This window comes from Miscanthus floridulus, chromosome 6 (assembly GCF_019320115.1).
Source record: "Miscanthus floridulus cultivar M001 chromosome 6, ASM1932011v1, whole genome shotgun sequence".
Taxonomy (NCBI): domain Eukaryota; kingdom Viridiplantae; phylum Streptophyta; class Magnoliopsida; order Poales; family Poaceae; genus Miscanthus; species Miscanthus floridulus.
In genome coordinates this window covers 97,625,187-97,697,275 of record NC_089585.1, presented here as the reverse complement: position 1 = coordinate 97,697,275, position 72,089 = coordinate 97,625,187, and the positions used below count along the sequence as shown (strand labels likewise).

At 43.7% G+C, this 72,089-nt stretch overlaps 2 protein-coding genes across 2 annotated transcripts; one reads left to right on the top strand and one right to left on the bottom strand.

Moving 5' to 3' along the window:
* Nucleotides 1–25,054: 25,054 nt before the first annotated feature.
* LOC136456390 (katanin p60 ATPase-containing subunit A1-like) lies at nt 25,055–32,023 on the bottom strand. Its single transcript, XM_066456239.1, has 7 exons — nt 31,737–32,023; nt 30,488–30,953; nt 29,174–29,371; nt 28,456–28,700; nt 28,135–28,293; nt 26,078–26,165; nt 25,055–25,673 (listed from the first exon to the last, which is right to left on the bottom strand). Exons 1-7 carry the CDS (start codon nt 31,853–31,855, stop codon nt 25,392–25,394), a joined length of 1,557 nt encoding a protein of 518 aa, XP_066312336.1. The 5' UTR covers nt 31,856–32,023; the 3' UTR covers nt 25,055–25,391.
* Nucleotides 32,024–48,182: 16,159 nt separating this feature from the next.
* Nucleotides 48,183–51,750, top strand: LOC136458733 (serine/threonine protein phosphatase 2A 57 kDa regulatory subunit B' kappa isoform-like). The gene is made up of 2 exons (XM_066458661.1): nt 48,183–49,911; nt 51,149–51,750. The coding sequence occupies exons 1-2, from the start codon at nt 48,745–48,747 to the stop codon at nt 51,482–51,484; spliced, it is 1,503 nt and encodes a 500-aa protein (XP_066314758.1). The 5' UTR covers nt 48,183–48,744; the 3' UTR covers nt 51,485–51,750.
* The last annotated feature ends 20,339 nt before the right edge of the window (nt 51,751–72,089 follow it).

The window sequence follows — 72,089 nt, the reverse complement described above, 5'->3', positions numbered from 1 at the left end:
TCGAGCTAGAGGTCATCCAACGTAGATGAGACGGTGTTGGCCGCCTTTGCTGAGAAGGGGCCGCTGTCGACATGGAATTTTTGTCCTGTGCCAAGGACACACGCAGCAAGCCAGAAGGGTCTGCTCGATGGAGCTGTAGATCTGCCTAGCTTCAGCGCAGGGATGATCGATCCTGTGCAATCCTCCCGAGATGTGTCAGTCAATTTTACCCTATAATTGACAAGGAGAGAAAGTTTATTAGTAATTAAGGGCAGAACGTGCCGGTGTTGCCAGACAGTCCTGAATATGCGGCTCTGAGAGCCGATATGAAAGAAGATCAACTAAACAGTCGATTCCAGCATATTCGTGAGAATAAATCGGTTAAAGCTCATTGGGTTGTATAAGAAGAATCAGTTATCATTCATGATAAATGTCATTATTTGAACAAATATTAATCAATAGCAATAAGATGTTAACAATGATCGGTTTATGCTGAGCCAATGATTATAAGTAACTGAACCCCTTTTATATAAAGAAACAATTCAACACCATTTAACCGTTTAATAAGGATAAATCTAATGAACATGTTAGATCTCATCTATTGATATAACCAGTGGGGTATAAGGCAGAATCATGCAGGCCATAGAAATAACAATAGACTCGATGACCCTAACTTATTACTAATATCAGTGGGGCATGAGGCAGAATCATGTAGGCCGTAATACAATAATAAGATCATGGGGCTAACACATCTTTCAACCTATCTTTACTTCAACAATCTCGTGATGCGAACTGTTCATGAAAGCACTCGATATTGGCTAAAAACAGCCGATTCAGGCATAGCGCACAGTTAAAGTCATGCCTTATCGGAAATAGATCTACCAAATAACGATCCCCACTCCACGGTGCTAATAGTGGGGTGTGGGGTAGAATCACATAAGCCATGATAACGGGCCATGGAATGGTTTTCGCTAGCCAATAAATCTACTCAAGACGCAACACGCCTTAACCGCATGCTATGCACGATCAGGATTGACATAAAACAGCTGATAAAACATAACTCATCGTTTAAAGTATAGATTAGATCAATTTAGATTAGCAAACGATGGGCTAAACAAGATATAAGGCCGATCTAGATCAATCCCAATAGGGCAGAGTGATATTGTTGTAATTAGATAAATAATGAAAGCAATAAGCAATATCGGTAACTTAATGAATCTACCAAAGACTATCATCCTAAGGTAGAGCCGATAACTTGACCTTGATCTAGTTCATGCAGTGGGGGTCGACCGGATTGATGTAGCCATACTTGAACTAGGCAAGAATCGATAACTAACTTATACCAGAGTTATAGTGGAGGTCGACTGGATTGATGCAGTCGTACGAACAGAGGTATAAGCCATGACGGTACTTACAACAAGAAGTGGAGGTCGACCGGATCGATGCAGCCATACTTGCTAAAGGACTCGCCGAGATCTACTCTACTCTTACTCCTAAGGGTGGCCGGAGCCGAAGAGTAAATGACTTGTATATTGGATTGATTGTTGTCCTTTTACAATAGTCAGGGCTTGATATTTATACCCATGACCTGTGCATAACTCCTGTCTAAGCACGACTCATCACAATTCTTGTCCCTAAAGAAATCATTCCTAATTTAAGATAACTTGGACTCTAATCTTTCCCTTTTTGTAGAGTCCAACATGTTTCGTCCTGGCGCCAAACATAGCCTTTGTCGTTATCCGCTAGCGCTATCATAAGAAAGCCGATTCTAGTTTTTGTATCCGAATCAGCTGGTTCCGATCTGCACGCAATTGATTCCTTGATGACATGATCTTAGGAGCTTTCGAGTCCTTGTGACTCTTCTTCCAAATTTTGGTGTAAATAGCCGCTTCTACTGAAGGAGGAGGCGCAATGGAGGGTGCTGAGCGTCGTCGGCTTTGTCGTCGTCCGTGAGGCCTTCATCAGAATGGAGCCATACGGGGACTTCTTTCGGTGAATCTTCTTTGGACGAGCCTTGTTGGTGCTGAAGCCACCTAGGACTACATCGATAGGGGGTTGTGCTTTTGCAGCTGCTCAGATCAGCTAGTTCATGAAGCTTGATGAGATGTCAGAGACATCCATTAGCCATGGCGGCCTTTCTTCAGCGGGGAGCGCCTCCTATCTAGGTGCCATTGTCAAGGTTGCGGCTGATCACGATGGCGTAGTCCCTAGACACCCCAGCAAAGGAGCCATGGTCACTGACCTAGTGCTCGACGTTGCAGACAATGGCACCCTCAGGGATCCTATGGAGCGGTAGGACGTTGTCGATGGAGAGCGTGGTGCGTCGACCATAGTAGTACTTAGAGTAGATCTAGTCAGAAAGTATAATCGTTTAAGTTGTGGGGGGAGCCCCCATGAGAATAGTCTTTTGTACTCATGAATACATTAGTCCCTTTTTACGATGAAATGACTTTGTAAGCGATGAATTTGTGCAAAAAATGAACAAGTTTTTAAATTTTGTTACGGCAAACAGCTTTTTAGCTCTTCTCCCTCTTTTTTAAAAGAGCTTTAGTGCCTTCCGACCCTTCCCATAGTTAAGGTCGCAAAAAACTCAGAGTGCGAGTGAGCCAATTCTGATCAAGCTGGTGAGCAAGGAGGCCATAGCCACTGGGGCGTGGGTTTCCTACAATCCTACCAGTTATACATAGATTTTGTTCCCAAAATCCTAGCCTTTACAACTTACCATGAGAAAAGAGGGAAAACACAGAGAATGTTTGCAAGATAACACAGAGAGTGTTTGCAAGATAAATGTACTTATATCAGCCCTAGAGTGAGATCCGACCCCTCGCACTTTGCAGGGGTCGAATGTCATGAAAGATCAGGGATTTTTTATGACAAAAACTAATAAGAGAAGGTATGCGTTTATTTAAGGGTAAAAACGACGTAGCTGCTCAATGTTTCAGGCATTGGTGAAGACCTCACCGTCGATGGCTTTTAACTTGTAGGAACCTGGTTGGAGTACTTCCGCGATGATGTACAGCCCCTCCTAGGGCAGGGAGAGCTTGTGATGGTCCTTATTGCTCTACAAGAGGTAGAGCACTAGGTCCCCGACGTTGAAGGCTCGGTCCCGCACTCATCGGCTGTGGTACTGATGCAGCACCTGCTGGTATTTGGCTGAGCGGAGGAGGGCAACGTCGCAAGCTTCATCTAGCTGGTCCATGGGGTCTTCATGGGATGCCTTAGCTCCCTGTTCGTCGTATGCTCTGATCATTAGCGCTCATAGTCAAGGTCGGTTGGGAGGACTGCCTTTGAACCATAGACCATGAAGAAAGGTGTGTAGCCGGTGTCTCGACTGGGGGTTGTTCTTAGGCTCTAGAGCACCACAGGGAGCTCAGTAACCCAGCGTGCACCAAACTTGTTCAACCAGTTGAAGATCCTAGGCTTAAGGCCCTATAGGAGCATGCCATTTGCGTGCTCGACCTACCCATTCATTCAGAGGTGTGCAACGATGGACCAATCAACTCGGATGTGTTGTTCATCGTAGAATCGAAGGAATTTCTTGCTGGTGAACTATGTGCCATTGTTCATGATGATGGAGTTTGGTACTCCAAAGCGATGGATGAACAGCACAGCTTGCTAGGACTTGATCACGGGGATCGGCCGAGCTTCGATCCATTTTGTGAACTTGTCTTTGGTGACAAGTAAGTGGGTGTAGCCCCTGAGCGCCTTCTTGAGAGGCCTAACCAGATCAAGCCCCCAGACTGTGAAGGGCCATGTGATGGGGATCATCTGGAGTGCCTAGGCTAGGAGGTGAGTTTGCCGAGCATAATACTGGCACCCTTCGCTGGTGCATATGATGTGCTCAGCGTCGGCTACTGCAGTGGGCCAGTAGAAGCCCTATCAAAACGCATTCCCATCCAAGGTTCTAGGCGTGGTGTGGTGACCGCATATCCCACCGTAGATATCGCTTGGCAAAAGCTTCCCCTGTTCGATGGGGATGCAGAGCTGTAGGATCCCAGTATGGCTTCATTTGTAGAGTTCGCCTTCTATAAGAACGAAGGATTTAGCATGATCTGTGAGCCATCAAGCTTCTATCTTGTTCGTTGGTAGCATGTCATGGAGGAGATAGTCGAGGTAGAGCATTCTCCAGTCAATCAAAGGGTTGGCTCTATCGCTAGATCCTCTTCAAGCTCCATGACCTCAGGACCGGACGGAGCCGTCGGTTGGTTAGCCCCCGAGGTTGGATTAGATGAGCCATCGTTGCCCCATTCCTACCCTTCATAGCATAGCAAGGGTTTGTGTTGGTCGCTGGCAAAGACACCCATTGGCACTAGCTCTCAACCAGACACCGCTTTTGCCAGCACGTCAGACGCCTCGTTGAGGCGTCTTGGGATGTGATTGAGTTTGAGGCCATTGAATTTGTCCTCTAGCCGTCAAACTTCTTGGCAGTATGCAGCCATCTTAGCATCATGACAGCTTGACTCCTTCATGACTTGGTTGATGACTAGCTAGGAGTCACCCCAGAGATGCCAACTCGATGGCGATGCGTAGGCTATTGATGAGTGCTTCATACTCAGCCACATTATTGGATGAGGGGAAATAGAGATGAACCATGTACCTCATGCGAACCCCGAGGGGTGATACGAAGACTAGCCCCACGTCGACGCCCTTCTTCATCAGTGACCATGGAAGTACATCGTCCAGTACTCTTGATCGATGATCGCCGGTGGTGTTTGGACCTCGGTCCATTCCGCGATGAAGTCAGCCAACACCTAGGACTTGATCACCGTTTAGGAGGCATACGTGATGCCTTGATCCATCAACTCGAGTGCCCACTTTGTGGTTCTTCCCGTGGCAACCTGGCTCTAGACGACCTCACCGAGGGGGAATGACATCACGACCGTCATGGGGTGTGATTCGAAGTAGTGGCATAGCTTCCTCTTGGTGATGAGGATGGTGTATAGGAGCTTCTAGATTTGGGAGTAGTGGGTCTTAGAGTCGGATAGTACCTCGTTGATGAAGTACATAGGGCATTGCACCTTGAGGGTGTGCCCCTCTTCCTCTCGCTCTACTACTAGGGCGATGCTAAAAACTTGTGTGGTGGCTGCTATGTATAGCAGGAGGTATTCTCTGTTGGTTGGAGGAACTAGGATCAAGGCTCTTGTCAGAAATAGTTTGACCATGTCAAGTGCCTCCTGGGCCTTGAATGTCCACTCAAAGTGGTCAGCTTTCTTCAAGAGTCGATAAAGGGGGAGATCTCGTTCGCCAAGGCATGAGATGAATTAGCTGAGTGCAGCGAGACACCCTATGATTTGCTAAACCCCTTTTATGTTCTAAATTGGGCCCATCCTTGTGATGGATGAGATTTTCTCTAGGTTGGCTTCGATGCCATGCTCGGAGATGATGAAGCCAAGCAGCATGCCCCTCGGGACCCTGAAAACACACTTCTTAGGTTTGAGTTTGATGCTATTCGCTCAGAGTTTTACAAAGGTCTACTTAAGATTGGCAATGAGGTGGTCAGCCCATTTGGACTTAACTATGATGTCATGGATGTAGGCCTCAACGGTCCACCCAATGAGGTCCCCAAAGCATTTGAGCATACAGCGCTGGTACGTAGCCCCAGCGTTCTTCAGTCCGAACGACATTGAAACATAGCAGAACGATCCAAAGGGGGTGATGAAAGACGTCATGAGTTGGTCGAACTCTTTCATTATGATTTGATGGTAGTCGGAGTATGCATCAAGGAAGCAGAGGGTTTCGCACCTCGAGGTAGAGTTGACTATTTGGTCTATGCGTGGCAAAGGAAACGGATCCTTTAGGCATGCCTTATTGAGACCCATATAGTCAACACACATCCTCCATTTCCCACTCTTCTTTTGCATAAGAATGGGATTAGCTAACCACTCTAGGCGGTACACTTCCTTGATGAATCCGGCCACCGAAAGTTTGGCTATCTCCTCATCGATGGCCCTGTGTTTCTCCTCATCGAAGTGACGCAAGCATTACTTCATCGGCCTGGAGCCCGGGTGGATCTTCAAGGTATGCTCGACGACTTCCCTTGGAATGCCTGGCATATCCGAGGGTTTCCACACAAAGATGTCTTTGTTGTCACGGAGGAAGTCGACGAGCGTGCTTTCCTATTCGGAGGAAAGCGTGGTACCAATGTGTACCATTTTGCCCTGGGAGTTGTTGGGGTCTATGAGGACTTTCTTAGAGCCCTCTGTCGATTTGAACGACCTGGTTGACTTCTTGGCATCAGGCGTTTCTTTGGTGACCTCCTTTATGAGGGCGACGAGTTCCCTGGAGGTGGAGATCACCGCGGCGTGGCCACAGCACTCGACCTCACACTCATAGGTCCGCTAGAAGGAGATGTCAACGGTGATGACTCCATGGGGGCCTGCATCTTCAGCTTGAGATATGTATAGTTGGGGATAGCCGTGAACTTCGCATAGCATGGACGTCCCAAGATGGCGTGGAAAGTTTTGGGGAACCCAACCACCTCGAAGGTGAGGGTCTCAGTCCTGTAATTGAACTGATCCCCAAAGGTGATGGGCAGATCGATCTGCCCGAGTGGCAAGGCCTGTTTTCCGGGCATGATGCTGTGGAAAGGCACTTAGGTTGGGTGGAGGTGTGTTCGGTCGACGCCCATCTCGTTGAGCATCTTTGCGTACATGATGTTGAGGCCGCTGCCCCCATCCATCATTACTTTGGTGAGTCACTTTGGGCCAACGATTGGGTCAACCATGAGTGGATATCTCCTTGGGTGTAGGACGCTATCCGGATGGATGGCCCGATCAAAGGTTATGGCAGACTCTGACCACCGGAGGAAGGTAGGCATGGCCGGTTCGGTCGTATAGACCTCACGGCGTGCGACCTTCTGGCGGTGTTTGGAGTCGTTGGTCGTTAATCCTCCGAAGATCATAAGGCAGCCTGTAAGGAAAATGGACCCTTGGCCCATTTACTTTAGATTTTAGTGTTTGATGACCAACATAACCAAATTGGACTAATCAATTTGTAAGTCATTGTTTTGTAGTTCAATAGGATGCAAGACGTAACTTGGACAAAGGCGACGTGATGATCCGATGATCAACACCTCAAGCAAGACCTTAGAAGCACAAGAGAAGACCTAAGATATCAAGCAAAGTCCAAGCATGAAGATAGGAACCAAGCCATACGCAAGATCGCGAAAAAACGAGCTCACAGAGGTGACTGGACACTGGACTAGACGTTGAAGGAAAGTGATCAGATGCTCAGATCAAGAGGCTCGGCAATAGGCGTGACCGGATGCTAGACCAGACGCTAGCGGTAGATTGACCAAACATAGGACAGTAGAGTCCGATCGAGTATAGAGAGGTTCTAGAACAGTGAAAATGCGACCAGACGTGCCCGGTGGCATGTGACCGGACGCTGGCAGCGTCCGATCAGTGGATCGTGGCTCCAACGGTTGGGACGACTGGACGCGTCTAGTCAGGACGTGATCAACATCCGGTCACTAGCAGAAAAACGGGATTTTGTCCCCAACGGCTACTTTCTCAGTGGGGCTTATAAATACACCCCCAACCGGCCAAATGAGTAGAGTGGAGCTAAGAAACATACCAAGGGTGTTGATGCACTATTTTAGTGATCTCCACTTGCATAGTGCTTAGTGTTTTATTAGGTGATTAGCGTAGGTGCTTTGCGAAGTGCTTAGGTTGATTAGACCACTACTTATGCGCTTGCTCTAGGTTTAGGCCTAGTGTTTAGTGAGGTTTGTACACCTCTTACCACTCGGTGCTTGCGCGCACCATTGTTGTATATTGAAGGGGCTTGTAGTCTTACGAGATCACACCAACTGAGTTTGTGGTGTGCCCACCACCATGTACCGGAGTGAACAAGGCCCGTGGCGTTTTGGCCAGAAGCTTGATAGTGAAGACGGCGGGGAGCATTCGGGAGAGGCTTGCCAAAAGGCACATCGGAGACCCACTTGCACGTGGGGAAGGCTCGAGGCTATCTACGGAGTTATCCGACCAGGAGCTTAGCCCTTGCGAGGGATTCTTTGCGAGGGGCTCCAACGAGGACTAGGGGGAAGCTTACGCGCTTCTTGATACCTCGGTAAAAATACCAGAGTCGTCGACAGGAGTTTGCATATCTCTACCTTGCTCTTTAGCTTCCGCATTTACATTGATTGTATTATTCCTTTTGCGGTAGAAATAGCAACATATTAGCAAAACCATAGTTGCATATTTAGATAGTTTATCTTTTGCATAGGTTTTGCTAGGGTTAGAAAAAGATGCCATAGTTTACGGAGTTAGATTTTTAAGTTGCCTAATTCACCCCCCCCCCCCTCTTAGGCGTCATGGTCCCTTCAATTGATATCAGAGCTGGTTGGCTCAATTTGGACCTTTGGCTTAACCGCCGTTGAGCCGACACTATTTAGAGTGGTTGTGATGGATACCTCTAGGCCTTTGCACTTTGATGGCACACTTCCCATACTATAGAGCTAGAATGGTTTGCTACCTTGAGGCGGTTGATTTGGAAGTTTGGAGAGTCACTTCTGACGGGATGAAACCCATTAAGAATCCCGATAAACCCACGAAGAGTGATAAAAAGGAAATTTATTTCAATGCTAGAGCAAAGAATTGCTTGTTTGAATCATTTAGCGTGGATGTGTTTAACCAAGTATTCACTTTAAATACGACACATAAAATTTGGTTAAAACTTCAAGAGCTCCATGACGGCACAAGTACTGTCTGTGAGCAAAAACATTGTCTAGCTAAACAAAATTATGATTCCTTCGAAATGAATGATGATGAGCTTGTTTGTGATATGTATTCTCGTTTGAATCTAATTATCAATGAGCTTTATTCTATAGGATTAACAAAGCTAGATGATGCGGACATCATGAGGAAGATCATCTTCGTGCTACCACAAAAGAAATATACAAGCATCATCACCATCCTTCACAATATGGAGGACTTGAGCACCATGACCCCGGCCATAGTCATTGGCAAGGTAGTGGCATTTGAAATGTCATGCAAGATGGGTCAAGAAGAAGCCTCTTCATCAAGCAAAGACAAAGCTCTTGCATGTGACAAGAAAAAGAAGATGAAGGATAAGCAAGTTGAGACAAGCTCAAGCTCAAGCTCCTCAAGTGAAGAAGAAAAATGATGATGAAGATTCAAGTGATGATGATCAATCTTCCTCCACCTCCACCTTGATGAAGAATCAATCAAACTTATCAACAAGGTGGAGAAGATGATCCAAAGGCTCAATGTCAAGGGTGTGCCCATCCAAATTTAAGATATCATTTTCACCAATCAAAGAAATGAGCAAAGAAAAAGAGGATGCTATAGATGCGGCGAGTTGGGGCACTTTGTGGAAGTTTGTCCAAACAAGCCCCCACCCAAGACAAAGAAGAAGATGTGCAAGAACCAAACCCTCACATCAATAAGGTCATGGGATGATTCTTCAAGTGAAGAAGAACACCATCACAAGAGGCGAGGGCGCAAGCACTCATCATCAAGCTCTTCATGTGTGTGCCTTATGGCACGAGGTAACAAAAGCTCATCCTATAGTGAGAGTGATAGTGATGATGAAATGCCTTCTTATGAAGAAATTATGCAAGAAAATCTTAATTATGCAAAAGTTTACACTAGTCAACAAAAGAAGCTCGGAAAATAAAAGAAAAGCTAGATAGTTCACAAGAAGCATATAAAATTTTGCTTGAATAATATAAGAACTTTGCTAATCTCAATGTTGAACTATCTACTAAAATTGAGAAACTTGAGGCTAGTGCAACAACAAATGCATGCATAATCAATGATGAGCAACTTGTAAAGAAAAATGAAAAATTAAAAGAAAAGTTAGCTAGCTCACAAGATGCTTATAAAAGTTTGCTTGCTAAAATGGAAACCATGTGCAAACACTGTGATGAGCTAACTAATAAAGTTGCTAATCTTAAAGCCGTTAGTACAACCCCCACTAAGGCATCTAAAAAGAAAAGTTCTAACATGTCTAAAAAGGATGCATCTACTTCTTGTAATGATTTATGTTTAGACTTATCTTTGTGCAACCAAGTTTGTGTTGAGAAAGTTGTTGTAGATACATGCACACAAGTGATTGCAAAGGAGAATGAGCATCTCAAGCAAGAAGTAGCTCGCATCACCAAGGACTGGACTCAAGTGAAAGGCCAGGCGAAGCAAGCCCGACTTCATCAAGATAACAGTGTCAAGGGAGTGAAGAAGCTTGATGAAGGACAAACCATGGTTTGCTATGTGTGCCACAAGGAAGGTCACAAGTCCTATGAGTGCAAGGTAAAGAATGGGGGAGGAACAAAGAAAAAAGAGAAAAAGCAAACAAGCAAGCTCTCCAACACCTACACCAACAAGGTGGACAAAAAGGCCTCCACACCTTATCTCTTGAAGAAGAAGAAGAAAAATGACAATGTGGTGGCCATCAAGGTGAACAAGCAAGCCAACAATGGGGTCAAATGCTTTTGGATGCCAAAGAAAATCATCTCCAACATGAAGAGCACCAAGAAGATTTAGATCTCAAAAGGGAAGTGAGAAGTCCAGTGGACTTCGGGGAATTTGAAGACTTGTCAAAGTATGGATGCATTTCATGGGGTGCATCATGATAGACAAAATCATTGCCAAGTGGGTTAGTGAATACTATGAACCCAAATTCTCCTTCCCATGTTAGGTAACTAGATTCAATTTACTTCAATTGGTATTAGATTTAAATTTTCCTACAATCAGAATCTTTTAGCATCTAGTTACTCCTCATGCCTAGGTTTGCATTTGCATTCTTATATATTTGGTCATGCATACACTAGATATTTCATATGGTAGGCTTGCTCGATTTTATTCTTATTCCTTGGAGCAATCCTACATAATTTAAAATTGTTTAGGAGCACGACACATAGCTTGTCCTTCAATTGTTCATCTAATATGTGCCAAAGTCCAAATTATAGATAATTTCTCCCAAATATCGCCTTCGAAAATGACCCTCACATTCATGTGATGTCATCTTTCAAGTGGTGTTTTTTATTCTAAAATCAATGTGCATGTTTCCTACAAGTATTCTATACTTGTGTGCACAAATTTAGGGAGAGGTTACTCTACAAGTTGGATACTTTGAGACTAACATATTTTTAAGCTTATCATGTGTGTAGTAGTATCATTGCAAGGAAAATAGAGTCCCTGGAGTTAAGCATCATACTTCAAATATCCACCACCGATTGCAGTGGTAGAAATCAACATGTGATCTATTTCACTCTACACACAAAGGATCACAAAGTTTGACCCTCCCTTGTGCTACTAATGTCTTCCTTTTTGGTGTTTGATTCCAAAGGTGGAGAATTTAAAGGACCAAAAGCAAGCATTAATTTGTAGTAATGGTCCGAGAAAGGGAGGATAGTGGATTATGGATTAGCCTATGTAATGGGGAGAATTTGTAGGAAGCAAGGCTTAAATCCATAATAACACATGGGGACATTTGCAAGGGCAAGATAAATTTTTATGTAGACTTACAAGTAGTATATTTTAGCATCATATAATCTTGCCCCTTGCATTGCATCCTAGCAAGTAGGTAGTTTTTAAATTTCAAAATTTTATTATTTACTTGCTTTGGTCATGTTGTCATCAATCACCAAAAATGGGGAGATTGTAAGGAAAATAGACCCTTGGGCCATTTACTTTGGATTTTGGTGTTTGATGACCAACACAACCAAATTGGACTAATGAATTTGCAAGTGATTGTTTTGTAGTTCAATAGGATGCAAGACGTAACTTGGACAAAGGCGATGTGATGATCCGATGATCAACACCTCAAGCAAGACCTTAGAAGCACAAGAGAAGACCTAAGATATCAAGCAAAGTCCAAGCATGAAGATAGGAACCAAGCCATGCGCAAGATCATGAAGAAACGAGCTCACAGAGGTGACCGGACGCTGGACCAGATGCTGGAGGAAAGTGACCGGACGCTCAGATCAAGAGGCTCGGCAACAGGCATGACCGGACGCTGGACTGGACGCTGGCAACAGATCGACCGAACGTAGGACAGCAGAGTCTGGTCGAGTACAGAGAGGTTCTAGAGCAACAAAAATGTGACCGGACGCGTCTGGTGGCATGTGATCGGACGCTGGTAGCGTCCGATCAGTGGATCGTGGCTCCAACAGTCGGGATGACCGAACGTGTCCGGTCAGGACGTGATCAGCGTCCGGTCAGTAGCAAAAAAGTAGGATTTCGTCCCCAACGGCTACTTTCTCAGTGAGGCTTATAAATACAACCCCCAACCGGCCAAATGAGTAGAGTGGAGCTGAGGAAACATACCAAGGGTGTTGATACACTATTTTAGTGATCTCCACTTGCATAGTGCTTAGTGTTTTATTAGGTGATTAGCGTAGGTGCTTTTTGAAGTGCTTAGGTTGATTAGACCACTGCTTATGTGCTTGCTCTAGGTTTAGGCCTAGTGTTTAGTGAGGTTTGCACACCTCTTACCACTCGGTGCTTGTGCACACCATTGTTGTACATCGGAGGGGCTTGTAGTCTTACAAGATCACACCAACCGTATTTGTGGTGTGGCCGCCATCGTGTACCGGAGGGAACAAGACCCATGGCATTTCGGCCGGAAGCTTGATAGTGAAGACAGCAGGGATCATCCGGGAGAGGCTTGTTGGAAGGCACATCGGAGGCCCACTTACGCGTGAGGAAGGCCCAAGGCTATCCACAGAGTTACCCGATCGAGAGCTTGGCCCTTGCGAGGGATTCCTTACGAGGGGCTCCAACGAGGACTAGGGGGAAGCTTGTGCGCTTTTCGATACCTCGGTAAAAATACCAGAGTTGTCAATGGGAGTTTGCATATCTCAACCTTGTTCTTTACCTTTCGCATTTACATTAATTGCATCACTCTTTTTGCGGTAGAGATAGCAACATACTAGCAAAACTGTAGTTGCACATTTAAATAGTTTATCTTTTGCATAGGTTTTGCTAGGGTTAGAAAAAGAGGCCATAGTCTAGAGTTAGAATTTTAAGTTGCCTAATTCCCCCCCCTCTTAGGCATTGTGGTCCCCCTACACAGCCGTCTGGCGTTGGAAAGCCATCATCCTTCTCCTCGGCGTCGTCCATAGTGGGGACAGGGTCCTTCACTTCCTCCCCTTTGTTGGAGCCTCCGGACAAGAACTACCGCATGAGGCTGTAGTCCTTGAGCAGATGCTTAATAGGAAAGGCGTGGTTTGGGCACGGCCCCTCGAGTAATTTTTGAAAGTGGTTCGGCCACCCTTGCGGTCAGCAGCGGCTACGAGCGAGTCCTCACGCCGTTGCTTCTTGTTCTTCCTTTTGGCAGAACGATTGGAGGTGCCTTTGCTGGTGCCCTCGTCCCACCTTGTCTTGCCCTCGAGACGATCAAAGATTGCTCTGACCACCTCCTCTCCTAAGGCATGGCTGGTGGCGATGTCTAGGAGCTCCTTGGTGATTTGTGGGCCCTTACATCCTAGCTTATGAACCAAAGAGTCGTAGGTAGTCCCGAACAGGAAGGCTCCTATAACATCAGCGTCGGTGATGTTAGGGAGCTCATTGTACTATCAGGAGAAGCACCGGATGTACCCACAGAGGGTCTCACCAGCCTTCTAATGATAGTTCTTGAGGTCCCATGGGTTCCTAGGGTGCTTGTATGTGCCCTAGAAGTTTCCCACAAAGATCTCCTTCAGATCCACCTAACTCTAGATCGCGTTGGACGGTAGGTGTTCCAACCACGCTCGTGCCAAATCGGCTAAGAACAGTGGAAGGTTGCAGATAATGAAGTCATCATTATCTGCACCACCGGCTTGGTAGGAAAGCCGATAGTCTTTGAGCCAAAGTCCAGGGTTTGTCTCCCCAGAGTACTTAGGGATATTGGTAGGCGGTCGATACCTTGGCGGGAAAGCAGCATTGAGGATGTGCCGACCGAAGGCCTGAGGGCCTGGCAGGCCAGGACTCAGGCTCTGGTCCTCACCGCTGTCATAGCGTCCACCATGATGAGGGTGATAGCTATGATGGGCTCCTTCTCTCGAGTCACTATAGGTGCGTCTACGGGAGTCAAGGGTGCTGCGTGCGTCGCGGTTGCGGCCGAGGCGTTGATGCACCGGGACCATGGCACGCTGCCTACCACCTTGCGGTGCCTAATGGACTGATGCGTCCCTAGTGGGGTGCACTGAGGTTGTACGCTGGCTGGCATCAAGCTCACATCATTGAGACAGTGAGCTCTTAGCCTGTTGCACCGCCGCATGCTCGAGTAGCGTGCGAATCTCGTAGTGGGCCTAATGATCCTCGGGCGTCGTGGCCTCTAGAAGGCCATGGAGCAAGGTCATTGCGGCGATGATGTTTTGGCTTGCCTGAGTGAAGTGAGGAAGGGCTTCATTGTCGGCGATGATCCTTGTTCACATCACGAGCCCTGGCGCGCGCGCCCCCACTGTCTTTGCGGCGTTCGATCTCCCGATCGACCTCTACGCATTTCCACACAAGCTGGATCCTGGCTTCCTCAATCTCCCACTTTCAGGCTCTTAGCTGCTCCACCCCTACATGAGGTGGGGCTGCTGTCCCCCTTTGGTTCCATTGCCGAGGTTGCCTATCGGGGTAGCCTCCTTCGTGGAGATGCTTTCGACGTGTCCCTCGGGGGTACCCGCCATGAAACATTCCTGGGAGGGGTGATGGCTCCCCCTGCTGGAGTCAGAGCCAGAGTCCGACCCTGGTTCCTCCATGAGGAGGCTGTGGAGGGATTCCATGATGCTTTCGATCATCCCCATGAACTTGTTGTTCACGGGGGACAGGATCGTGCGCTGCGCCACAAGGTGGCTAACGGTCGCCGCGGTGTTGCGGAGACCGAACAGAAGCGCCGTCGAGGCGCTCCATGTGGAGTGTTCTAGAGAGAGAGGGTGAGGCGACACAGGTCCTCCCTAGAAAGCTAGGGTCCAAGGGAGACACTGGGCTGGCGCTCAAGCCTCCCATAGTTGAAGCCGATGGAGGGGAGAGATTGGATGGCGGCGTGGGCCAACGCCAACTCTCCTCCCATCGTGACGATGAAGTCCATATCACTGAAATGCACATGTGCGCCCGGGACCTAGCTGATTACGTGGCTAGCCATCCAAGGCCTGATTTAGAACGCGCAAAGGCCCCTACCTAGCACATCAACTGTCGGTGTTCTGAACAAACACCAACTAGTAAATTTATATTTGTTGCTTATTAGGCTCAGATGGTGTAATAAAGGACACAAGGTTTATATTGATTTAGGCAGAATATCCCTATGTCTAGTTTGCTGCTGCTCGTGTTATTAGTACCAAAAAAGGTTTGTAGTAGAGGGCACAAACGGTCGAGAGAGAGATAGGTCCCAAGTCTCTGATGGAAAGGTCGAAAGGATGACAAGATCTCGGTTGCTGCTTGACTATGTGTTGTGTGTGGAATCGATCCGTCCCTTTAGTGGGGTGCCCTGCCCTCCCTTTTATAGACCGAGGAGCAGGGATTACAGATGGGAGAAAAAAACAGAGATTGAAAAGGTCCTTCGAAGGAGCTAGGTCTTCCTTTTCCTTTGAGCCTGCCCTGTTGACATGGCAGACCATGCCAGGGATGGCATGTTTGCTGATCCTCATAGGGCCATGCTCTGGCCTTGTTCAGCAAGTGGTTACATCCCATCCTACACCGGCGGACAGCGTGGCATGCCAGGGTACCGAGCTATGCCCCTATGGGGAGTAGACGGGGAAGTGACCATACGTCTGTCACTATAGATGATGCAAGTTCTCTCTTGGATCATAGTGGTTGTCGTATGCTTATGTCAGGATCCACGTCCGAGGGCTGATGACGGCGCCCACAACACTATAGGACAAAAGTCGATGCCTACAACACTGTTCAGACTCTGTCATGCCTAGAAGGGCTTAAAGCGCCCGTCTTGTCGTATCCTGACGGTATCTTCCTATAGGCGTGTAGGGCATGGTCCTCGGTACTGCGGTTGACTCGAATGTCCTGTCTTACCCCATGCCTATCATATGAAGGAGCAGGGTGCAATCATTCGGGTGAGGCATAGCCTGCCCTAGGACGTCGAGTGAGGTGAAGCCAGCCCTCAGCTATTGGGCGAGGTGGAGCCATCCTTTAGCCATTGGGCGAGGCAGAGCCAGCCCTCAGACATCGGGCGAGGCGGAGCCAGCCCTCAGTCATTGGGCAAGGCGGAGCCAGCTCTTAGACATCGGGCGAGGCAAAGCCAGCCCTCAAACATCGAGCGAGGCAGAGCCAGCCCTTAGACGTTGGGCGAGGTGGAGCCAACCCTTAGACGTCAGGCGAGGCGGAGTCCAGCCCTCGGGGGTCAGGCGAGGCAGAGCCAATCTTCAGTCCTCCGGGCAAAAAGTGTAGTTGCATTCTTGTCTATTTGGGAGCATCAACGTTTGATGGTTATTAGTTTCACCTCATTGGGTACCCCAGCATTAGGTCCTCGACAGTTTGCATCTCAACTTTTATATGTGAATAAATATATGGACACATTGTTAATGTACCAAATTTTATTTTTAGTGACCAAAGTATAGTTTTTATATAGTTTGCATGTTTACATCTAAGATAGAGTTTGCACCAAAGTGTAGGTTATATTTTATTTGTTGTAATGCAAATGGTTCTCATTGATATTAATTCGTGATGTTTTGATTTTTGTTTGTTAAATTACAACCGTTTTGTTAGATGCAAGACATGTATCGGGAGGAGTTTTGGCAAAAACAGGGTCATCCTAGAGAATTATACCCCAACGCACTCCTGACCTCCCTGTCCCTAACCGTGACTGTGGTTTCCTGGCCGATGTGTTTCAATCGAGACATCCAGACACAGCGGCGCGTTGCTTCTACACATGCAGTCGTTTTAATGTAAGTAATTATTTTCACTATCTTTTTTTCTTCATTTGTGTAAGTAGGTTACTAATATTTTATTAGAATCTTGTTGTGTAGGCCCATGAGAGGTGCTTTTTCTTTCAGTGGATCGACAGTGCAGACAAGTTTGACCCTAGGTACCTCCTTTCTGATGATTGGTGTAGAGGGAGACATCCACATGATGGGTTCGAGCTATGGGTTCCACCCCCCTAACCCCCCACCAATGATGGCTAAGGAGAAGCACCTAGCCACAGTTAGACGACTCGAGGAACCTCCTCTATGTAAATGTGGAGATCAAGCTATGATAAACCCTAAGAATACGTTGGAGTTTGTGTATCCGAACAAGCACGAAGTAAGTGGAAAGTGTATCTATTTAAATGTTTATCTCTATATGTGTGCATGTACTAATGTATTCTCTTGTAGTGTTATGGATTTGCGAAGTGACGTTTCAATGAGTGGCTCTACGGTCCTAAGAATCAATGGCCGAAGCCACCAAAGCACCTCTAGTCATGTGCAAATGTGGTGTTAAAATCCAACTATGGTCTAGTCCATTCGGAGCTTGGAATAGGCCATTATTGTAGCCATATGGTTGACTGCGATGAGGTTGGTTATTTTTGTGGTAAACATGAAATCGTATTTTATTTCTTTTGCTAAGACATGTGATATAACTTTTTGTTTGAACAGAGCACTAGAAAATGCAGGTGGGAATGTTATGATGGTCAAGCTAAGTTCTTGGGTGAACTGAAGGGGAGACAAGTAATTATACGGAAGAGGGGATATGAACCTGACTATGTCAACCTATTCGTTAAACATCACAAAAACAAGATGTGTGAGTTTGTTAGACAACGCAGTATTCATAACTCAATCGATGTTAGGCTTGACAAATGGAGGTTGGAGAGAAGGAGGGCGTTAGAGAAGAAGAGGGCAAGGAAGGAGGCAAGGGAGGAGGAAAGAGTACAGATGCAAGTCTTGAATGACCATGTTGTTGCATTGTGTGCCAGTGAGTCATTAGAAGCCTTGTTATTTTCATTGCTTGCTTTTAAATGTAATATAATCATGTTGCTAACTTGTTGCATTTCATACATAAAGGGATTAGATGTAGCGAGGACCATGCTGTAGAGGTGGCCCGTGCAAGATTTGAGGAAAAGAAGTTACATGAGCACAGAACGCGAGCTGGTCGCACCGTTCAATCTCCGATTGTGTTGTCTGATGAGGGGGACGAGGATGAGGATGATACTGCCAGGTCGAGCGATCTCATCGTTCTAGCTGAGGCGGGCTTGTAGGCGGAGGAGGATGACAACGCGTTCTTCACTCAGGCCGCAGATGAAGCGGAGGCCACTTACTATAGGCGATAGACAGATCAAGGCAATGCAGGTGAGGCCGCTTACTATGATAAGGTGGCCACTGTGTTGGGTCAAGGTATGGCTCGAAGCTCCCCTCCCAAATACAGGGGTTAAGGACAGGGGGTGGTAGGGGAGGAAAAGGATGGGGAGAGAGGGAGGCCGCACCACTAGAAAGCGGCGGCCACACCGGCGGCACAGTGGGGACAGGAAGGGACTTTGAGAGGGAGGTAAGGGAGAAAGGGAGCCATCGGGGGAGGCGCGGCGGCAGGGGCTGGACGGCGCGGAGGTGGCTGTTGTGCGGCGTGGAGTGAAACAGAGGGAGGAAAGGGACTGGGCTACGAGCCTCTATTTGGCTCTACCACGCCCTGATGGGTGACGCGTCACAGCCACGCCCTCATCGGTTACGCGGCAAGGCCTGCCACGTCAGCGACCAGTGGGGTGGGACGTTTCCACGTATGCACCCCTACCATGCCGCCATGCATGGCGCGGCAGAGTTGTTTCGCCGCGTCCTAGAAATAGGCATGGCCAAAAGTGTTACTTTTGAAGAAAAAAACAAACAGTGTTAGAATTCAGAATAGTTTAAAAAAGTGTTAAAAATAAAAAAAAAATCCTTCCAGCTACAGTTGAGCGAGGCAGAAGCGGGTGCACCGGTCTCCGCCGACGGGGCCGGCGATCTTCCTCGCCTCCGATGGCCCATGGGGCTTCGCGAGGTGGTGGAGACCACTGGTCTCTTGCCGGTCGGTGGTGAGGGCCCTAGTAGTTCTAGGGTTAGGTTTCTAGCAACGTGGTCGAGGCGGCGGTGTTAAGGAATAAGGTCCTCCTATGCTTTTCCTCGTCTCGGTGGTGCTCTTCTCTGGCGCCGTCGACAAGTGCGTGGAGGTGGAGTCGGGCTTCACCGGCTCATCTACAGGAGTCTACGTCGGCTGGTGTCTCGTCGTCTCAATGCGGCGGTGCCGGCGATGCGTTTCGTCAAGGATGCAGCGACAGCTTTGGGCGTTGCGGCAGGACAGAGAGTGGATCGAGCTCGAGATACCCTCGGTGCTAGTCGACGGCAAGCTCCGATCCATGGTCGGTGGAGCTCGAGGTGCATCCCTGGCCGATGTTCTTTCAATGATGACTTCAACTATGACAAAACCGCCCAATTTATACAAGATCAAGTACGGTTGTCCCCGCTAACACATTGACACACCCATACTTTTACTCATATAAACCCGGTAGTCCACCGAGTGTCCCAAAAGACCTCGGTAAATCAACATCACAACCAAGATCGCGTGATTAAGCAAATACACATCACATACACAGGGTTGCAACGGAAATAATATTACAAATGGGTTAACAAATAATAGTACAAGTTTGGGTTTCAAAACTGATTAGTGAAAACAACATAGCTTTCAAATGATTACATTAATATAAGTTCCAAATATATGGCTAGCATAGTGACATCATCCGACAAAAGCATATAGATGAGAAGTAAGTATAGAATCACCGAGCCCACTGGTGGTTAGCCACCATCATGAACAGGTCGAGAACATCACCTGCAACAAGGTGGGATAAACCCTGAGTACTCGAATGTACTCAGCCAGACTTACCCATCTTAAACCAAAATAAAGCGACACCAAGGATTATGCATGGCTTTCTTTAGTGTGCTAGCTGACTTGTTTGCGAAAAGCATAAGCTATCATGAAGAAACCATTTTAAGTACTTTGCATCATCTTTATTATGACCTATCCATCTAGGTAAGCACCTGTACTATAGCAATCACTTGATTAACCAATAACATCCAGTTACCAATTTAGATTTAGCATATCCCATACCATCTGGATAACCATCATTGTTCCATAATAATTACTACGATGCCGTAACTCGAGTCAAGTGCTCACTATCCAGGAGTGATAGCGATTCGAATTGATTCCTAACCAGCTGGTGATTTATTCCTTACACAAACCTCACTCACCCGCTAAAGTGAGATATTGATCACCGAGTCAACTATCCAGGAATCTCGAGTTTGCCAGGAACCACATGTACCCGGGGGCCGACCGACTACTCTTTGGTCTTATCTTCGCGCCCCCGTATCCTACCACACCTGCTCCGGTACAGTGCGCTGCGGGCAATCTACTCGGCCCGAATAATCTCCCAGCTTCGCGGTCGGAAGGTACTTTATTCGGCCAGCTAAATGTAAGGCATGCGTTCAATATGACTCGAGGGCCAACAACGGTCGGTCCTTAATCGACATAGACAGAAACTAACAGCACCCCAGAACCCTGTCTGGTTGCCTCCAACTTTTTTTCCGTCCGATCTCCAATTATCCATCACACATGGTTAATTCCAGGATATCATTCTTTCCATAGCTAAATTCTTCCAGTAACCACCTATAATGTAGGTGACCGGATATCACCGATCGCTACCGGTCTAAGCAAGGCTAAGCAGTTATTCGATCCCGATCTAACAGGGTAATAAGGTAATAAGGTAGGCAAGGATAGTAATAAATGCATCAATGGTTTCAATCAACTCCTACAACTTAATGCAACAATATATAACTCATATATAGAAAGAATTGCTTTTATAAAGTAGGAGACTTAGAATGCTCCGGGGCTTGCCTGGGATCCGTCACAAGTCAGTTCAGTTAGCTTGCACCGTCCTAGTGACGTCTCAGGTCCTAGCATTCGCTTAGTCCTTCCATCTTTGGGATAGATCCATTAAACATTGTCTTCGGGTTTGGCTCCAACATCTCATCCTTCACGTGGTTCATCTAGCGTACCTAAATGAGATGCAAGATGCATGTGTATGAATATGAAGAATGGTAATACAAGAGGCACCACATAAACATTCAAGACAAACACAAGATTATGCAAGACATAGATACCAATAGCTATTTAACTAACCTCACACAACTAACTATAGAGAGCAAGCTATTCACATCAAACCAAACATCGAGATAGCAAGTACAACAAGCATTGCATATTAGTTTACTTATGTTCTATTCAAATTACTTTGACTTGCCAGGTTTAGACAACCTAATATACAATTGCTCATCTTCAGTTAAGGCTTGGCACCTGCAACTAACAAGTTGTCTTAATTAGCCTAGCATCTAAATCATCACATCAACTCATATCAAGCAAACAAGTTATTCACGGTAATCACAGAGTCAAGGCTGCAAACAGCAGCAGCTAATTTTACTCATAACAGGAGTTGTACTAATCCAAAAGACATGCAACAAGACAATCTGGAAATCTTATGAAATTTTCTACAATTCATCTTTAATCATATTCTCAAGTTAACTAAGTCAAATATATCCATTTACAGAAACTGGTCCACAATTGACAGAAAGCAGCCATTTCTGAAACCCAACTTTAAACAGCTGTAACTCTTAAACTACTTGACCAAATGACATCAAATTTTAATAGAAGCTAGATACATGAATTATCTACAACTTTTGTATAAACAAGTTTCACAACAAAGCACATTATCATGAAGAACTTTGCTAAGTTCCTAGATCTATCCAAAAACCACATTTGCAAGAAAATAAATATTAACTTATGTTACAAACACATAATTAAGCAAACCCAACTTTACCAACATGTCACACATGACTAAAGAACACCAAAAAACCTAGTGTCCATGACCAAATAAATTCTTTTAATGCATTTCTTAATTTATTTTAGATAACAAGGTGACTTAATGAATATATACCAAAAGTATACAATAAATTCTACAAAAATTACAGTGGCTCACATATCCTCTCAATAGTCTACTGTACAAATTTCACTCCATTTTAATATGTATAGCAACCTCTATCAAGTTGCTAAAGCAAAAATTCATGCGAGAGCAAGATAAACCAATAACTCACTCATACTTCATCCAATACTCATGAAATTTTTACCACACATCAACTATCATATGAGTAGCATGCCACAAAAATTTCACTTCATTTGGAGCCATAGATCTATAGTTATGAAAAATAACAAATTCAACTAGCATTACAACCTTACTGCACAAATATATTTTTACCGCAAAATATTTAAACTATAACATGCCATATTATAGATCCACTGCATAGACAATTTCACAAGGATTCCAAAAAGTCTTCATTTACTATTTTTACGAATTTTCTACGATTTACTATGAATTTTCAAAGTTCCTACAAAATAATTACAAACCAGTCCTTATGGCACTATTCACATGTACAGAAAGGCCCTCTCCTTTTGTCGAATTGCTGCGCGAGGTCCTTGACGGGGTTTTGAACACAGAGGTCGTCGGGATTTCGCCGTTCTGGCCGGAGGAGGCCACGCCGGCGGTGGCTGAGGGGCGTGGAAGCATGGAGGAAGCAGGCCACACCCGCAGGTGGCCTCGGCTTGGCCCGAGGCGGCCCGTGGCGGCACAGCCACGCACGGCGTCGGCTTCCAGTCGCCTGGTCCGGCGGTGGTGGCGCTCCGACGACAGATGGCTAGGGAGAGCACGAGCACGAGATGCAGGAGGTCAAGGCGAAGCTGCTGGTAGTCCTCACAAGGAGTGGAGAGGCGTGGAGTAGCGGGAACGCAGTGACCGTGAAGCTCGACGGCGGCGTCCATGGTGGGCGAGCTCTGGTGCGGCCAGAGCGCGAGCGAGAGAGAGCAAGAAGGGACGGTGAGGGATGGGGCAGCTCTGGCGCTCGATTATGGAGGAGTAGGGCGTTCAGCAGCGCATGGCACGAGGTAGGACGCGCGTTGGCCATGGCGGGACGCGCTCCGGTGCATGGCGTCCATGAAGACAAACTGTCGAGCACGTGGCGCGCGCCGGAGTGGGCGAGGTGGACGCCGGATTGGGCTAGATCTGGGCCGATTTAGACCTCAGGCCCAAAACAAAGTTTGAAGCCCGCGAGCTGCTCTACATTTCTCATTAAGGGACTCCAGTCATTTGAGCATCATAACAGTGGTAATTAATCTCCAAGTTAACAGCGTCAACGCGTTGACAGCGATGAACAAAAGCCCAAATTGATGGTCAAAACGAAGTCGAACAAATGCCATCGTTATACATGCCCATCTCCATCATGTATACTCCAACTTTTATCTTTGGACCCAATTGAGTTGCTTAACGAATTTCGGAGAACGCGAGACGCCAATGCCGATGTCGATGAATTTCTAGACTTAGAATATTTCTAAGTGCTGAAAACAACAGCAAATTCAATCTTGTGACCTCGATTTGACTTACTTCCAAGCTGATCTAACTCTTAGTCCAAAAACAAAGTTTGTTCTACATGATATGGACTACAACTTTCATTTAAGGTCCAATCTCAAAACTGGTATAGAACCTACTGTTCTACTTTGACCAAAGTAGGATTACGATGAAGCTTAAATTATCCTTTTTGATCCATTGGAGCATTTTCTTGGCATTTGCCCAACATGAACCTTTCATGACTTTTGTTGTAGAGTTCATCTAGAGTCATTTTGGCAAGGTTGCAAGGTTTGGTTGACATCTCATATTCTCATTCACTTAATAGTGCATTTCAAGCACTTAGTAAAATCATTCCAACATATAACTTATCATTTCATGTGACTTTTTGATTCCAAACTTCATAAAACTTTTCGAGTGTCCAATATAGATGGGTATTGATATGAGACACATGAAGATATCCCAATCACACCACCCAAGCATATATCTTGAAAAGGGGTCTATAGGCGAGCAAAGGTGCAATATCCAAGTTTAGGTTGGGGCTCGTTTCTATAGGTTTGACCTTGACATCTTCATCATCACTTAATATACCATGTTTTAGCTCAAACCCATTGCTTAACTGGTGGCAAACACCTGGGGTGTTACATCAACCCATCTACGGGTGTCCATAGCGGCTCGCTTTAAAGCTTTTTAGCTATGGGGCTCCTCTAGATCTGGGCGGCTTCGGGTGATTTCGGCACCGGTGATGGCCGGCGGTGGAGTTCTCCAACGCGGATGGTGTGCACAGTGGCCAAGGACGTTGTTGTTATTTTTGTTTTCTTTAGGGGCTTTTGTGCAAGTTGGCCGGGACAGCTGTACCCGTATCCTGTTCTCACGTATCTATATTTGTCTGTGTCAGTGTATGTTTTCCTTATCTAAGTAATACGGATACGTTTTATCAACAAAAAAAAAAAGAAGTCACACGAAAGGTCAGTCCTAGCTGTAGCTGGTACAGTAGCAGTATCCACGCTGCCTCTGGATTACGTGTACCAGAAGTAGCCGCATGGCATGATTCCAGAGGATTAAATAAAGCCGCAGCATCTGGCCTTTTCGACATGCCCTGTTTGGCTGTTTCATCAGCAGACGCAGACCTGAGACCGGCAGCCACCGCTCCAGACGAGAGACGATCAGACGCCCTAGTGCCCACCGGCCACTGCCCAGCCTTGTGCTGCCTTGGCTGTTGGCTGCTTCGAGGCCCCTGCAGCGACTGAAAACCAAAAAACACATGTTCGTTTGGTCGTGTTTGGCTTATAAGTTGGTTGATTTGGTGTGAGAAAAAAATATTGTTCGTTGGCTGAAAACAAGTCCAATAAGCCCAAATGAATAGAGCGTATTCGTTCTCTACCAACAAATCAACGTCAGCGTAAGCCAAATTTCAGCGAAACTAACGGGTGAGCAAATGTACTGTTCGATAGCAGAAGTGCTTTTATGTAACATGACGGGTGAATGGCAACACGTTGACAGCGTGTTTGGATTTTGGAACTGACGAATGCAAAACACAGGACCGGCCAAAAAACACACTGGAGATGAAAAAAAAAGCTCTACAGTGGCACCACTGCGCAGTGACAAAGTGATTAGCGCTTTCTTCACACCCAGGAAAATTTTGCAAGAGCTTGAAGTAGATGTGTTGTTTCCACCATTTTGTACAAGAATTCCACACGAAAGGAGACTTCCATTCATCCATTCCAAACACCACGTGACATCAGCAAAGTATAGAATTTGGGTTCCTGTAAATTCCTTCAATCCAAACAGGGCCTAAACAAGAAGCATCTAGAAATGTAGGCGGGGCTGCAGTTACGTTCGATCAACATCTGACAATGGTTGCCACGGCTAATTGATGAGGCACATTTCACAGCCAGAAAGTACGTGTCAAGAATTGAAATAACCCTGAACTGAAAATAATCCTAGCATCACTGAAAATAGAAAAGATAGTTCGTGCCTCTGGTCTATGCAACAAGACCACCAGTGGATAACAGCATACATTGCTACGGAACCATGTCAACCACACAAAACAGTGTTGAAGAAGATCTAAGGAGATGACCGAGGTCTCAGGCGGACCCAAACTCAGCCATCCACTTCTCATGCTTTTCTATGTCTGCAGGCGAGACACTCTTCTGGACCTTCACCAGAGCCTCCACAAAGTCGCACATGGCCACTGGGTCCTTGGCTATCTCGTCCTTTGACATGTTCTTGATCTCGTCGCGGGTCTTGCCTGCTATCTTGCGCCTCATACCGTTCATCGAAGCATCACGGCAAACATTTGTCAGATCATCTCCACTATAGCCTTCTGTCCTCCGAGCAACCTCATCGATGTTAACATCTGCAGCTATCTGTTGATATAAAAGGAGGTACAGCAATAACAATAAGCCACTGAAGATATGACACAGTAATTGATAACCCACATGTACGGTATTAGAGTAGTGAGCAAATTGGTTCGACAAAAAAAAAAACACCAGTGCAGTGCTTAGATAAGTATCCATTTTCAAGGGCATTTACATATCATTAGGAAAATGAGAAATTCAAAAAAGAAAAATGCAGGCCAACATATATACTGGTTATGATGCAGGCATGTGCATGTGATTTCAGAAAATTAAGTGCCAAAAATTTTGACATGTGCTGATGTGCATCATGGCATGTCTGATAAAATCAATTTGTTCACAAAGACTCAAATGAAACAAAGGAAAAGGGATAAAGATATCACAAGATGATCTAGAAAGATATCTCCAACACATACCTGAACTGTTCTAAGATTAATGTTGATAAGCGCCTTTCTACTTTCAAAATCTGGAAGTGGAATATAAATGCGCTTCTCCAGCCTCCGCCTGGGCAATTTAAGAGTCAACATAATGCACATTAATGTGAACAAAAGTAACATATTCCCTCTTCCAAATTATACTTCGCTTTTGCTTTCTCCTAAATCAGACTTCTCTAACTTTGACCAAAGTTTTAGAAAAATATATTAACATCTACAAGTTCGAATAAATGCACTATTAAGAAATATTTCATGGAGAATTTTATGAAAATAAAATTGATATTGTAGATGGTGATACATTTTTCCATAAATTTGGTCAAAGTTAAAAAAAAATGACTTAGGATAAAGTTAAAGTGAACTATAATTTGGATTGGAAGTGGTAGATGCATATGGAGAAGAGAAGTATCAATGGCAATAGAAGTAGCATACATGGGAATAGCTAGGTGAAAAGTAATAATGAAAACACAAAAAATAGTGTTTTCATGTGGAAAATAAATATCTAGAGTAAATGATAACTAGCAGGTAAAATGCTGCTAGTCTAGGCATAGGCAAAATTCTGTTGAACCAGTAAAAAAATAGTGTCTAGTGTCTATATAAAGCAGGGAACTACCAGACATGAATGTTGCACAAAAAAAGGGATACCAATGTTCATAAAACTGTTATTCATGATGTCAACTCCCCACCTAATTTCAACAAAAACCATCTGAGGCGAAACCGGGCAATTGGAGGGGGGTGTGGGTGTATAGCCTTTTCATTTGCAGCCATGTCTATTATTATAAACTAGTATCCTATACATATAATTGAACCAAAATAACCATTTATTTTTTACTGGTAAAATAGCCAATGATTTTGACATCAATAGTTAAGTGTAATTTGTAGTTTCACATTAATTCTCTGCAAGTTTGTAGAACCAATTTAAAAACTCTAACCCTATCATTTGGACAAATAACGACACAATTATGTCATCTTGCAAAATTGGGTGCTTTGCTTGAAGGAAATTACATAACTGAAAGAGAATTAGGCACTATAAACGCAATGACACAGAATTGTAAATCATTACAAAAGGAACTGGAATGAGCAATTAGTGGATTTGTTTTGTTTAGAACAAAAGTAACTGGATACATTGAAAAATATAAATGACATAAATACAGGACTGAGTGGCCTTGGCCTCGGCCACCAGTCCTCTGCACTCTGGTGATCAACCTGGCCTGCAGAAGGCCAGGAAGGGACGAGCCATGAGCTCAGCAAGAGAGGACTGCAACATAGGATGACTTGGTGACATGATCACTTGGGCTCGATATCCAAGACTAGGAAACTGTGTACACATTGTGGGCTCATTGTCGTGGATACAACATATGCAACAATCAATTGAGTTGAGGTTCTAAGAAAAAAATCACCAAGATAGAAGATACGCATTAGGTTCAACGTACTTGTATTTATATGACATGGCACATGGCAGCATTCAGAGTAGCCTCCGATCAAACACGGCTAACACTCAAGCGTGGATGCCTGCATCACTGGCTGGTTTGATCGGCCAGATGGCTGCTGTCGTGGGTGCATGATTTTTGTCCTAGGTGGATATAATGTGAATTTGGGATGGCTAGCACTATTTTCAGCCTCACCCGTGAACACCTCTAACCCTCATAGAAATGTCCATCCTTAACTGCTTACATACTGTGTTGGCTACATGTCTTATACAAGGTGCAGATTTGTCTCTGGTAAATTACATCTTCCACATACTGCAGTTATGAACTATGATAGTTTCTTATCTTACCAAATAAACAGTGGTCAGTGGTGTGACAAATGCAGCATGAATGAGACAAAAAGATTATGTCAAAAGTTTTGAGAAATCAAATAAACTGCCTCTGACTTCGACAGTATCTAACACTACTAGCAGCACCACTCAAGCAATCAAGCTCTACTGCTAAAGTATGACTGGTTTATGTGACCCATCCTATGCATCTTCCAGGTATCAACCCTTATTCATAAGTAGGCAGTAGCACCTAAAATGAAGTGAATATGAGAATAAGTTTGCCAACCTCAGTGCCTCATCAATATCCCATGGAAAATTCGTAGCAGCCAGAACCATAACAATTTTTGGCTGACCATCTTCAGTGGTGGAGCTATTGTTTACACCATCAATTTGCACTAGAAGTTCAGACTTCACCCTTCTTGATGACTCATGCTCACCAGATGCTCTAATATTTACAAAGAAAATGGATAATACATTAACTGGCAATATAGGTACAATTTTTGTTGTCCAGCAGAATGATACATTCATGCTTATGGTGCAAAATATTAAGGGATTTTTCATTGACTTGAAGACATGAACAACAATTAGCAAAATTAACTTCACATACCCACGCGACGTGCATAAGGAGTCAATTTCATCAATGAAAATTGTACTTGGAGCATAAGCCCTCGCAAGCTCAAATAAACAACGGACCATGCGTTCACTCTCGCCACGCCATTTAGAGGCCAATGTTGCAGAGGAAACATTAAAGAACGTTGTTCCACATTCTGTAGCCACTGCCTTTGCCAAAAGAGTCTTTCCAGTGCCTGGTGGACCAAACATAAGAACTCCTTTCCAAGGTCGACGAATACCCTGATAAGGAAGAGTGGACATAATTAGCCACTATGTATAGAGTTTAGACTGGATGAAAAAGGCTACAAGAGAGAACAGATTGGTTGGGTTTATGATAATTCAAGAACAACATGATCCAAATTGGTATCACATTAAGACAAGTATTCAGAAACCATCCATGGCACCAAATAAAGGAAGCACCAGTTTCATGCCATATCATGTTCACGGCCATAAACATAAAAGAGTAAAATTTCAAAATGATAGTAGGGTTCCAAGCAACATTTTCTAGAGTGGTATAAAAAACAAGTAATTGTGCATATCTAGACAATGTCCATGCTAGAGCACTAAAAAAACTAGTTGTAATGCCAGATCATTCCCATCGCTATGCGCCTGTAAAATTTGTTAGCGCCAAGAATAAATAAACATCTTTCAGATACTTTACAGTGCTAAGTTTGAACCAATAAGGGACAGCATAGCAGAATATAGACTATTACCTGAAAATATTCAGGCATCCAGAGAGGAAGCACGACTGCTTCCTCGAGGAGTCGTTTGGCCTCACTAAGTCCGGCAACATCATCCCATCTTACTCCTGGAGTAGAATCCAGAACATCCCTTTCAAGCATTGCAGCTAAGTCCATATCTGGGCCTTCATACTGACCCTTCTTGGACTTACCTTCCTCAGCATCACTACTCTGGAAAAAGGAATTGGGAAAAAGAAGATTTTTCAAAAAATTTATCATTAGAAGTCAGTAACTGGCAATTTGCCTGCAAAAAAAAGTAACTGGCAATTGCCTATCTTACAGAAGGATGATAACAGGGGGGTTATGATTGCACACATACATACATATTCCAGTGTACTGATTCAGAACCTAATGATAGGCACTACCGTTTCAACATAGTTTTATGTTATGTCCTTTTGCCATCTAAACGACAATTCTCATCTAGTATGCTACCATACTATGCCTACAAGATATCCAGACAATCCAGGCACAGAGGAGATAAATGGTAATACGAGTATATCAACATAGATAAGAGACTTCATCATGTATGTTTGCTTAAGTTGTGATTTGATTGAATTGTTATCTCGTCTTCAAGATTTGATCATTAGAGTACCCTGACCCAGGTTGCCACCACAGCGCCTAGGCATCTGGGTCCTGACCAAGACAACCTGTTAATCACGACTGCATACTTGGCAGCCTCCCTCAACACAGGTACAGAAGGGATAGATGATGACAATGATGTTGAATATTCATCTAAAAAATATATATATATGTTAGCCACCTTCTAGAAAGCACAGAGGGTTAAGTGGCAATAGACGATTGATTGAGCAATACCCCAAAGAAATATGTTTACTCAAATTCTGTGTACCCTGAGAAGGGACTAGTTTAAAAGGTAGAGACACATTCTGCAATGTATATCCGCATGAGAACTAATTATAAAAGAAGTGCATATTCTAGATGCTTTTATCGAGGTATTGTTTTCTACTATGAAGATTGATACTCCCTCTGTTCCAAATTATAAGTCGCTTTGACTTTTTTTGTTCATCCATTTTGCTATGTATATAGACATATTATTTATCTAGATGCATAACAAAATGGATGTACCAAAAAAGTCAAAGCGACTTATAATTTGGAACGAAGGGAGTACATAGATATACTTCTGAAAACAAAAAACAAGTTACTAGTACATCAGTAAGAGTCAGATTGTTTACCTATGACAATGTGCACAATGGAAATTAGAATGAATACACATCATATTTTCTGAAACAAAATATTTAGGTATGTAAACACTTGTTTGATAGAAATTACCGCTGAATCAGCTTTGCTTGAACTTGGTTTTCCTTTCCTTACAGAACTGTTAGAGGCAGCTGATGATTTAACCGCAGAGCCTCCTTTACTCCCATTAGGTTTTGCGCTTCGGCTAGGTGTTCCAGTCCTTGATGAACCACGTGCCCAGGCTCCATCTTGGGAGGATTTTCTTGCACTAGGTTGACCTCTTGCTGGTCTTCGGGTTGGTGTATCCCTTGGTGGAGCCCACACATCAGGATCATCAAAGGGTGCTGGTGAAGATGTTGGATACTCGTCCAACGGTTGGAAAACAAATGATTTATTGGAGCGAATAGGAGGTGACGATGACCGCCTCGTCCCAGGAGCTTCTTTAAGGGACTTTAATTGAGCATCCAACTGTTTCACAATTTCCACTTCTTCAGAGATTGCTTTCTTGCAGTTCATCCATTTCGTACGAACCAGAGCATCGTCCAAAGTAGTTAGATGCCTGTATGGTTAAGATTAACCTCAATAACATGGAACACAAGGAAAAGACATTATCTAGGCTTTTAAGTGTATTTCCTAGTTATTTTATCATTATCATTAAATAAGAAACAATGCGAATTTCACCCTTTGGGACAGTGCTTCAAAGCTATTATCTGTCTAACAGTAACTTTGACATGATTCCACTGTTCTATTTTAAACACACCACATACTATTTTGAAATTTACAAGACTAAAATAAAGCATAAAGCTGCTTCACACTTTATCCATTTTGTATGAATCAGAGGATCAAATAAAGTAGCCAGATGCCCTGCACATTTTATCCATCATATATTAACATGAAGTACAAGGTAAATACATTTTTAAGCTTTTAGATATCTTCCCACCTACAGTATTCAATTATTACCATCATTTATCCTATATAGGAAGTTGATATATAAATGAAAAGGAATGTGAATCATTTGTCCTAATATATGGATGCAAACCAATTATATTTGTCTCTTTTCCCTTTAAACAAAATGCAAACTAAAAATAGGGATAGACCTAACAACATAACCAGCGTTTCAGAAGAAAGCGCCACAGAGTAAAACTACGACTGCCAATCAACTGAAAGCAGCAGCCGAAATGAAAACCGTTGCCGTGCGGCCAAACCCGCAGATCCGCGCAGGCCGGACGTCGCGATTCACACCGACCGATCGCCAATTCGCCGTAGTGGCCTGATAGCGATCGAATCCACGGGGTAATAGGGCAACTGGGACGCCGGGGTCAGGGGATTATAGGAAGCTCACTTGTTGATCTGGGCGATGGTGCCGTCGAAGAAGATGATGGAGGTGTCGTAGAGGCCCTCGAGCGCGTAGTCCCGCGCGAGCTTGAGGTGGTCCTGCAGCCCCGCGAGGGGATTCGCCATTTCCGCCGCTGGGGCGGAGATCCGGCGCTAGGGTCCCCGACGAATTGCGTGGATCACTGGATTGGTGTGGGAGGAGACGAGCAGGAGCAGGTCGATGGAGAGGATTCGTTTGGTTTCGAAAATCGAAATTTCGGGGACGAAATGAGTGGTGTGGCCGTGTGGGCTTGTGGGGGGGGGGGGGGGGGCTGCCGGGCTGGGGCCGCTGGGCTCTTGCGAAACCTTTGTCAGTGACGCTCGAGCGGCCGCTGTCAATATCTAAAGGTCCACTGTCATTGACAAAGGCCTAACATCCGTCTGACTTATCCTGAATTCCTGATCCCAAGTCAGTGACAAACAGCTTATTCGTTTGTTTCAGCCACTCCAAACCAGCCAGTCAACAGTATTTTTCTCTCACAGCAAATCAACACCAACCAGTTCAAACCAGCCCAGAAACTAACCAGTGAACAGGCCGAAAATGTATCAGTTGGCCGTTTTTTTTCTCTTGCCAAACATGAAGTTATCACGACGTTTCGACGCAAGTCACTCACTCGCTCCCACGCTTTGTTGTTCTAAGGTATCTACAAACCACGTCAAGTTTGATGTCTACAAATTTTTCACTTCACGCATAGTCAAGTGAAGACAATTCGTACAATGTGTTATCTATTTGATGGTCTACAAACTATTTAATACTTTCAAACAATGATCAAACATAAATATGATTCATATATATCATTGTATTGCTTTTCATATAAAATGTATCAAATGCAAATAATATGAACATAATTATGTGCTGAAATAAGACAAGGGCATGTGTCTGCAGCACTGCTTCAGCAGTACTTTTCAGCGAATAAACAGTGTTTTTCTCTCGCAACAAATCAGCATAAGCTAAATTTCCGCGAAACAGATAGGGTAGCTGATCTTCAGCCTGTTCACTTGCTCGTATACGATCGTGGATTATAAGTTGGAACAGTATTTTTCTCTCACACCAAACCAGTCAGCAGTAAATAATCCACGATCGTTTACGACGAAACGAACAGGCTGCTTATATCCCTGTCACAAAGATCATAATTGTTTTCACTAGCTCTCTTCATCGTTATTAGGTCTACTAATAGACAGCAAAATGTTTCTCGATTGTGTAAAGCCTTTAGCACTAATGTCTCAGCTCGTCACAACTTGTCCAAGAATAAGTTCTCCGCATCATATTTGAATACATAGATTTAGTGCTTAAAACTGAGAGGAAAACCACATGTAGAAATATTTTGTAAATAGCATAAAAAGACATGTCAACCAAGTTTTTTTTCTTGCTTTTATATGTGATATTGGTGTTTCTAGTAACTCTTAGATTTCTTTCTGAAGTAGATGCAGTACTCTTGCTTTTTATCTTGGCAAGGTGATTACAGCATTAGCTCCGGACAAAGAATCATATGTCCATCACTAATTCACTATGGTGACGGCATCCCTTTCAGAGTGTAGGAATACAAACATTATAGTATACTGAAATCAAAGTGCTTAGAAGAAAGTAGCGATGGTCAACATGAGTTGTTTTCTTTAAATATGCATGAGAACAATCTATGGGCTGGTTTAGGCATGAACATGGTGGATCTTCATTTAGGTCGAACCCTATTCCGGGTCTATTTGTTCTACATGAATCAGATAGAGAGAGGGAAGAGATTATCGGAATTGCTTTGAGATTGTTCTCCTCCTTGGCTACTTATATAGTTCATGCCAACATGGATATGAATATTGAATTTGAAAGTGATTGCCAATGTGGAGTGGCGAACAAAGTATAAAGGCATCACGATTATGTTAGGCGTGTCCAATTTTTGAGCAGGCAATGCAGTTTTCAACAGGCATAAATTTGATCTGATGATGCAATTTGAGCTTAAGAAGTGAGCGGGCGATGCAATTGTGGGTGAAAGGGGGTGAGCTGGTGATGCACGTGCCAGCGGCTACACGTTATTGACGGAGTTTTCATCTACGGTAGCGCGTGGTTAGCCAAGAAAACTGAACAGACACCGCAACATTAAGGGCCTGATTAGCTCAAATCCTAAAATAATTGTCTGACCTTGGTACTAGTAATAATTTGATACGTCGTTTTTTATTGCCAGTTATTTATTGGAACTATCAATGATAAGCAATTTTATTTTTAATAGAGCTCTACCCTAGTGTAGACCCTAATACTTTGTTTGGTTGCCTGCATATACCAGAATCTGCAGACGTAACTTCAGCGTGTTTGGTGACATGCATGGGAGTCTAGACCTGGCTCTCCCGATGCAAAAAGCATCCCACGACCTGGCTCATCAAATACATATTTCATTTGTGTTGGGATTAATATATATTAAGTGATATTAGAAGTAAAATAGGAACTATTAGAGTTTAGATTACTTGTTTATCTATTTTTATTTTATATAATATGATTTTACGTGGACAATCAAATATTATCTCTTCTCAGCTAGGCTCTATTCAACTAAACAATGATAGCTTATACTCCCAACAACAACAACAAAGCCTTTAAGTCCCAAACAAGTTGGGGTAGGCCAGGTCTCATACTAAATAATGATAGCTTGTATTCCCTCCGTACTAAAAAAAAAAATAAAGTCGTTTTAAACAGCGACACGGTCTCCAAGGTATTACTTTGACTCATTGTTTTTATAAAAAAAATATTTATCAAAAAGTGATATACGTATATTTTTATGAAAGTATTTTTCAAGACAAATCTATTTATATGGCTTTCACATTTCCGAACTCAACAACTTAAAAATTATTCATGATTTATATTTTCAATGTTTGATCTAAGTTTTATCAAAACGACTTTATTTTTTTTTACGGAGAGAGTATCACTGTAGCCTGTCCAACGTGAGTCTGATTCTCAACGACAAGACAACCAAGCAAACTATAAATACACATAGATAATTGTTGGAGTACTTTTCCCCCGCCTGTCACCTTCCGCGGAGGCGCCGACCGCCGCACTTCAACCACCCCTGGCACCATCATACCAGGCACACCGACGGGCGACGACGGCACGGACAAGTCACGAGGGGCGCGCTGCTCCGTAGTCCGTACCAACGGGGACCAAGGGCCCACCGTTCGACCCAGGGCCTACCATTCGTAAATTTGATGTGAGAAAAAAAAATTATTTGTTGATTAAAAAAATATCGCTTATAAACCAAATGAACCGACGAGAAATATCCCAACGTGTCACGGCCGTCAGCAAGCGGCCCATCCGCCGCGCCCGCAAGCAGCGTCATCCCCCCTCTAGGCCACCCCGAGCCATGGGCTCGCTGCGTACTCAGGCCATGGGCCCGAGTAGTAGGCGAGTAAAGGCTCTCCCTGAACGGTGGTGGTCTGGTGGACTTCGAACAAAAGGTTGAGGTGGATTTGGCCGTTTTGCGTGTGGAACCCACCTGCTCTTCCGTATCATCGCGCCAAGCCTCTGTTTCACGTTTGCCCATTTCCATTGCAGGTTACAGCTGCAATGCTGCAGTTAGCTGTACGCGGGAGCCCGGAGCGTACGCTCGCGGCTCGCCTCACGGAATGACGGAACCATATGAGAAGACAAACAAATTGCCGGATCTTACACGGAGGTATCATATCGGAGTGTTCGGACAGTAATAATAAAATAAATTATAGAAGTCCTTAGAAATCCTTGAGACGAATTTATTAAGTCTAATTAATTCATCATTAATATATGTTTACTGTAGTACCACATTGTTAAATAATGAGCTAATTAGGCTTAAAAATTTTGTCTCGCAAAGTAGTTGCAGTCTATGTAACTAATTATTTTTTAGTCTATATTTAATACTTTATGCATGTATTTAAATATTCGATATGACATAGACTAAATATTTTAGGTGAAGAAACTAAATGAGGCCTTATAAAGAAATCGTAGGGCAAAGACATCGATCTTACGTAAGACTAGAAAACCAGGCGCGGCTTTGCCGCGCCCTTCTTGGAGTGACCAGACAATGAGGACAAGGAAATGGTTTAAGTTAGTTTTGCTTTGATGTGTCTTGGCGATCGATCTGGACTAAGAGACATGAGCTCCAAAATTTTTGACATCTAGGAGCTACAAAGTAACCATATATGTGGCTGCTGATGTAGAAATGTGCTAAAATATGTAATGTAATTCCTACTTAGTTGACATGTTTTTATCAAGCGCAAGATCGGCTACTAACAAGCTGAGATGAGTCATATCGCATATATGATCGAATTTAACTGAAGATTGTCCGATAGCGTTTTATCTGTGAACCATGCTTCATAAATAATCTTGGTGCAATAAAATAGATGTCACTTAGATCTCTTATACAGCTAAATATATTGTAAAGCAAAGGATGCTACAAAGGGCTTCCATAATTGGAGGTTAGAATTAAATCAGGAGTATAGTTAAATCCAAAATTACAGTTCAAGTTGGCTGTCAGTGTACGAAGATAACACCAGGACACAATGCAACCATCATTGTCACGGCGTGGCACATCAGCAGGACGCAGATGAAATGTCATTGAAGGTTTACCAAGTCAGATTGTAAACAACACATATAAAGTAATTCTGTACAAGTTATTTACAATCTCATGGACAAAAATGCATTTATTCAACAAATGAGATTTGAATCATCTATACATCTTACTGATATAAATGGAGAAAGCTATGATCTGTCCAAAGCTATGTTTAAAAGCAAGCTCGGAGACAAGGGGACCAGCAAGGAGATATCGTAAATTTTATGCCTTAAACATGGATAGGTTCTCGAATAAATTTATTAGCCTGCAACTCCAATAAAATCTAAGATTATGAAAGCACTTTAGAAGTTAAAGGATGAGGAATGTGAAACATGATATAAGTGATGAAAAAATATGTAGACAAATAGATATGTAGAATGCTGCAATATATGTCTCTGTGTGCTTGAATTTTTTTTGCACTCAAAATTCAGTCAAAGTATTACCATATTGGGCAAAGAAAACTTGATCAAGGAATCTCATAGTTTGTGTAGTATTATGTGATAAATTTCTGAGTACGCTACCAATGTAAATTGGACGGTCACACGGTAACATTACATTTTACATTAAGTATGTCCATATTCAAAATGAGGAGAAACTTTACCTTCAGGCATGGAGGTTAAGATCACAGAATTGTGCCAAAATTTCTATATCATAAATCATAAAATTGCTAAAATGCAGAAATGAAAGTTTAGGATTTCAGATCATGCAATGCCAAATTTCAGAAATAGAACTTTTATGACATTTACTTAGAACGAAAAATGTTAAGTGCTTGCAAAATAGATGCAGAGAACAAAAGATTAATATAACAAAACAGGGAACAGATAAATATGCAAAAACAACATGAGACAATCCCCTAACATTTTTCGTCCATGCACTCTTTCTTCCTACCTATTTGGTTTTTCTATGACTGCAACCTATCCTGGTTGTATCATGCGGTAGCATCGTGCCTCTTTGGAAATTATAAAAATGCTCTGGAAAGAAATATGAAGGTTAAACTCCTATACTACTCAGCCATACAATATAGTACAAAGACATATATATAACATACTAACATCTGAATTATGTTTCAACACTATACTACTACTATGCCAAGCATTTACGTGTTCTGAAACAACATTTCATTATTCATTTGAACAAATGAGAATGGTAAAATTTAAGAGGAAACGGATAATACCATGTTAACAACATTCTCAAAAGCTTTTGATCCATTTTGCTCAATGTATCATCATCAGGCCTACTTGATTCATCCTTCTTTGGAAATTACCAGATGTTCACAAAATACTCATATACATGTGTAGCTCCATTGAACTGTGGCAATACTAACCAGCAATTGAAAAACAGTTCTGTATAAGACCAGAAAGGGAGCTTGCAAAGTGCAAACGTTATGCCTGTGATGGGCATTTCCATTCATCTCATGATGTATCCAAGAATCTTATTAGTCAAATCATGAGATAACAGTTAATGATGAAGTGCAGTACTAAACGAGAGATGGTCAATAGGTAAGATGAAATGTGAACATAAAACTAAAGCTAAAATGAGTACAACACCTAGTACGTGAGCCATTGTTGATCATCCACCACAGATTTTGTTTCAATTGCTCTAACAGAGGCATACCTGTGGAAAACGTCCACTGAGGTAAAACAAAAACAATAACTATCAAATGGAAGACAGTTAGCGTCGATATGTTTATCTAAAAGGTTATTGGATTAACTTACAGAGGATACGCAAGTGAAACCACATGCCTGCAAAGACAAACAAATAGAGGATTAAAAATTCACCAATAACCTGTTGGAAATCTGAGCAGATAATAAACGCCATTGGCAACAAAACTGATAGGAGAGAGGACACCACAGGCACACATACAAGGTTGCCTTGATATTATCCTCCAGAACTACAGATGTTGCAAGTCCCGTTACTTCACGTGACAAACAACAGCACTGCATTAGAGATCCGAATAAAGTTTCGTTGCAAAATGAGTTCAGAACAAGCAAACGGTAGACACATAGCATAATCGGTTTTGACTGATTTTTTTACATATATATATACCTAAGCTCTATGTATTCGCATCATAGTAGCTGATCTAATAATCTAACAAAGACCAGAAAGCAGACACAAGGGTCAGCGTGCATCTTGTATGCTCAGCAGCACAGTTCAACAGGCAAATAGGTACAACCGTACAAGTACAATACAAGGTGCAGAGCATCTGGATCAAAACGTCCCACGCACCTCACTTGGCCGCCTTCCCCAGCGCCGCCTCGATCTGCTTGCGGTTGACGATGTAGGCGAACCCGTACACCAAGTGGCGAGCGTGGCTTCCTGAAGGTCCTGGCTGGCCGTTGTTGTAGCGTTAGCGGAGAAGAACACGCGGAACCCCTCACGATGCGGTCGCCAGGCCACCACTCGCCGAGCGGGCGGCGGCGCCGGAGGGCCGGCGAGCGCGGCTCCGCACGGCCTGGCGAGCCCTTGTCCACCACGAGGTCCCCCTCTCCGCGGCCGTCCCCGGGAGCAGCTCGTTCGCGGGTGTGCCGGCATCGATGCGGTCGCTGGGCCACCACTCGCCGAGCGGGCGGCGGTGCTGGTGGGCCGGCGAGCGCGGCTCCGCATGACCTGGCGAGGGCCGCTGCCGCGCGGACTGTGCCGCGGGCTGCGAGCACGACTCTGGGCAGCCTGACGAGGGCCGCCGCGCGGCGTGGAGATGGGCGGCGCGCGGCACCGGCAGGGAAGATCCGGCGGGGCGGCTTTGGTCTTCAGGAGCGGAGTGGAAGAGTTCGCGGGCGTAGGGAAGAGCCAAGCAGATCCGCGAGTACTCGGAACTACGGAGGGAGGGCGCCAGGGCGGGGGGCGGCACTGCAGAGGGACTAAAGGTGCGCGATGCGAAGGGGAAGAGAAGTCGAGAAGAGATCTCGCGACCATTCGCGACCATATGGATTCACAGTTTAATGCCTCAGTACCTGCGGGGGACAAGGGAGGAGGTGCAGGAGACGATGGAGCAGCGGGAAGAGGGAGACGCGCCGGCGCCGTGCTCAACCCGTGCCTTAGTGCTTGCGGGGGAGAAGGGAGGAGGGGCAGGGGACGATGGAGCAGCGGGAGGAGGGAGACGCGCCGGCGCCGGGGAGGGGACGGGTCGTCCACCGAGCGGGTTCACGAACAATCGCGACCTTCCGGGTTCGTGACTTAATGGGTTGGAGACCCGCGATGCCCCGATCCAACGGTCCATATCGTGTTTCCACCTGATCCAACGGTTTGCGGCTTAACGGGTGACGTGGCCCTAGCGGTTGCCCGCGGTTTGGGTGCAGGATTCATATAAGAAGATACCCTCAGTAACATTAGTTTTGTACTGTTTTTTTTTAGAAGCATGTGTTGTAGATGCCTGACCAACAAACAGGGAACTGAAGCCTTTCGGCATCCGATTTAGGTTAGCTTTTGTTGATAGAGTGTGGAAATATATAGGAAGTATTTTTTATTTAAATAGCTCTTCATTCAAACGATGATTTAGAAAATAAGTTAAAAAAAACTCTTAATTAAAGATGCTCTAAGCCTAGATAAGCAACATCACGTTGTTTTAGATGCTCTAAGCCTAGATAAGCAACATCACGTTGTTTTAGGGACGTTGTTTAATTCTTAAACACATTTGGTAGGGTTTTGGTTTTGACTTTTAGCGGCTTCTTCCAATGAGTTCTACCAAATAGTCATTAAAAAAGGGAGCCCGGAGGAGTGGGAACCAGTTTTTTTTTACTATGCAGAGCAAAAAAAAACTCCCAGCTTCTCTTTACAATGACACAAATTATTATAAAATTATTATAAAATTATCATTTAAGTTGTTTTTGTCAAATATTTTTCAAGACGATTTCAGTTGCACCTGAGAAGGTGCTCCACAAGACGAGTCGAAGCCTGAGCCCTGCCAATTTTTCATAAGAGGAAAAAATCGACCACGGTCATAAATCATACTATTGCATATTGCATGCTACGGTTAGAGAAAGCAAAACACAGGAAGGTGACGAACACAAAGGGCCCGATTGATAGCTTGTGTGAGGCTAGCCAGGCTCCAAAGGCGCAATATCTTTATGCACTCCTGTGTTTGGGGGCGCGTTTAGTTCCGGCCGGATTCGACCGGATTTGATATTTGCACAGTGTTTGATGTGACGGCAAACACTGTAGTAATTTCGTTTGCATTTGTGAATTATTGTTCAAACATTGACTAATTAGGTTTAAAAGATTCGTCTCGCAAAGTTCAACCAAATTGTACTATTAGTTTTTTTATTTCGTCTACATTTAGTACTCCATACATGTACCGCAAGTTTGATGTGACGGGGAATCTTCTTTTTACATAGTGCCAAAGTTGGAAGTTTGGAGAAACTAAACAAGGGCCTTGTTGGTAGTATTTAGATGACTATGGGCCTGTTTGGTTTGTCCTTGCACATTGCCAAAACTCTCACGATGTAAATACGACGAACTCTGGCCGGCGTTCGGCTCCTGACCAAGTTAAGGCGTGCCGCAACAAAAGCACAACCAAGGCCATGTTTAGTTCACCCAGAATTTAAACTTTGGCACTATACAAAAAGAAGATTTTCCGTCACATCAAACTTGCGGTACATGCATGGAGTACTAAATGTTGACGAAATCAAAAACTAATTGCACAGTTTGGTTGGACTTTGCGAGACGAACGTTTTAAGCCTAATTAGTCAACGATTGAACAATTATTATCAAATACAAATAAAACGCTACTGTGATTTCGCCGGCGCCGATTCGGGCCAACTAAACACGGCTAGTTCAAATTTGCTGCCACACCCTGGACCCTGCCAAATGTGTGGCAATTATTCTCAATGCCAAACATTTGGCGCAGCCGCAGGTGCGGCGTAGCAGCCATAGGCGTAGTTCAACCAAGCGCTATCTCTCTAGCTTAATTTATCTCAGGTGATAAAAAATTCCACCATTTGTCTGAAATTATAAGCCGTTTAGCTTTTCTACGATACTATCAGCCCGTTCGTTGGTTGGTTTCTGGGCTGATAAGCCTGACCGGTGCTAATTGGTTGTAAGATAAAAACACGGTATCATGGCTGATAAGCCCTGGTTGAAACCAACAAGCGAATAGACTCTATATAATATGTCTAGATATATAATAAAATTTACTTCCTCTGTCTAAAAAAAATACAACTATGGATCGCGTGTATTTAAAGTGATTTATGTTTGACCACAATTTTAATGAATGGTAATTCACATTTATGATTTCAAATTAATTTATTAAAAAATACATTTCATAATTAATCTAATATTTATTCGATATTATAAATATTTAATTCTTTTTTATAGTTAATCAAACTTAAAATACTAAAACAATGACACTGTAAATTAGAACGGAGGAAGCAGCAATTGGATACGGAATTCATCTACGGTTCTGCACCAGGGCGTGATGCTGAGAGCTAGGATGCCTCATCCGGAAACCAATCAGGACCAAAGTACCCGAAACCAACCATCAGCGAACCAAAAAATCAGGGAGAAATATCTGTGTGTCATTAAAAAAAAGATCGTAATGCCCTTTGTGTTTATGAAAAAGTTTAACGGTCTTCAACGTTACTGTTCTAACTTTTTTGTGCCCTCCATGTCACTGTCGTCAGTTTGAGCTCTAACGCCGTCAAACTACAGGTGTGAAAAATAAAAAATACTCTTAAGTCTAAACATGTTATTAATTTTTTAAGCATATTAACAACTTCAAATGAAAAAACTCAAAGCTAGAAAGTTATAGATCTAGCCAAGATCTATAATTTTTATATAAAATTATCTTTATTTAATTTCACAAAAAAATATGATTTGATATCTTTTTTTATGAAATTAAATGAAGATAATTTTTATATAAAAATTATAGATCTCAACGAGATCTACAACTTTCTAGTTTTGAGTTTTTTCATTTGAAATAGTTAATATACTCAAAAAAATAATAACATATTTAAATTTAAGGGTATTTTCGACTTTTTACACCTACGATTTGACGACGTTAGAGCCCACCCGAAGGTAGTAGTACGAAGGAAGAGTGCATGGACGAAAAAAAAATATGTAGACAAATAGATATGTAGAATGCTGCAATATATGTCTCTGTGTGCTTGAATTTTTTTTGCACTCAAAATTCAGTCAAAGTATTACCATATTGGGCAAAGAAAACTTGATCAAGGAATCTCATAGTTTGTGTAGTATTATGTGATAAATTTCTGAGTACGCTACCAATGTAAATTGGACGGTCACACGGTAACATTACATTTTACATTAAGTATGTCCATATTCAAAATGAGGAGAAACTTTACCTTCAGGCATGGAGGTTAAGATCACAGAATTGTGCCAAAATTTCTATATCATAAATCATAAAATTGCTAAAATGCAGAAATGAAAGTTTAGGATTTCAGATCATGCAATGCCAAATTTCAGAAATAGAACTTTTATGACATTTACTTAGAACGAAAAATGTTAAGTGCTTGCAAAATAGATGCAGAGAACAAAAGATTAATATAACAAAACAGGGAACAGATAAATATGCAAAAACAACATGAGACAATCCCCTAACATTTTTCGTCCATGCACTCTTTCTTCCTACCTATTTGGTTTTTCTATGACTGCAACCTATCCTGGTTGTATCATGCGGTAGCATCGTGCCTCTTTGGAAATTATAAAAATGCTCTGGAAAGAAATATGAAGGTTAAACTCCTATACTACTCAGCCATACAATATAGTACAAAGACATATATATAACATACTAACATCTGAATTATGTTTCAACACTATACTACTACTATGCCAAGCATTTACGTGTTCTGAAACAACATTTCATTATTCATTTGAACAAATGAGAATGGTAAAATTTAAGAGGAAACGGATAATACCATGTTAACAACATTCTCAAAAGCTTTTGATCCATTTTGCTCAATGTATCATCATCAGGCCTACTTGATTCATCCTTCTTTGGAAATTACCAGATGTTCACAAAATACTCATATACATGTGTAGCTCCATTGAACTGTGGCAATACTAACCAGCAATTGAAAAACAGTTCTGTATAAGACCAGAAAGGGAGCTTGCAAAGTGCAAACGTTATGCCTGTGATGGGCATTTCCATTCATCTCATGATGTATCCAAGAATCTTATTAGTCAAATCATGAGATAACAGTTAATGATGAAGTGCAGTACTAAACGAGAGATGGTCAATAGGTAAGATGAAATGTGAACATAAAACTAAAGCTAAAATGAGTACAACACCTAGTACGTGAGCCATTGTTGATCATCCACCACAGATTTTGTTTCAATTGCTCTAACAGAGGCATACCTGTGGAAAACGTCCACTGAGGTAAAACAAAAACAATAACTATCAAATGGAAGACAGTTAGCGTCGATATGTTTATCTAAAAGGTTATTGGATTAACTTACAGAGGATACGCAAGTGAAACCACATGCCTGCAAAGACAAACAAATAGAGGATTAAAAATTCACCAATAACCTGTTGGAAATCTGAGCAGATAATAAACGCCATTGGCAACAAAACTGATAGGAGAGAGGACACCACAGGCACACATACAAGGTTGCCTTGATATTATCCTCCAGAACTACAGATGTTGCAAGTCCCGTTACTTCACGTGACAAACAACAGCACTGCATTAGAGATCCGAATAAAGTTTCGTTGCAAAATGAGTTCAGAACAAGCAAACGGTAGACACATAGCATAATCGGTTTTGACTGATTTTTTTACATATATATATACCTAAGCTCTATGTATTCGCATCATAGTAGCTGATCTAATAATCTAACAAAGACCAGAAAGCAGACACAAGGGTCAGCGTGCATCTTGTATGCTCAGCAGCACAGTTCAACAGGCAAATAGGTACAACCGTACAAGTACAATACAAGGTGCAGAGCATCTGGATCAAAACGTCCCACGCACCTCACTTGGCCGCCTTCCCCAGCGCCGCCTCGATCTGCTTGCGGTTGACGATGTAGGCGAACCCGTACACCAAGTGGCGAGCGTGGCTTCCTGAAGGTCCTGGCTGGCCGTTGTTGTAGCGTTAGCGGAGAAGAACACGCGGAACCCCTCACGATGCGGTCGCCAGGCCACCACTCGTCGAGCGGGCGGCGGCGCCGGAGGGCCGGCGAGCGCGGCTCCGCACGGCCTGGCGAGCCCTTGTCCACCACGAGGTCCCCCTCTCCGCGGCCGTCCCCGGGAGCAGCTCGTTCGCGGGTGTGCCGGCATCGATGCGGTCGCTGGGCCACCACTCGCCGAGCGGGCGGCGGTGCTGGTGGGCCGGCGAGCGCGGCTCCGCATGACCTGGCGAGGGCCGCTGCCGCGCGGACTGTGCCGCGGGCTGCGAGCACGACTCTGGGCAGCCTGACGAGGGCCGCCGCGCGGCGTGGAGATGGGCGGCGCGCGGCACCGGCAGGGAAGATCCGGCGGGGCGGCTTTGGTCTTCAGGAGCGGAGTGGAAGAGTTCGCGGGCGTAGGGAAGAGCCAAGCAGATCCGCGAGTACTCGGAACTACGGAGGGAGGGCGCCAGGGCGGGGGGCGGCACTGCAGAGGGACTAAAGGTGCGCGATGCGAAGGGGAAGAGAAGTCGAGAAGAGATCTCGCGACCATTCGCGACCATATGGATTCACAGTTTAATGCCTCAGTACCTGCGGGGGACAAGGGAGGAGGTGCAGGAGACGATGGAGCAGCGGGAAGAGGGAGACGCGCCGGCGCCGTGCTCAACCCGTGCCTTAGTGCTTGCGGGGGAGAAGGGAGGAGGGGCAGGGGACGATGGAGCAGCGGGAGGAGGGAGACGCGCCGGCGCCGGGGAGGGGACGGGTCGTCCACCGAGCGGGTTCACGAACAATCGCGACCTTCCGGGTTCGTGACTTAATGGGTTGGAGACCCGCGATGCCCCGATCCAACGGTCCATATCGTGTTTCCACCTGATCCAACGGTTTGCGGCTTAACGGGTGACGTGGCCCTAGCGGTTGCCCGCGGTTTGGGTGCAGGATTCATATAAGAAGATACCCTCAGTAACATTAGTTTTGTACTGTTTTTTTTTAGAAGCATGTGTTGTAGATGCCTGACCAACAAACAGGGAACTGAAGCCTTTCGGCATCCGATTTAGGTTAGCTTTTGTTGATAGAGTGTGGAAATATATAGGAAGTATTTTTTATTTAAATAGCTCTTCATTCAAACGATGATTTAGAAAATAAGTTAAAAAAAACTCTTAATTAAAGATGCTCTAAGCCTAGATAAGCAACATCACGTTGTTTTAGATGCTCTAAGCCTAGATAAGCAACATCACGTTGTTTTAGGGACGTTGTTTAATTCTTAAACACATTTGGTAGGGTTTTGGTTTTGACTTTTAGCGGCTTCTTCCAATGAGTTCTACCAAATAGTCATTAAAAAAGGGAGCCCGGAGGAGTGGGAACCAGTTTTTTTTTACTATGCAGAGCAAAAAAAAACTCCCAGCTTCTCTTTACAATGACACAAATTATTATAAAATTATTATAAAATTATCATTTAAGTTGTTTTTGTCAAATATTTTTCAAGACGATTTCAGTTGCACCTGAGAAGGTGCTCCACAAGACGAGTCGAAGCCTGAGCCCTGCCAATTTTTCATAAGAGGAAAAAATCGACCACGGTCATAAATCATACTATTGCATATTGCATGCTACGGTTAGAGAAAGCAAAACACAGGAAGGTGACGAACACAAAGGGCCCGATTGATAGCTTGTGTGAGGCTAGCCAGGCTCCAAAGGCGCAATATCTTTATGCACTCCTGTGTTTGGGGGCGCGTTTAGTTCCGGCCGGATTCGACCGGATTTGATATTTGCACAGTGTTTGATGTGACGGCAAACACTGTAGTAATTTCGTTTGCATTTGTGAATTATTGTTCAAACATTGACTAATTAGGTTTAAAAGATTCGTCTCGCAAAGTTCAACCAAATTGTACTATTAGTTTTTTTATTTCGTCTACATTTAGTACTCCATACATGTACCGCAAGTTTGATGTGACGGGGAATCTTCTTTTTGCATAGTGCCAAAGTTGGAAGTTTGGAGAAACTAAACAAGGGCCTTGTTGGTAGTATTTAGATGACTATGGGCCTGTTTGGTTTGTCCTTGCACATTGCCAAAACTCTCACGATGTAAATACGACGAACTCTGGCCGGCGTTCGGCTCCTGACCAAGTTAAGGCGTGCCGCAACAAAAGCACAACCAAGGCCATGTTTAGTTCACCCAGAATTTAAACTTTGGCACTATACAAAAAGAAGATTTTCCGTCACATCAAACTTGCGGTACATGCATGGAGTACTAAATGTTGACGAAATCAAAAACTAATTGCACAGTTTGGTTGGACTTTGCGAGACGAACGTTTTAAGCCTAATTAGTCAACGATTGAACAATTATTATCAAATACAAATAAAACGCTACTGTGATTTCGCCGGCGCCGATTCGGGCCAACTAAACACGGCTAGTTCAAATTTGCTGCCACACCCTGGACCCTGCCAAATGTGTGGCAATTATTCTCAATGCCAAACATTTGGCGCAGCCGCAGGTGCGGCGTAGCAGCCATAGGCGTAGTTCAACCAAGCGCTATCTCTCTAGCTTAATTTATCTCAGGTGATAAAAAATTCCACCATTTGTCTGAAATTATAAGCCGTTTAGCTTTTCTACGATACTATCAGCCCGTTCGTTGGTTGGTTTCTGGGCTGATAAGCCTGACCGGTGCTAATTGGTTGTAAGATAAAAACACGGTATCATGGCTGATAAGCCCTGGTTGAAACCAACAAGCGAATAGACTCTATATAATATGTCTAGATATATAATAAAATTTACTTCCTCTGTCTAAAAAAAATACAACTATGGATCGCGTGTATTTAAAGTGATTTATGTTTGACCACAATTTTAATGAATGGTAATTCACATTTATGATTTCAAATTAATTTATTAAAAAATACATTTCATAATTAATCTAATATTTATTCGATATTATAAATATTTAATTCTTTTTTATAGTTAATCAAACTTAAAATACTAAAACAATGACACTGTAAATTAGAACGGAGGAAGCAGCAATTGGATACGGAATTCATCTACGGTTCTGCACCAGGGCGTGATGCTGAGAGCTAGGATGCCTCATCCGGAAACCAATCAGGACCAAAGTACCCGAAACCAACCATCAGCGAACCAAAAAATCAGGGAGAAATATCTGTGTGTCATTAAAAAAAGATCGTAATGCCCTTTGTGTTTATGAAAAAGTTTAACGGTCTTCAACGTTACTGTTCTAACTTTTTTGTGCCCTCCATGTCACTGTCGTCAGTTTGAGCTCTAACGCCGTCAAACTACAGGTGTGAAAAATAAAAAATACTCTTAAGTCTAAACATGTTATTAATTTTTTAAGCATATTAACAACTTCAAATGAAAAAACTCAAAGCTAGAAAGTTATAGATCTAGCCAAGATCTATAATTTTTATATAAAATTATCTTTATTTAATTTCACAAAAAAATATGATTTGATATCTTTTTTTATGAAATTAAATGAAGATAATTTTTATATAAAAATTATAGATCTCAACGAGATCTACAACTTTCTAGTTTTGAGTTTTTTCATTTGAAATAGTTAATATACTCAAAAAAATAATAACATATTTAAATTTAAGGGTATTTTCGACTTTTTACACCTACGATTTGACGACGTTAGAGCCCACCCGAAGGTAGTAGTACGAAGGACACATAAAAGTTCTAAATTTTTTTTTTAGAGAGACATCGGAAATTACGATTTTTTTTAACGGCACACGACCAATTTCCCCAAAAACGAGCCAGGAAGATGGAAGAAGACACACGCACCCTTCGTTGCCTCGTTAATCTCGCCCCGCTATCACACTCTCTCTCTCCCTCGCCTTCCTGTTCTCTTCCCCAGAAGCAGCCGAAGCCCACTGGATTCCCACCAGGTTCCCCATGTCGCCTCGCCTGCTACCCCAGTAGCCCACCCCTCTCGGCATCTCGATCTGCCGCCAGGACCGCGGTTTGGCGTTTGGATCCGGCAATCTCTGGCCGAGGCGCCGCAGATCCGAACCAATCCCAGCCTTCCCGGTGAACTCCTTCCTCCACTAGCAGTTCTCTGGTTGGGTTCTCGGTTTCGCTTGTTACTTGAGCTCGCATTTGTGCAATCTGGTGGTTTTGCTATATAGTTTCGGGTTTCTTCTCCCCTTGGATTCACTCGCGCACGCGCTGTCCGAGCGTGCTCAATCTGGTGGTTTTGCCTGGACTTCACCTCGCTGCATCATTAGCAGTAGAATCAGATTCCCTGGGTGCTTGTTCTACTGCCTCTGGTCGCTGCTGCTCATTTGCATGCGGTTTTTGGTGTGCTAGCTAGCTGCCCAGGATCATCTGGACATGTGGTTGCTGTGAGAAATCTCTGAGGAAAGATGTGGAAACAGTTCCTGACCAAGCTGCCTAAGAAGTCCTCTGCCTCCGGGAAGGGTGACCATGGCTCAGGCTCTAGTCCGGGACGCAATGATGCTGGGAACGGGGGCACGATACAGCGCACTAGCAGCTGCCCCGGCGCCGGGCCTGCCCGTCCGGTGTCCAGCGTGAAGCGCATGTCGTCTGCGGTCTTCCCTTCTAGCGTGGTGGCTGGCATTGAGCCGCTTGTGTCGTTCAAGGATGTCCCGAACGGGGAGAAGCAGAACCTGTTCGTCAGCAAGGTGAGCCTGTGCTGCGTTGTCTTTGATTTCTCGGACCCCAACAAGAATTCTGCGGAGAAGGACTTCAAAAGGCAGGCATTGCTGGATCTTATGGACTATGTGGATTCTGCATCCTCCCGTTTCACGGAGACAATGGTTGCTGCCTGCTGTAGAATGTTTACCATCAACCTGTTCAGGGTCTTCCCTCCCAATTACCTTTCTGGTTCGTCCGGCTGTGGCGAGGGTGAAGAGGAGGAGCCAATGTTTGACCCTGCATGGCCCCATCTGCATCTTGTGTATGATCTGCTACTGAAATTTATTGGCTCCTCATCTCTGGATACGAAGGTAGGAAAGAAATATTTTGACCACACATTCATCGTGAAGCTACTCGAACTGTTCGATTCTGAGGATCCAAGAGAAAGGGATTGCTTGAAAACAATATTGCATCGAATCTATGGAAAGTTCATGGTGCACCGTCCCTTCATCCGCAAAGCAGTGACCAATATATTCTACCACTTCGTGTTTGAGACTGATCGCCATAATGGTATTGCTGAAGTACTGGAGGTTTTTGGTAGTGTTATTAGTGGCTTTGCATTGCCTCTGAAGGAAGAACACAAAATCTTTCTTTGGAGGGTTCTAATTCCTTTACACAAGCCAAAATCAGTTGGTTTGTATCTGCAGCAGTTAACCTACTGTGTGACCCAGTTTGTAGAGAAGGAACCAAAGCTTGCAAGTTCAGTGATACTTGGTCTGCTCAGATACTGGCCAATAACAAATAGCCAGAAAGAAGTAATGTTTCTGAGTGAGATTGAAGAGGTCCTGGAGGCAACCAACACAGTTGAATTCCAGAAGTGCATGGTTCCATTGTTCAGACGAATTGCTCAATGCATCAACAGTTCCCACTTCCAGGTAACTCATAAATTATGTTGACCCTCACCTTGTTTAGGAGAAATGAATTGTGTGTTGCGATTTAAATTTACATTTACATTCACATGTCCATTCTGTAGTCTGCATGCACTATATCCCTCTATTTACATAATGCATTTTTTTTCTGGAATCTGTCTGAGCATGTATTTCATTAAGAGGAGTAGAAAGTGTGACCACACGCACGTCCAAGCTAGGGAAGGGCTTAGACAGCATAGAATTTCAAAAGGTTATTATATACAAGTAAACTAAAGCAGCCTACAATTAAGAAAGGCATTACACATTGATGCCAGCAAAGAGTGACCTCAATTTATGGAACCATGCTTGTACCCAGCATTGAGCCTTCTCCTTGATTTGAATAGCAAGGGTGATGGCAGCGTGCAAAAACCATCAAAGATCTGCATTTTTCTCAAAACACGAAAGATATGCATTTTTCTACACAAAAGATGTGCATTTTTGTCATACACTCATACATGCAAAAATGTTGTACCAAATGAAAACTGAAGAGCTTCACCCACTCATTGATGCTTTAATCTAATTCATTTCTGTCACTCCCATTACTTTACGATGTCGTCTACATGGTACAGTCCAAAGAATCACTCATCCAGTTGGAAACATTCATGGCCACAAAATGTACTTATCGTAATGTAACCACACACTGCCCATGTAAGGCTAGGCTCTGTTGGATCTCCTGATGCATGAAATGTGCACCACCTGTAGACAGGCCAAATAAGCAACGAATACCTGTTATTTTCTGAAAGATGTGGACAAATAATGGTAGGCCAGCATGCACCACCATTTATGGTCTGGGTATGGGATATGGCCATAGTTGATATGCAGTTTCCCTTCTTTTAAGAAAGTAGAAGATTAAACTGTGCAAAGCATCAGCCGAAGCAATGTGTCTAGTTGGGTGCCTGCTATGTATGGTATGATCAGTTTTGGCTGGATTTGATGTTAAGGAAGCAAAAGCTAAATAAAATGAATCAGACTGGATAATTGAGTTAACCAGGAAACCGTTTGGTTTTTGGTGCTCTGGCCAAGTTTGGTTTCCCTGAAAAGTAGAAATGAACCCTCTTCCCCAGGTGTGGCAATTTCTGGGCTTGCTGCTATCTTTTTCCATTAATGATATCCATCATTCACTATTTTGATCCTTGTTACTAAGTACTACTTTTTTAAGACGTTCCCTTCAAGTGGTTGAGTCAAATCAAATGAACTATTTCAGGTTGCAGAACGAGCACTCTTCATGTGCAACAATGATCACATCATCAGCTTGGTTGCACAGAATCGGCAAGCAATCATGCCCATCGTCACCCCAGCATTAGAAGAGAATATCCAAAGCCACTGGAATGTATCAGTCCTAAACCTGACAACCAACGTGAAGAAGATGCTGTCAGAAATGGATGAGGAGCTCTTCTCAGCCTGCCTTGCCACACACAAGGAAGCCGAAGAGATGCGAGCGCTGCTGGAAGGTAAACGTAGGCTGGCCTGGGAGCTGCTAGAGTCTGCAGCGGCGTTCCAGCCAGTGACAGGCAACACTGCCGTCCTGGTGAGTCGCTAGGCGTCAAGTGGAGGGCTGCTCCTCCTTCCTCCGTCTTGTTGGCAACATGGGCCAATTGCTGAAAAGCTCGTGACCAACTTCACCTTGCTTGTTTAGTTTGTTGTTGTAGACTTGTAGTAGTATGTCTTGCTGCAACTGTAAGTTGCAACTACTATGGGATATATCCGTCTTTCTGCTATGGTAGGAGGCATGCCTGTTTTACATGCAGTGTCCTGCAGATGTGGGCTCAGTTCGTTTCGCTGAAATTTAGCCGCCGCTGATGCTTATACTGATTTCTTATGAGAGAAGAGGAAAACGTTGTTCGTTTGCTAAAAAAAAACTGCTGAAGTAGTGTTTTGCCTTTTCACATGTTCGGCTACATTCAGAACGACTGACCTGGCTAAATACTCTATCAAATGGAGTATGAAATTCGAGAGAAAAAGAAAGCACGAAACTGTGCTTAAGTTTAGTTCAGTGTAAAAGTGGGTCTCAGGTTCAAAAAAAAAAAGTGGCCTCCCGGAGGTCGGAGCTCTGCCACAAAATTTGTAAAACGATAAAAATAGAGACAGAAAGAAACAAAAAAATTCCGTAGCCGGGACTCGAATCTGGGTAAAACGATAAAAATAGAGACAGAAAGAAACAAAAAACAATTTCTTGCCAGGATTCTAACCCGGGTCTCTCGGGTGAGAACCGAGTATCCTAACAAGACTACAACGGAATACTGTTATGCCTATTTGTTTTACCCCTATTATCCAAAACACCGTAACGTTTAACAACAACTACAAGTTTAGGAATGCACAAGTGACCGCTACATCCATATTATTTAACACTGTATGATTTTGATGTTGTAACCAGCAATAATTAGGTTAAATGTAAGTTAGAAACTGTATAGCGAATTAAACGTGTTCATCCATTTGACTTACATGAGTGCTCGTATTGTTCTGTATTTATTTTAGATTTAACGGTCAACGTCGAAACGCCTATGATGAATTTATCAATCCTAGATCTACTGATTCAATTATTCAGAGAGAGAAAACAAGAAGATGTCCAAATTAAACTATGTCTTAATATTTAGTGAGTATAAGTGAGCACGTGCATCTGTCCTAAGAAAAAACTGTCCATGTTAAAATGTGCCTTAATATTTGTGAATGGAGGCAGTAGCTCTGTATATAGAAGGAAATTTGGTTACATATCAAATTGAGTAGCTGACTTCAAGTGCAGCCTAAACAGGCACACAGAGGGAATGTCGATTTCTTTTTAACCGATAGCAACACTACGATGTAAAACTTAGAATACTTTAAAAAAAGTCCACTTAACCTCCCAAACTATTCGTTGTTGTCTACTTTACTCCTTCACCTATAAAACGAGCTATTCTGCCCCTTACACTACTAAAATCTGTCTAAATAAGCCCATGAGGCGACTTTGAAGGTGTTTTCTCTGATGTGGCATATTACGTAGGTGCTAACATGGCGATGAGTCAGCGAGCAGTAGAAAAAAAAAGTCTACTTACGTAACACTCTTAACATACCAGTGGTTGACTACATAACTCTCTCAACTATAAAACCTGATATAATGCTCACACCTTTGTGAACCGGCGCACACTTTGAACTCTGAAGCGGCCTAGCATGGATAAAGTTGTTCAAATGCAGGAATTACAAGGCTACTTTGGGATTTGTGCAGCTTTTAGAAAGAGGTCTACCAGAGCACTTCTCTGATTGATTATATATAAGTTCGAGCATAAATATGAGGAGAAATATGCGCATACATGAATTTTACATAATTGGGATATATTTGAACTAAGTCTAGAAAACAAGAGGCACTGCTCTTTGCTAGGCATAAGAAGTCTCAGAAATATGCCCATGCTCCACCGTGGGGTCATAAGTTCCATTTCAGCAAATGTACATTGTACATCAAGGATTTATTTGTGAAAAATACTCATAAGGATTTCAACCGCAAATAGGATTCCTCCCTTCGTCTATGTCGATGACCAGTAGATGGTCTGGTTTTGAACCATTCGGTCCCTCTTTGTACAGCTTGGGTAAATATGCGTGGTATGCTGGTAGGTAGCGTGATACAAAATCCATAACCTGAAAGAACTCTCAGCATTATATTTCTGTAGATAATCAACGGCTCTAGAAAAAAAAACTAAAGTTAATTGCTGGATAAATGAGCAGATAGGCTTCCATTTTAAATAAATGACGTGAAAATGATTTGCTGAAAGAAGTACATCGCTAACCAGTCAATCAGTAATTTTTCTTTCCACTACCATGACTTTAACTAGGATAACAAAGAGATAGCTTTGTCAGGGAATGCACCTCCTCATCAGACATTCCAGGTTTTCCATCTGCTTTCATGGCTATCTCTGCCTGCAGTCCAAATACTAATCTCAGAAATTGCAATTCATGGTTTGTTACGACTTACGAGTTCAGTCTTGTCACTAGTCAGATATTCGAGTAATGACCTGCAGCCTCCACTGGTAGACACAACTAGGTTCTCTTATTTTTATAACGATCCATGACTTGATGAACCTGTCCCAAGCGTCATAGTATGCTTCAAGGTTCTTGTTAACCACCTCGAGCTGAATATGACAAAATTACTAAATTAGTGTCATACTATTGCTACAGGTAAAGTAAAAACAACAAATCAGATAAATGCCTGGGGGTCCGCTGCTTTCACAACTTCATTTGGAAGAGGTTTAAATCCAAGCATCCATCCTTCAAAGAGAACAACCTAGGACAGCAAAGAAGACACGCTTTAAGTTCTCAAACTAATCTTCGTCGACTAAACATGAGATTACCTCTAAGGGCCCTTCAACCTCCGGCCATACAGAAGGATCAGCACGATCGCCTCTTCCCCCAAAAGCAGACTACATGGACATGTGGCATGTATCATGCAGCTGATCAGCTATAAGCTTATAAACATCAGTTAGAGGAACGTTAACTGCACCTTTTACCTTGTCATACCGTGGAACCTTCATCTTGATGCCTAAATGTTGTGAAAACAATTGTGAGTTCACAAAAATATTTTTTAAAACGATGTAAAATATTTTAGTAATTTTCCAAGAAGAGAAGCCCTGTGCACAAATCATCATGCAAAAACAAATAGTTTTGAAGAAGGTCCAAATAGTTGTCTAAACTGGTACCTTCCTTTGTTAGTTTCATCAGTGACTCGAGTGTTTCAACACTGAATTGGAGATCGTGGCTTCCAGCATTTCCACGGAGCTGGAAAGTTTTGGTCAGTTATTACTCTCAATTCAGCTTGCGTTACAATGTTGAAAGTAATAAGTAAATCCACATTCACTAGCCTACTGGAGTGAGGGAGTTTGTACCTCTAAAAGAGCATTTCCAGGATATCTGTCCCTCAGTTCATTCTGCACATAAAAAAAGCCTATGTGTGAGCTATCTCACTATTTTCAGTACTCAGTACTAGCTAGGGGGAGAGAGGGAATGAGGGGAGAGTATATGGTCGATATATTTTCCATCTAGTAGAAGTTCATACCTGCTCTTTTGCTGTCAAATAGAAGTCATCTATAGACAATGTGGCGGATTTCCTATGTCACACAGAAGTTTGGCTCTTAAATTTCATTCACAGGGGCAAAGAGCACTATGATCAGTTCAATGAGGAGAACTCACCTACCAGCAACCTGAAAAAGATGATCAAGTGCGGAGACTAGAGTCGTCTTTCCACTTCCTTGGGGAGCGCTGACCCCGATCTGTGTTAGATAAAGATACTCTCGTTTATCAAATGTGAACTGAACTTGCTAGTAGGTTGTTCATCCATGTAAACTCAGAATCAGATTCAGGTCCCGTCTAGGTTAAAACATCTCCTTTAGTGATTCCCTCGATCCATCAGGTTTGAGATGACAAGATCAGATGCACTTTTTATTAAGCATGTCTCATGGACAGCATATGTTTTTTTAATATATTTTGCTTAGCATCTACTGTGTGCTGTCCCGCATAATTCAGAGGAACATGTTCTCTTGTGCACATCTGGTGGAAGTGGAACATGGCATAAGAGCTTTGGATTGTATCCTCACCTCACTCGAGGACAAATTTTATGCCAGATACACACCAGTTTTATTTGTGCGATGACGACGATATACTGATGGGGTCGATTGCCTTAGCTCTAAACTGTTATGACTGTAGGATCATCGATCTAGACTTTGACTGTTCTATTTGGTACAACATGTAAAACAGTAGATCCTAGGACATGTAGAACGGTCTACAGAGAGACAGGGAGAGAAAAGGGAAGGGTACCGAACCTGAGACCGCAGGGGTGGAGGATCCAGTAGCTTCCATCAGGTTCGTCGATGTAGGCTGCGCACGGGCAGCGACGGTCGGTGAAGAGAGGCGACGCAGTGGAGACGATGATGACGGTGGCGGCTTCCCGTCGCTGGCTGCGCGCCCTCGTAGATCGGTCTAGGGTTTTGTCGGTGGGTTTGCGGCTCACGGCGAACCTCGTACTTTGAGCCGCCGGCCCCCACCTCTCTATATAGCGCAGTGCGACGGGGGCCCACCAACCATGTAGGGTTGGGCACCCCCGATCAGGGCGCGAGACCAAGGCCCAATAGGCCGTTGGGCCTACTGGTCAAGAGATCAATCTAACATTCTCCCCCTTGATCTCACTATTACTTTTATCTTTAAACTTTAAACTTCAATCCTTTAAACCTTACTCATTTCTTCACAGATGATGCATAGAGCATGTTTCATCGTCTCGGTCAATCGCCGATAGATTTGACAGCTACAATGCACGTCTCTGATCTGAAATAGTTACTTTAACTTTTGGGCCCTTTATAGTCCAGGAATTATAGGCTTTCCCTTAAACCCATGCCGGCTACATGTTCTCTGAACACGTTGGGTGGTAAGCCTTTTGTAAGCGGATCCGCGAGCATCTTTTCGGTACTTATATGCTCAAGACTTATCATCTGATCCCGGACTTTATCCTTCACAACATAATACTTTATGTCAATGTGTTTGGCAGCACCACTTGACCTATTGTTGTGAGCATACTGTACTGCTGGATTATTATCGCAGTATAATTTCAGTGGTCTATTGATGTCGTCAACCACCTTCAAACCGGGTATGAACTTCTTTAGCCAGTTCACCTGCCCCGTTGCCTCATAACATGCTACAAACTCGGCATACATTGTGGACGATGTAGTGACGGTTTGCTTTGAGCTTTTCCATGAAATAGCTCCCCCTGCGAGAGTAAACACATATCCAGACGTGGATTTTCTATTATCTCCCGCATAATCAGAATCTGAATATCCCACTATATGGAGTGAATCAGATCTTCTATACGTCATCATGAGGCCTTTCGTTCCTTGCAAATAACGCAAGACTTTCTTTACCAATTTCCAATGTTCTATTCCAGGATTGCTCTGGAATCTGCCAAGTAACCCGGTAACAAATGCTAAGTCAGGGCGCGTACACACTTGAGCATATTGCAAGCTTCCGACAGCTGAAGCATATGGAACCACTTTCATTTGATCGATCTCATATTGGTTCCTGGGGCATTGAAAATCCCCATATCTGTCGCCCTTGACTATAGGAGCAGGTGAGGGACTACATTTGTGCATACTAAATTTCTTTAAGACTTTTTCTATGTATGCCTTTTGTGACAGTCCTAATACCCCTTTACTTCTATCTCGGTGAATCTCGATCCCTAGAACGAACGAAGCTTCACCAAGATCTTTCATATCAAACTTTGAGGACAAAAACTTCTTTGTTTCCAGTAGTAGACTGACATCACTACTAGCAAGTAAGATATCATCCACATACAGGACAAGGAAGATAAACTTCCCATTCTTAAACTTTGCGTAGACACAATTGTCCTCAACATTATCTTTAAACCCAAAATTCTTTATTGTCTGATCAAACTTCAAGTACCACTGTCTTGAAGCTTGTTTTAATCCATAAATAGATTTCTTTAGGCGGCATCCCAAACGTTCTTTTCCTTCTATGACAAAACCTTTCGGTTGTGCCATGTAAACATTTTCCTCTAAGTCTCCGTTGAGAAATGCCGTCTTTACATCCATCTGGTGTAATTCCAAATCGTAATGTGCCGCTAATGCCATTATGATTCTGAAGGAATCCTTACATGAGACTGGAGAAAATGTCTCATTGTAATCAATCCCTTCTCTTTGTGTAAAGCCTTTTGCCACAAGTCGGGCTTTATATCTCTCTATATTCCCTTGAGAGTCAAGTTTTGTTTTGTAGACCCATTTACAGCCTACTGTTTTGGCTCCTTTAGGAATTATCTCTAAATCCCAAACTTTATTTGCATTCATTGATCTCATCTCATCTTCCATGGCCTCAAGCCACTTTGATGAATGGTCACTTTTCATGGCTTCTTCAAATGAGGTGGGATCATCCTCCATTTGAAATTCTTCAGTGTTGTACACTTCATAATCAGCAGGAATAGCTGATTTTCTAACTCTTTGAGACCTTCTAGGGGCCTCGTCAATTGGCACATTTTCTGTTTGAGGCTGTTGTTGCTCCCCCTCATGTGTGGCAATAGGTTCTATAGGATCCTGAGCCACAGGTTCCTCATCATCATTCATTGTTGCCACAGGCGGGATAACAACAGGTGCTGGCACCACAGTGTCTTGTCCTGTTGGTGCAGCAACAGCAGGTAGTGAGAAAAATGGCTCATGAATGATCGGAGTGGGTGCAAACACCCTCTTCTCTTCAAGGTCAATTTCTCGAGCTACCATGCTTCCCCTTATCATTTCATCCTCTAGGAAGACAGCGTGTCTCGTTTCCACAAACTTTGTATGTCTGTTAGGACAGTAGAAACGAAAACCTTTTGACTTTTCTGGGTAGCCAATGAAATGACAACTCACTGTTTTGGGATCTAGCTTCCCAGTGTTTGGGTTAAAAACTTTAGCCTCAGCAGGGCTCCCCCACACACGTAAGTGGTTAAGCGAGGGTACTCTTCCTGTCCACAACTCATACGGTGTTTTGGGCACCGACTTACTTGGTACTCTATTGAGAATATGAATGGCGGTTTTTAACGCCTCCATCCACAGACTCGTGGGTAAAGTGGAGTAACTTATCATACTACGCACCATATCCATCAGGGTACGGTTACGCCTTTCAGCTACTCCATTCTGCTGAGGTTCGCCCGGTGTTGAATACTGGGCGACTATACCATTCTCCTGTAAGAACCTTGCAAAAGGTCCAGGAACTTGTCCATATGGGGTATGCCGACCGTAGTACTCTCCTCCACGGTCAGACCTGACTATCTTAATCTTTAAATCATGCTGATTTTCAACTTCTACTTTAAATATTTTAAATTTATCCAACGCTTCTGTTCTTTCTTTAATTGGATAAATGTAGCCAAACCGAGAGTAATCGTCTGTGAATGTTATGAATGAATCATAACCATCCACACTTTTCACAGGAAAAGGACCACATATGTCTGTGTGAATAATCTGTAGAATTCCTGTGCTTCGTTTGGCATCTTTCTTAATTTTCTTTACATACTTTCCTTTTATGCAATCTCTACATTGTTCTAACTCTGAGAGCTCTAATGGAGGAAGAATATCATTCTTAACTAGTCTTTCTATTCTCCCCCTCGAAATATGGCCTAAACGACAGTGCCATAATTTCGACAACGCATCTTGAGCTCTCTTTCGTTTTCTGTTTCCATTGTTCGATGAGGATACATTTTCATTCACATCACATACGGAATTAACATTTTCACGAAGTGATAACAAATAAAGCTCGTCTTGTCGGAAGGCAAGACCAATACATTTATTATTAAACAATATTTGACATTTGCCATTTCCAAAGTGGCAATCATAACCATCATGGTCCAACTTTGAAACACTAATCAAATTTCTTTGCAAAGAAGGTACATAAAGAACATCTCTAAGAATAATTATGAAGCCATCAGCAAGCTCTAATGGAAGATCACCAACGGCCTCAACATCTGCTTGTTCTCCATTTGCGACTTTAATGAAACTTTCGCTTCTTTGCAAAGTTCTCATCGAACGGAATCCCTGTAATGAATTAGCAACATGAATAGTTGCACCTGAATCAATCCACCAAGTAGATTTTGAAAACTTTACATACAAGGATTCATTTACGAACGTAATAATGTTCTCACCTTTATTCTTCATTATCATCTTTAAGAAATCAGGACAATTCTTTTTATAATGCCCTGTCTTCTTGCAGTGGAGACACTGGTCTTTAGCCACTGGGAATTGCTGGTTCTGAGACTGTTGCATGGGACCTTTTCCAGATGATTTGGAGGAAGAACTGTTATTATAGTTCTTTTTCTTATCTTTTAGGTAGTTCACAGAACCACCTTGTGAAACTTTTATTCTTTCCTCCTCCTGCACACACATGGCTATGAGCTTTTCCAAATCCCATTTTTCAGGCTGTATGTTGTAGTTAACAACAAATGTGTCAAATTCTTTGGGCAAAGAAGCAAAAATCAAATGAATAAGAAACTCATCCTTGAGTGCCAAATCCATTGGTTTGAGCTTAGATGCCAGATTGCTCATTCTCAGTATGTGCTCTCTAATGCCACTGCCGCCACCAGAGTACCTTTCTGTGACCAGCTGCTTGATCAGCTGGGTTGCATATGTCTTTGAAGAGCCAGTGAACTGACTCTTTATTCTGTCTAGGTACTCTGTGACCGTGTCACAGTCTGGAATTGAGCCCACAATAGCAGGCTCAATTGTGTTCTTTATCACTGCCAGACACTTCTTGTTGGCAGTGACCCATTTCCTATGCTCAAGGTCATAGGACATCTTTACGGGAGCAAAATCCCGCTCTCTGTTCTGCCATGCAGCATCAGTCTCATCTGTCTCCCTCACCGGTGCCACAGGTTCTTTAGGGCACGGTGTGGTGACAACCCAGTCCACCTCAGCGAGGATAAAGGCCAGGTCTATCTTTTTCTTCCACTCAATATAGTTATCACCTTTTAGAGTGGGGATTTCTTTGATACAACTCATCAAGTTGTATCCTCCTGAAAACATAATTCAAATAGGGTGAGAACAGAAATAACAACAATAATTGCATGCCTTAGTTTAACGTTGGTCAAAATTAAAACATACAATTATTTTCTACACTAATTCTACATCACCGTTGGGCAGAAATAGAATTAATGTATAACAAAAAACATTATAATATTGTCATTAATCAACGTTGGTCAGAATAACAACAACATTATAATCAATTTAAAACATATCCATTTTCAAAATTAAATTCTCCCGTTGGTTCGAATTTAATAATGAAAATTACATCTTTAAATACGCAGCGGAAACTTTAACATTTAATAATCTCTTCCTATTTTCCAGAAGCAAATTTACCATTTACTGAACAAAAAATATCGTTGGATAAATTTTTGTACAGAAATTATCATAAAAAAATCAATTCAAATTGATCAAACTGTCTTCTGGAAAATAAGAAAAACAAAAACTGTGACTTTTCTATTCATTTTACCATTTCGGCCCAGCCAGCACACGCGCGGCCCACGGCCTGCCCATGCGCGCGCGCGCGCGCCAGCGAAATCGGCCCAGCCAGCCGCGGCCCATCTTCTTTTCGCGCGCACAGGCCACACCCAGGCCGCAACCTGGGCCTGGGCCGGCAATGTCCCGCGCGTCCGCGCGCCCGCCTGGGCTGCGACTTGGCCCACTCCATCTCAGCCGTTCCTCTCCATCCGACGGCTGTGCGCGCGCATCGGAGGATCAAAAACGGCGACCGCCGCGGCGCCCGTGAACCCTAGCGCCATTCGGCTTCGCTCTCTCTCTCTCCGCCCCTCACTGCTCTCTCCTCTCCACTCAGTCCCGCCGCAGCAGACACCGAGCGAGGAGCTCCGACGGCGAGAGAGATCAGCAAGCCCCGGCGCCGTCTCCGGCCCCCTCGCCGGCGTGCGCGCTCCCCAGCGGGTGAGCGCGTCGCCGTCGAGCGGCCTGGCCGCGGCGCCCTAGTGGCCGTTCCGGCGAGTAGATCACCCCCGGCCGGCCCTTTTCTTCCCCGCGCGCCGGCGTGACTGTAGTGCCGCGCAACGGCGAGGTAGGCCACCCTCTTACCTTTCTCCCCTTTCTTTTGATTCTTTTGATTTGTTCGGTTTTGACCCGATTTGACGATTAGGGTTAGGGTTGGGGTTTGGGATGGCCTCTGTTTTGCTTTTCCCGAAACGATTTCGGCTTTTAGGGTTCGATTTTGTCATGAAAACGAGCCCTCAATTTTCCTTTAACCCAGTTAGGGTTAGGGTTCATCCGAACCCACTGTCGGCCGAAGCCCCTTCTACGTTCTAGATCCGCACTGGATCTCTTCATCTTTTGCTTTTCAAACCGATTTATCCGTTCTAGATCAAAACCCTAGCCATATCTATACCTAAACCGTGGCTCTGGTACCAATGTTATGACTGTAGGATCATCGATCTAGACTTTGACTGTTCTATTTGGTACAACATGTAAAACAGTAGATCCTAGGACATGTAGAACGGTCTACAGAGAGACAGGGAGAGAAAAGGGAAGGGTACCGAACCTGAGACCGCAGGGGTGGAGGATCCAGTAGCTTCCATCAGGTTCGTCGATGTAGGCTGCGCACGGGCAGCGACGGTCGGTGAAGAGAGGCGACGCAGTGGAGACGATGATGACGGTGGCGGCTTCCCGTCGCTGGCTGCGCGCCCTCGTAGATCGGTCTAGGGTTTTGTCGGTGGGTTTGCGGCTCACGGCGAACCTCGTACTTTGAGCCGCCGGCCCCCACCTCTCTATATAGCGCAGTGCGACGGGGGCCCACCAACCATGTAGGGTTGGGCACCCCCGATCAGGGCGCGAGACCAAGGCCCAATAGGCCGTTGGGCCTACTGGTCAAGAGATCAATCTAACATTAACCTCTCATCGACATGAACATGAGCATCTAAGCAAGTAGTAACGACTGCAAAAAAGGCCAATGTTGATGCGAGTGCATACCACCAATGGCGGGATGTCGTCGCCGTCGTCGTACTTGGCTCTGTGCTCTACGACCTGGTCCTCGCACCAGAGGAAGACGGGGATGTAGAACTGGTACACCCGGGCCTTCTCGGCCTCCGACAGCCGGCGCTCGTCGAGGCGGAGGAGGCGCGCCACCTGAACCCCGCAGCGAAGCCACCGGTCGATGGAGCCGGCGACCTTCTCCTTGGTGTGGCCGATCCTGTTCACCAGTGGGCCGCTGAAGATGAAGTCGTAGAGGTCCCGCTCGGACGCGCTGAGCGCCGGGGACGGGGAGGACGACGCGGCGGCGCGCGGCGGCGGCGAAGCCGTTGGGCCGTCGTCCGGGCATGGCAGGAACGCTGGCCGGCGCGACGAGACAAGAAATTAGACCATCGACGGGCAAGTTTCTTCTTTAATCGTCGACGACGACGAGAAGATTACCGTCCATGGGCGCAGTCAAGATCCGAGGACCTGAAATAATCGATCGATGATCGGCTAGGCAGTATATAGGAGTAGCTAACAGAAGATCGGTTCTCCAAAACAAGAAGCCAGGAAGGGAACCGTTGTGGTTTAGCGACAGAGAGGGTGCGGGAATTTGTTTATAGGGCGTCGTCGAATATTATTTTTTTCTCACGAATTCATCCGTAAACAATATTTTTTTAATCGCTATAATGTTTTTGGTTCAGCCAAACGCCCCCACTGTATTATATACCAAGGACAAAAATAATAGTAACAAAATGCTTGCTCGAGTGAGACGAGGGCAGGTGCTGGACAGCTAGAAAAAGATCGTGAGGGAGGAAAAAAATTGTCTCTGCCGCGCAAGCATACTTATCGGCGAAAGAAAAAAAAAAAGAGCATAAGCATCACGCATCTAGAAGGGAAGTTAGAAACGTCGCTCTAGCTAAGTTTCTGTACTTGCAACATGTACAACCTAAGTTTTTGCCACGTCACACGGATACAGAAAAAAAAAGTTATATAATGGATCCTATGTTTGAATGAATATACAAACTGTTTAATACATATATAAAAGGGGAACCGTTAGCGCCCAGACATCCGAACAGGTCGTCCGGACGTCCGCACCTGCAGTTCGCCTCCACGCTATTTTACACGCCCCACACGGGGCCCACGCGCTAGAGGCACCTGTCTGAAAGCTGCCTCAAGCTGCAGATGACCACTGCTGTAGGGGTGTAGTCTGCTCGCTGCCACTAACCACCATGGAGTCGAGAAACACCGTCGAAAATCTGATCCACACCAACCAGATGGAGACCCACTAAACTCGCTCGGTCTACTTTTGAAACATTCAGATACAACGTACAAAAAGAAGATAGATGAAACACTTGAAACATGCTTTTGAAACACTTGAAAAAGCTCCTGAAAACACTTGGAAATCATTGCAAATATACGCAACATCCAGATAAACCACTTGCAACATATGTCTGAAACATATGCAAAATCTAGGTAAACACACACAATATACGTCCTAAAAACACAGATGAAACATTGGTCACAGATCTTTGCAACACAAGTGTAGAACTATTACAACATATGTAATATCCCTTTTATAATATCCATCTGAAACACTTACAACATACATCTGAAACATCCAAAACACTTAAAAAATACGTTCATAACATGTGCTTTTAGCAAAAAACTAGCTGGCAGGCAGGTGGAGCATCTAGAAGGTAAGTTAGAGACGTTGCTCTAGCTAAGTTTCTGTACAACCTAAGTTTTGCCACGTCACCCGATCCAGCAAAAAAAAAGTTATATAATGGATCCTATATATTTGAATGTCTACACATTGTTTAATACATATATAGAATCACGATCAGCTATGAATAAAATCTCTATATACCATTTTATTGCTTCTTTTAAACGAATGAGATCAAATATGCTAGAGCATCTGCTCCGATCATGCTACTGCACATGTTAAAGCAGCAACAGATATTTTCTCCTGCTATTTGCGTAGATTATCAGCTCAATTACACATAGATAAAAGTCAACTCGATTTCACACTTTAACAAAAGCTAGGAAGATAAACCCTGATATTTATCTCTTTTTTATTAACCTTTCTTCCTCTTACTCCATTAGCATCCAGTACCAGTACTAGAGAAACGACTTTAAGCAATAGCCCTATTTTTGACAGAGTAGTCTCAATTCGTATCTTTGTCGGGTTCCATTAATCTAATTGTCACTAAAAGGATCAAGATGCTCAAGAGGGGTGAATTCGGCTAATTCTAAAAAATTTTACAATAATTAAACCCTACACTTAGCCCACTTCACCCCTTATGCCTCGAAAATGATTCTATTGATCTACCGCATAAAAGTTTAGCACCCTAAGTTCCAATCCTACAATAGCATGGTAATTCTAAGAATGTAAAGACAAGAATTTAATTGCTCAAATGTAAATGCTCAAAGTAAAGAGTGGAGAAGAAATACGGCGATGTTTTGCCGAGGTATCGGAGAGTCGCCACTCCCCACTAGTTCTCGTTGGAGCACCCGCGTAAGGGTGTAGCTCCCCCTTGATCCGCGATAGGATCAAGTGCTCTCTACGGGTTGATTCTTCGACACTCCGTCGCGGTGAATCACCCACAACCACTCATAACTTGAGTTGGGTCATCCACAAGCTCCGTCGGATGATCACCAAACTCCAAATCACCACCAAGTCGTCTAGGTGATGGCAATCACCAAGAGTAACAAGTAAGAACTCTTACTTGACCACAACAAGCCTAATGAGAATGGTGGATGCACACTTGCAACTCCCTTTTCACTAATGAGGCCTTAATCTTAGATTCTCAAATCTCAATCATCTCACTAGGCTCTTACTCTCCTTGGCACTCTCATGGGTGTTTATTAGCTGTTGAAATGGGCAAGAGTACTTCCTTGAATGAATAGAGAAAGTATTTATACCCCCTCATTCAAAACAAATCGTTATGTGCTTGAGTCAGCACTCTACGGGGTGATCGGATGCTCCGATCAGTTCTCCCCGCCATAGAGACGTTAAGTGGTGACCGGACTCTATCCTACGTCCGGTCAGCACTGACCGGATGCGTCCGGTCACAAAATCTACTCTCTAGAACCTTACTGATGTTGACTGGACGCTGGAGCCCAGAGTCCGGTCACTTCGCTGTTCAGCGTCCGGTCAGTAACTGACCGGACACGTCCGATCTGAATTCTCCCTCTCTAGATACTTACTGGAGTTGACTGGATGCTGGCACCTAGCGTCCGGTCACTTTTCACTCAGCGTCCGGTCTCACCAGACGACTTCTGCTTGATCAAATGAACTGATCGGACTCTACTGCCAGCGTTCGGTCACACCGGAACCAGCGTCCGATCAACATTTGACCCTCCATTCACTTCTAACTCGAAATCATATGTGAATGAAGTTTTCTCCAATTGATCTTAGGGCTGCTTTAGAGCTACCTAGTGCTAGATTTGATAAGTGTGCACCACACCTAACCCACTAGACTTACCTAGGTCAAGCTACTAGTCCATACCCCCTTAATAGTACGACCAAAGGAAAAACAAAGTCCTAAACTACTCTAAGTGTCTCTTCAACACCAAACGACACTTAGAACTAGTACATCCTTAACCTTATCGTCCATCCTTTGAAAACCGAAATGATTTCCATCGTAGGGACATGACAACCATGATTGCCCAAACAATTGCTATTATCATAACCTAACTTAATTGCCTCTACAAAGCACATGTTAGTCATAGTAATCATGTATTGTCATTAATCACTGAAACCCAACTAGGGACCTAGTTGCTTTCAATCTCTCCCTTTTTGGTGATTGATGACAATACAACCTCGAGTATGTAAAAGAGATAAGGTTTTCAACATGCTTGGTTCATATAAGCTTTTGACAATAAGAACAAAAGAGTTAGGGAAGCTTATATGACCCAAGCCAACATGATATACTCAATAGATATAAAATAAGAATGAGTACACGAAATAAAGCCCATTTGCATCAGAGTAAAATGCGGAAGCAAAGCAAATGAGCATAACTAAGTGACATGACATATATAAAGATCAAAGTAGAGAGCACACATGTCACATATCACATAAATATCACTATCACATAAATATCACGATCATAATCACACGTATGTAGTTCAATGCATAAAAGTAAACATGAATGCATAATAAGTATCACACATAAAAAACCAACTGTAATAAATAAGGTCCCCCTAGATATATCGCTTCCCCTATGTCTATCATACTCGATCTCTCTCCCCCTTTGGTGTCAAGCACCAAAATCTAAGGGTCGGTCGGTGGGGCTAGAGTAGACGAGTCGGGCGCTGAGGTGCGATGAGCGATCTAGAACTAGGTAGCATCATCCTCTGATCTCGAGCTTTGAGCTATCTGACCCTCTGTCGCTAGAACTAAAGCTGAAGCAGTCTAGATCGGAGCTAGGACTGGTGTGGCCTATGACTCTACAGGAATGACAGTAGCAGATGGCTCTGATGATGCAACTGATGAAGGGAGCGTCTCTGTAGTCCCAGTAACTGGAGCAATGGTGGAAGATCCAGGGACACATAGCTCTAGCGGTGTAGGTTGCCCTGTCAACTCACTGAATGTAGCACCAAGGCTCCTAAAAACTAGGTATTAGTCACAAGCATCGACGAAGTCTGAGCCGGTGTGAAACCCGTAACTAGAGGTGTGAAGGAAAGACCTTAGGCTAGCACTGGCGAAGTGAAAGTGCATTTGCCCCCTATGTGGGTTTTGGTGTATTAATGACATCCAAATTAGGGACTAATATGATCTTAATGAGATATGTTGCAGCTATTGGTCCCATGAAAGATTCAAAGAGTTGATAAAGATGAAATGGTATCCCTCAATTCTTGAAGCTGTAAAGGCGGACAAATTCAAAATGATGTCCAAAGGTTTTAATTTTGTTTTTGAGTTTAGGATCCGCCGCACTATAAAGAGGGATGCAAGCTTGGTTGGTCTGAGGAAGATAAAGTGCTCAAGCATTTAAATAAAATCAAAATTGTGTCACTCTAGCACTTCACGAGCACATAGAATAATTTTCTGTGACTTTCAGTGTCGGAAGTCCCGACGTAAGTCAGAACTCCCGACAGTCGGAAGTCTTGACCTAAGCTAGGGGTCCCGGCACCTGTGCTTCTGACTGCTCGCTGTCTGTGCACGTCGGAAGTCCCAACGTTCGCCGGGAGTTCCGACCATTGGAAGTCCCGACGTTCGCCGAGAGTTCCGACACTGACCTGACCCAAGCCGAGAGTCCCGGCCTCAGCAGTGCTGGCTGTTTGATTAACTGTGCACGTCGGAAGTCCCGACGATCGTCGGGAGTTCCGACCGTCGGAAGTCCCGACGTTTGCCGGGAGTTCCGACACTGACTTTCACCCGTGGACTTCTGACCCTTTGGGTACAGTATTTTATGCTAACGTCGGAAGTCCCGAGATCTGCGTCGGGACTCCCGACGTAGATCTGAACGGTTGGATTTTCACTTAGAGTATAAATACTCCTCTCTTCACTTCTAACCGTTACGGACTCATTTCACAGTTGACTCACTTCGTGCTGAACAGCTCCCAAGCAACCAAAGCACCCCTCTCATTCCCCCTTTGCTCCAATCTTCGATTCCCTTAGTTTTTGAGTAAAAGGAGAGTGGATTAAGTGAGAGCATCACTTTGGAAAGCTTGAGCACTTGATTTCTTCGTCAAACCGGTTGTTTTTGCGTCTATTACTCTTGGGGCTTTGCCCCTAGCCGGCTAGGCGTTGCCCTAGAGCTTCCATCTTGTGGAAGAGCCTTGGGAAGTTTGTATCACCCTTCGATTTCTTAGTGGAAAGCTCAAGTGACCTTTGTGGTCGCTTTGAGAGAGGCAAGGAGGTGGAAAAGACTCCGACCTTAGTGGTCACCTCAACAACGAGGACGTAGGAGCTCCTTTGTGGGGTTGTCGAACCTCAGGATAAATCCTTGTGTCCCGCGTGCTTGTTGTTGTTGTGATTGCTTGAGATTACTTGTATGTGTTTGTCTCCTTGTTTCCAAAATCTCCATTTTAGGGTTTGGACTCGATCTACGGTTTGGAGGCTTTACGGCGTCAAGGGAGTGACCCAACATCTTCACCAAACCACTAGGAAGTGAGGTTGTAAGTTTATTTATCCGCAAAGTTAAATTTGGCACTACTTTTGTAGTTCACGTAGGCGTCGGAACTGCTGACGTTTGTGCCGGAACTTCTGACAACGTCGGGAGTTCCGACCCAAACGTCGGGACTTCCGACAGTGGCTGACAGATTTGAACTTAGCATTTGCAGTAAATTTTTAGATACGCCTATTCACCCCCCCTCTAGGCATTGTTAGATCCTTTCAATTGGTATCAAAGCGAGGTCTTCTCTTTGCGTTTCACCACGTGAGAAGAAACAATGTCGGAGACCAACAAGATGCAAGCCGTTGCCGTCGAAATGGCCAAGAAAATAGCTGAAGAGTTGATGAGTACTCAAGTCAAGCTCTTTCAAGATGAAATGAAAAAGATGCAAGATGAGATGAGCAAGTTGAAGGAAGAATTGAGCAAGAAGGTTGATGATGCAATAAGTGGCAAGAATGATATTAGTGACAAGAATGAAGCAAACAAAGATGCCGCTAGTGATATTGGAGCCGGTGAGCATGCTCATGGAAAAGGAATATATTCACACATGAGTTTTGACTATGGACAAATCATGAAAAGTTCAACACTCCATACTCCGTCCGTCAATATTGGCAAGCCACCACACTTTGATGGAACAAGATACACCGATTGGTCTTACAAGATGAAGATGCATCTAATAGCCACAAGACTTTGGGAAGTTGTGGATGTTGGTGTGATGATTCCTACCGATGAAGATAGAGAGATTACTCCGGAAGAAGTGCACAACCTTCATCAAAATGCACAAGCCGTAGCATTGCTTGTGTCAAGCTTAGCTCCGGATGAGTTTAGAAAAGTAAATGGAATGGAAAGTGCAAAGCAAATTTAGGATACTTTGAAAGTATCATTTGAAGGAGATATAAGTGTGAGGAAAGGCAACATAGAGTTACTTCATGGTGAATTGGAAAGATTTGTATTCTTGCAAAATGAAACAACACAATCCATGTTTGATAGGCTCATGGCATTGGTCAACCGCATAAGAGCTCTTGGTAGCAACGAATGGGATGACAACAAAGTTGCTAGAAAGATGTTGAGAACCTATAGAGCCAAGAACAACATGCTAGCGTCCGTGATCATGGAAAGGCCCGGTTATGATGAGATGACACCTCAAGAAGTTCTTTCAAAGCTCAAGCATCATGAGTGTCTAGATGAAGATGCAATCAATGCTCACAATCAAAATCCTAATGCAATGGGATTCAACAAGAGTGTCGCCCTTAAAGCAACTCAACAACATGAAAGTCAAGAAAAGAAGAAGAAAGTGAAGGATGATTCCTCAAGTGGAGAAGAAGATTCCGATGCGGAGGTTGCATTTGTGATTAGAAATCTTAGAAAGTTTATGAAGAAGAAAAGCAATCGCAAGATCTATGGTGATGGTAAAAGAAGGTTCAAAAAGAGATTTTGCTATGGATGTGGTCAAGTTGGTCACTTCATAGCCGATTGTCCTAATGAGAAAAAGAAGCACAAGCATGACAAGGATGAAGATAAGAAGAACAAAAGCAAGAAGAGAGGTGAAGCTCATATTGGGGAAGAATGGGAGTCAAGTGATAGTAACTCAAGTGATGATGAGAAGAAGAAGAAGGGAGCCGCAAACATCGCCATCCACCACTCTTCGTCACCGACCATGATCCTCCCCTACTCAACTTCACCACCAAAGCTCTTCGCCAACTTATCTTCATCACCGAGGCTCTTCTCCAACCTCATCGACAATGACTACTACACTCCAACTTGTCTCATGGCAAAAGGGGAGAAGGTACATACTACACCCGTTTCCTCTAGTGATGAGTATGATAGTTGTGATGATAACATAGAAGAAATTGAAGCAACCATGATAAAGAAATTTGGTAAAAAGGCATTCACTAAAATAAAAATGCTAATGAAGAAATTAGAGAAGAGGGATAGATGCTTAGAGTTGCAAGGAGATATAATTACTCAAGAGAGAGAGAAAAACCTTGCACTTGAAGCATCTATCGCCGAGGAAAAGATGAAGGTTGAGAAGTTAACCGTTGAATTATCTTTAGCCAATGACTCAATTGGGAAATTGACTAAGGAACATTCCACGGTTAATGATCAAATAGCTAGCCTTAAGAATGAAAAGAGTATAACTCAAGAAAGCCTCACAAGCTTGAAAGAAAAATATCAAAATCTTGAGCTAAACTATAGTACTCTTTGGGCTAGCACTTCAACTTCTCCTAAGGCAACCGAAGTCTCTAATGTCTCCACTAGTGATGGTTGTAAAAGATGCTATAAAATTGATGTAAATGCATATGCAACTAACCTTGTTGAGTTAGAGAAGAAAAACAAGGAGATTCATAGGTTGGAGATGATATTGAAGAATGGGTGTAAGTGTCAAGAGCAATCTAACAAAACTATATACAAGTCATCAAGGCACCCATCGATCAAGGAAGGCATTGGCTACAATAGGTATGATGGAAAGGCAAATGGAAGGAATATAATAAATGGTGTGCCTTGTGTGAAGTTCAACAAGGGCGTTGCTCTTGATGAGCTTATATGCAAGGCCAACAACAAGGTATACATTCCAAAGATTCAACCTACAAATACCAAGACAATCAAGACAAAGCAATCCGATGTCCTCAAGCCACAAGCACCACTTCCACGGTGCTATGCTAGTGACTATATGTGTTGTTGGGGCAAGGATGGCAAGATCGTGGTTAAGTATGTTGGTGCCCAAAAGAGAAAGGAAATTATGAGGAGTGTTTGGGTGCCCAAGTTTTATGTGACTAACCCTCTAGGACCCAAATCTTTTTGGGTACCTAAAACAAAAGCATAATTTGTTTTTGTAGGAATATTCCTCCAGTGGAACAAGTTGGGTGTTGGATAGTGGATGCACCAATCATATGACCGGAGAGAAGGACATGTTCACATCATTCCAACTAAGTCATGATCAAAGTGGAAATATTGTGTTTGGTGACAATGGAAAAGGTGAAGTACTCGGTTTGGGTAAAATTGCAATATCAAATGATAATTCCATTTCCAATGTCTTACTTGTGAATTCGTTAAGATACAATTTGTTGTCCATTTCACAACTTTGTGAGATGGGTTACAATTGTCTCTTTACGGATAAGGGTGTGGAAGTCTATAGAAGGGAGGATTCCTCTATTGCATTTACGGGTCATTTAAAGGGGAAACTCTATCTAGTTGATTTCACATCAAATAGAGTAAATCCCGAGACTTGTTTAATGGCAAAATCTAGCATGGGTTGGTTATGGCATTGCCGACTTGCCCATGTTGGGATGAGGAACTTGGCCAAACTTCAAAAAGGCGAACACATCCTTGGACTAACAAATGTTTCTTTTGAGAAAGATAGAATTTGTAGCGCATGCCAAGCGGGAAAACAAGTTGGAGCTAAACATCCCGTCAAGAATGTTGTGACAACCGAAAGGCCATTGGAATTGCTTCACATGGACATATTTGGACCCGTCGCTTATATAAGCATTGGTGGTAACAAATATGGTTTTGTAATTGTTGATGATTATTCTCGTTTAACTTGGGTATTCTTTTTGCATGAAAAGAGTGAAGTCCAAGGAATCTTCAAGAA

Bases quoted from the DNA above. Each gene is read 5' to 3' on its own strand.
- LOC136456390 (XM_066456239.1), bottom strand. From the start codon at position 31,855: ATGGCGAATCCCCTCGCGGGGCTGCAGGACCACCTCAAGCTCGCGCGG. The intron at 30,954-31,736 runs GTGAGCTTCCTA...TTAACCATACAG, and splicing joins ACCATCGCCCAGATCAACAA to GCATCTAACTACTTTGGACG. The intron at 25,674-26,077 runs GTATGTGTTGGA...TTATATCAACAG, and splicing joins TTAATCTTAGAACAGTTCAG to ATAGCTGCAGATGTTAACAT.
- LOC136458733 (XM_066458661.1), top strand. From the start codon at position 48,745: ATGTGGAAACAGTTCCTGACCAAGCTGCCTAAGAAGTCCTCTGCCTCC. The intron at 49,912-51,148 runs GTAACTCATAAA...GAACTATTTCAG, and splicing joins TCAACAGTTCCCACTTCCAG to GTTGCAGAACGAGCACTCTT.